At 32.0% G+C, this 72089-nt stretch overlaps 2 protein-coding genes and 1 long non-coding RNA gene across 6 annotated transcripts in view; 1 reads left to right on the forward strand and 2 right to left on the reverse strand.

The window, feature by feature from the left end:
* LOC109325792 lies at positions 32030–35787 on the forward strand. The gene is made up of 3 exons (XR_002105187.1): positions 32030–32080; positions 32587–32593; positions 35778–35787. It is a non-coding gene; the product is annotated as an uncharacterized LOC109325792 (long non-coding RNA).
* On the reverse strand, positions 34966–42347 carry LOC109325791 (delta-1-pyrroline-5-carboxylate synthase-like). Of its 2 annotated transcripts, none has more exons than XM_019558355.1 (20): positions 42145–42347; positions 41658–41729; positions 40739–40842; positions 40314–40419; positions 40020–40181; positions 39545–39822; positions 38709–38859; positions 38382–38546; positions 38188–38265; positions 37779–37868; positions 37521–37607; positions 37305–37391; positions 37136–37232; positions 36950–37053; positions 36782–36857; positions 36247–36397; positions 36085–36153; positions 35628–35694; positions 35471–35541; positions 34966–35335 (listed from the first exon to the last, which is right to left on the reverse strand). In XM_019558355.1, the coding sequence occupies exons 1-20, from the start codon at positions 42193–42195 to the stop codon at positions 35254–35256; spliced, it is 2148 nt and encodes a 715-aa protein (XP_019413900.1). In that variant the 5' UTR covers positions 42196–42347; the 3' UTR covers positions 34966–35253. The 2 variants fall into 2 exon arrangements, with proteins under 2 accessions (XP_019413900.1, XP_019413899.1); XM_019558354.1 differs by having other exon boundaries at positions 39545–39840.
* LOC109363462 (loricrin-like) overlaps positions 65502–72089 on the reverse strand; it is an 8513-nt gene continuing 1925 nt past the window's right edge. The window contains exon 2 of one of the 3 annotated variants that reach the window (XM_019609728.1): positions 65502–66067. In XM_019609728.1, coding sequence (XP_019465273.1) covers positions 65803–66067 — 265 coding nt within the window. In that variant the 3' untranslated portion in view covers positions 65502–65802. Of the gene's footprint in view, positions 66162–72089 lie in introns of all 3 variants that reach the window. The other 2 variants (XM_019609727.1, XM_019609726.1) reach the window with 2 other exon arrangements.

Below are 72089 nucleotides of genomic sequence, written 5' to 3' on the forward strand. Positions count from 1 at the left end.
CGGATGAACCTTCTTATCAAAACCTCTCACCACTCTACCTTGGTATAATTGACCATGACGAATGGCAACCAACCTTCTCTTCTTGCTTTGCTTCCATCAAGACTCTTAATAAGGGAATGTCTACTTCTATGGGTAAAATAACTTCCATCCCATACACCATTATTGTCTATCAGAATTTTATGGTGGCCCAAATATCCGTCTATTAGGGATATCTTATGACTCCTATCCACACCATCGACTAAAACATCAATGAGATTGATGAGATATTCATATTTCAGACTTGCTTTGTTCAAATATCTGTAGTCTACGCACATTCTTAGTTTCTCTCATTTCTTAGGTACTTACTAATAACACATATTAGCCACCCATTCTTAGTTTTCCTCCAATTGTTTTGTTACCTCATCTTTTACTCCTCGACCCTCTTCTCCATCACCAAACTCAATGAGATCATTATCAGGTACTGCAAAAGAATCAATTGATAAATATTTAAGTATCCTATAACTGGACAAAGTCTCTACAAAATTGTGATACATGTGTTGATTTGTGAAACGTCGGGGAAAGAAATGGGAAATGAAATATGAATGTCCGCAATGGTATGGAAGAAATGTAAATATATGAGAATGAAGATGATAAAAATACATGAATGAGGATGAAATATTAGATGGCCATGCAAATTCATTAAGATATTGTCTCAAGTAACATAAATATAAGTCCAAATAAAATTCAAAGCACATGAATTACAACATAATCAAATAATTACTTTAATACAACTACATCAATCACCGACTCAGACTACCAATTCTTTAAAAGTTCATTATCTTCATAAGGACGTATATTGTTGTTCATGAACATCTTGTCTTCCCTCAAGGTATTGATAGTGAGGTGGAAATAAGAATCAATTAAGTGTCTGTCATAACCCTTCTTCTCTCCCCCTCATCTATGTTGACACATAGATTCTCTCATTCTGTGAATTTGTTAGCCTTCATTGTTGTTCGAGCTCTGGTGTTGAATATATGAGTTTGATTAGCGTTGTTTTTCCTAGATCGCGCAATGATTCCAACTTTAAATTTGTAACTCCCAAGGAGTTTGATTTAAAAAAAATTATTCTGAATTATTGAAATATAATTTCCATGATCAAACGAAGAACTTTCCATATAACACGTAGACCATCACACAACCATTTTCTAGGGTTATACCCCTCTAGGTCATATAGTAGTTGACGACAATCATAGAGAGGGCACACATACTCTACAATATGATTGCATTTGTTATCTTAGGTATTCATGATCTTACAATATATAGAATGAAGCATCATTCGATAAAGGATCTAAGAAAAATGATAACATTAATCCTTACATACATTTATAGGTAATGGATGTATGATTTGATGAATGCACTTCACATAAGTGATATAATAAATGTTGTTGTTACATGAATGCCGTGCAAATTCTCTTTTTTTCTTTCTTTTCTCTTTTTTTTGGAACACGACATACATGAAATTGAATAAACGGTTGTATGTTAAAAAAATCATACATGGGTGCATGATATGCATGAATGCGAGTATGAAATGTATTTTTTTTGTTTTCTTTCCTTTTTTTGTGTGCAAACTACATGCACGTAGATGCTAGTATGAAATGATTTTTTTATTTTGTTTTTATTTTTTTGATATGATTATGACATGCATGTAGATGCTATTATGACATAATTTTTTCATGAATGCATGATATGCATGTGGACTCTTTTGTGAAATGATTTTTTTTGTATGGGATGCACATGACTAAATGCATGCTTGTTTGAAATGATTTTTTTACATGATATGTATTTAAATGCTATTATGATATGCTCTTTTTAGTGTATGACATATATGTATATGCTACTATGAAGTGATTTTTAGTGCATTATGCGTATGCTATTATGAAATGATTATTTTAAAGCCTTCCATCATGGCACAAGGATACCCAAGTGCAATGGTACCCTAATACCACTCATGCTCATGTGGTGGTTAGTCACTATGATTGCAGGATGGAAGTTTTCTCGACTTCATAACAAATATGAAACAAATAATAAAAAATGTATTCTCTCGTGTTCTATACAATGATATTTGATCTTATAAGGTTTGTTCATGTATAAAAGAACACACCTTATCAAAGAAAGATACATTCATGACTATATCTGTATTGCTTCAGAAGCTATTAATCTCCTGGATCACAAGACTTTTGGGGACAATATAGCCATTAAGCTAGACATCAAAAAATATTTTGACACAATGGATTGGAACTTCCTGCTTGATACTCTTAAAGCTTTTGAATTCAATGCTAAATTTATCAATTGGATTGGCACAATTCTGAAATCAGCTAAACTCTCAATAAATGTGAATGGTATCCATGTTGGTTTCTTCAATTTCTTAAGAGGGGTAAGGCAAGGGGGCCCCCTATCTCCCCTCATCTTTTGTCTAGCTAAAGATGTGCTTAGTAGAGGAATAACCAAGCTTGTCTCTGAGAATTTAATCAGCACTATCTCTGGCCCTAGGAATCTGATCACTCCTAGTCATGTTTTGTATGTTGATGACATTCTAATATTTTACAAAGGTATTAAAAGACAGTTGATTGCCCTCAATCATTTAATTTGGGATTATGCTGAAGCCTCAGGTCAACACATCAACCATAGAAAATGAAAGTTCTACACAACAACAACATCTAGGAAGATTGAAAGATTAACTTCCTAACTGGGCTTCAATGTTGGCTAGCTTCCTTTCTACTACTTAGGAGTCCTTTTATTCAAGGGTAAACCTAAAAGAATACATCTCCAGCCTATTGCTAACAGAATTATTAGCAAACTTGCCACTTGGAAAGGGCATTCTCTTTCAATTATGGGCAGGGTTGAGTTGGTTAAATATGTGATTCAAAGTAAGATGTTATACAACTTCCAAATATATGTGTGGCCTGCCAGTTTGCTCAAAAATCTGGACTTTTGTATCAGAAATTTTATCTGGTCTGGTGGCACAAATAAGAGGAAGTTGGTCACTGTGGCATAGTCTAAGTTATGCACTCCTTTCAGCATTGGTGGCTTGGGCATCAGATCAATTAAGAAACTGAATCAAGCTGCTCTCATAAAACTTGCTTGGGAGATGTGGAGTTCTGAGCAGGATTCGGCAGTTTTCTTCAGAAGTAGATTTGGCAAAATAATCTTTCCTACAAATAGATACTACAAATCTTCTATCTGGCCTAGAATTTGCACTAACTGGCTCACTGCTACTTCCAATTCTATTTGGAGTTTAGGCAATGGGCAAAGAATAAATTTATGGATTGATAATTGGCTAGGAACACTTTTGGTTGAATACCTATGCATTCCAACTGAGTTTCATTATAGCCTTATGGCTTATGTGACTGATTTCATCCAAGATGATAAGTGGTTTTTTCCTAAAATTTTGTTTGACAAGTTTCCTTTGCTTTATGAAAAAATCTCCAACCTTAGACCTTCTCAACAAGTTGACAAAGCTTGCTGGCAACACTCAGTTGATGGTATACTTTCATTAAAAGAGGCCTTCAACTTTGTAAACCCAACAACAAATAACCTCAACTGGTGCAAAAGTATTTGGTCTGCTTCAATTCCTCCTTCAAAATCCTTTCTAGCTTGGAGGTTAGCTCATGATAGGATGCCAACAGATGATAATCTTCAAATCAGAGGTTGCAATATGGTGTCAATTTGCAGTTTGTGCACAAAATCTTCAAAGATTTGTGATCATCTTTTTCTTCTTTGCCCTTTTGCTGATGGTCTGTGGAATTGACTTAGTTTGATTTTCTCCATTTCATTGGAAAAATCTTCAATCCTAAACATTCTAAAGGCGTGTAAAGGAAACTGGAGTCCTCAGGTTAAGGATCTCACAACCGCAAGCATAATTCACACTATCAACTGCATTTGGTTTTGCAGAAACTCTTGCAGATATGGAAACAAAAAAATCACAACCTGCCAAGCAATTAATAGAATTAAGATGGAAATGTCCCTTTCTGGAAAAACATCTAAATTCTCTGCCACCCCAAATCAGCAAGAATTATGCATCCTAAAAATCTCTGAATATAAAAATCAATTACAGCATCTCTCCTAGAATAGTTGAGGTGACATGGCATGCTCCTCAGATAGGGAAAGTGAAAATCAACTCAGATGGAGCGGCTCAAGGTTCTCCAGGGCATGCGGGTGGTGGTGCTATATTCAGAGATCACAATGGAGACTTCTTAGCTTGCTTTGCTACATACTTTGACATTCAGGACTCCATTTATGCTGAATTTAACACAACATTGTTGTCAATTGAGTTTGCTTATATGAAGGGCTGGAAATCGGTGTGGTTGGAATGTGACTCTGCTATTGTCATCCAGATTTTCAAAGGCAAGTACAGTGTTCCTTGGAAACTAAGAAACAAATGGTTTTACTGTCAAAGGCTTATGGAAACAATGAATTGCACTTACACTCATATATTCAGGGAAGGAAATACTTGTGCGGATAAACTTGCTAACTATGCAATTGCCACTAGAATTTTTTCCTCTTGGAATGTTTTGCCAAATTTTATTCTTAATGATTTTCATAGGAATCGGTTAGGTCTTCCTAATTATAGATTCCTATCAGTGTAAGCACTCTTCTATTTAGTCTTAATATAATGGTGAGGTACTCTGCCCCTTTTCTTAAAAAAAAAAATTGTGCCTATTTTTCAATTTGAGCTGCCTCTCCTCCTTTTTCAAAAACTATGGTTGCCTCTCTTTCTAATTAGGATAAGTGTGTGTTTCTAAAATAGTGTTTCTATAAGGGGTTTAGATTAAAGTTACACTCTTAACCTGATGGGCCAACCAAGCCTAGTTGTCACTCTTAAATTAATTTTTATTCATCATTTATTTACTCATTATTTTTATTGAAAAGATTTTCACCCGGTCAAAATTGGGTGTTTATAGATAACTATTACTATGCAATATTCAAGTTAGGGAGAAAGAATCAAAAGGATGTATGGTGGTAAAAATGAGGAAGAATCTATTCATTCCTTCTTCAACAAAAAAAAATAATCAAAACTCCTAAAAATAAGGAGAGCAAAAATGAACAAGGAATAAAAAATGGTGAAAAAGGAATGATACAGAAAGGTTGAAATATGTTTACTAAGTTCATGTATAGAGAGTAAAATAAATAAAAATCTAATATGTTTTCTTAACTTCTTATGAACTTTGATATATAAAAAATCATATTATTTGTAACTCAGCCTCATTACAACCTAAAGAAAGACCTTAGTGATTCATGCTAAGCATCTACCATTGATTTGATAGAAGACATGTACCAAATTTGATTCCATGCTAACTCAGTGCAATGATAAAGAGAGTCAATTTCCACTTGATGAGAGAAACACATTCCACCTAAATTGCATTGATTGTCATATTGGGTGAGCTCTACCTTTAATGATTGACTAACAATGGATTGCATATTGAGAACACTTCACTATTACACAATTTATTGATTGCGTAGATTAGTATTGAGTATCATACATTTCTTTAAATTGTTTACTCTTAAATTTTGTTTTATGAATGTTGGGTAATGAAAGTTGATATTCCTTGAAAAATGTTGAACACATTGGGAAGCTTACTATTCTAAAAAATTTCTGCAGGCACACTTGTTGAGATGATTAATTTGTCAAGAAATGAAGAATTAGTTTATTTAGTCATGAGTGAGGGTTCACTTACTTCAACTTACTCTTCATCATAGCCATCAATTTTAAGGATATTTAATGTATATAGATCTACTCACTAATTCAAATAATTGGATTTCCATAGAATTGATGGCTAGGATGAGGAGTAAGCTTAAAAAACTTACTCTTGGAGTAAGTGGATCCATCATCTTTAGTCATTTGATTTGTTTAGTCAATGAATTGATAAATATATAAGAACTGATGGTGGAGAAATCATAGGAATAATCATATATGAATGTCATTATTGGATACTAAAGGATAAATAGTGAAATCTAATATCAGGTTCTTCATCTCTCAACTTAATATTTTCAAATCGCTTACTTTTATATTGGTTTAATTTAAATATTTTCAATAAGTCTTTTTTATTTACTTTAATCCTTTCTGTAGACTTTATACTTCCATATCCTGCTAAATCAAAAAAAAATCAACCTACATTATTTTTTAATTTAAAGAATATTAAACATATATTTCTTTGCGATAACTAGTATCCCTAAAAATAACAATTTGCCTGTTAGCAGAAACACCATTTATAACTTATAACATATTGGAATATTCAATTCAAACTTACACAAATTTCTTATCACCTGAAAGGATCTCTAATTTCTCAAACACTAATTTATATTCATCCTTTAAAACATTTACCACATTTCTCGTACTTTTCATTCAAACCATTTCAATGTTAAATAGCCCTATCACCAACCACAATTATCATACTATAATAATCTGCTCATTACCCGATTCATTAGCAGTATTTCGAATTATAGAAATTTGGGTGATTTTGACACTTCAAGAATTTTCTTAGTATAGATAAATAACTAAAAAACAAGGAGCCGGGAAAAACCTTAGATTTATTTATAGATGAAAGATTGTAAGAATGTAAGATAAATCTTAACATTTTTTTTAAGAATTAAGATAATTCTTGAGAAAATTATGGTGAGAGTAAACTTCAAAGCCCATAGTGAACTTCTCTTAAAGAGGGATTGGTTGGTTTTAAATTAATTATAAAATGAAATATTAAATGTTATTTAAAAGTTGTTTTACAAAAATTATAAGAAGCACATGAGATACTACAGAATTTTCTTATATTTTTGTATTCAATATTGACCACTATCCATACAATATCTTTGCGTCTATTAAATACGAAAAGATGGTTTGAAGAAAAGGTGTGGGAAGGGTCATTATCTTACTTAGTTAATCAGAAATTATTATTTATTTACAAAACAACAAAAAGACAAACACTTTATTTAAAACAAAAAAATCTTAATACAAAGACAAACTTAGATGCAACTAGGACTTTATTGTAATTAAACTTCGCTATACATGCGCCTTTGATAATGTTGTTGATAGTAAACGTTACCAGCAAATTCCACGCCATGCACACATGCAACTAGACAAATAATTTTAACTCTATTCTCACATTCGAAGTATGAACAGATATTTAATATTCTTATATTCTCATCATGTCCTTGTCACACTATCTAATATAATCACAAAAGCTTTACAAGCCATTTGAGGATTACAAGATATCAAATTATGTGAATCTTAATCTCTATTTAATTAAATAGACTTCCTTATGGTGGAAATTAATTAGTCCATGGGAATTGTACTACAAAATATGTAAGATATATTAAGGGCAAAGTACAGAAAATCATCCACAAGTTCTTGCGAACCAATTGCTAATTAAGAAGTTAATAAAGTATGTAATATACATGTATGACTAGAGTTTATTCTTTGTATTAGATTGAGCAACTTTTATATTATATTAATAAAATATTCGTTTGTTAGAAGAAGAAAAAATACACCTATTAATGGTGAAAAGTGTAGAATTATAATTGGTGAAAAGGTAGTTCAAAAGAAATAAAAAAAATAACGCAAGTAATATGCTTTGTTTTTTCTTTCTTTTGTGGATTTAAAAAAACACTACATGCAAAAACAAGGTGAGAGTCATCTCTGATATCCAATACTTTGTGACACTCAATGTATCAAAATTTTATATTTGTAGGGTTGTTAGAAACAAGCGAACAATCAAATAGTAAAAGATTATAGAAAAAAGAGAATAATACATAAGATTTAGTAACGAGGTTCAATCAATTGTGTCTACATCTCTGGGAGCATTGAGAGGCTACCATTATGCGTAAGGATTTGTGTTGTTATTATTCTTCTCCTTGTTACATTAGGTTTTTATAACATAAATATATAGTCATCTACCCCAATCATTTTAGATCAGTCCAAACCCATAACTTGTATTGTTGTTGGCTAGATATAAGAGTCATTGCACAACAATCTCCACCTTGACAAATATCATCATTCTCCATCTTCCACCATTGGGTTGGAGGCGCTCCGAAGTCTAGTATTAGTGAATGTTCAGCAAGCTCATGCATTGTCTGAACTTGTCCACGGTAACCGGCTTGGTTAATACACCAGCTACATTTTCTGAAGTGTGAACCTTCTGCAATAGTATCTTCCCACAAACTACCAACTCCATGATCTTATGAAATATCACATCAATATGTTTGATCCTAGCATGATACACCTGGTTCTTTGCCAAGAAGATAGCACTCTGACTGTCACAATGTAGTGGAACTCCATCTTGCTCAATGTCTAACTCATTTACCAGCCCCATAAGCCACGGGGCTTCCTTAGAAGCTTCACCAGCTTCCATGTACTCTGTTTTAGTTGTGGACATAACAACAACAAAATAAAGTGATGATCTCCACATATTTGGTCCACTTGCAAGAGTGAAGACAAACATCATTGTGGACCTTCTATCATCCAAGTCTCCCGCATAGTCCGAATCAACATAACCAATAACTGAATGCTTACTCCGTTGGCTGCCAAACATGATACTGAGACCTATAGTCCCCTCTAAATATCTGAAAATTCATTTGACTGCTTCCCAATGTTGCTTCCCTAGTTTCGATATGTACTTGCATACTTGACTATCTGCTTGTGTCAAGTTCGATCTAGTACAAACCATAACATACATCAAGCAACCCACTGTACTGACATATGGAACCTTTGACATGTACTTCTTCTCTTCATTTGTCTTTAGACACTGATATAGGGAAAGCTTGAAGTGATTTTCCAATGGAGTGCTCACTACTTTAGCATTGCTCATATCAAATCTCTCTAAGATCTTTTCAACATAGCTCTGTTGAGATAGTCATAGTTTTCTAGGTTCTCTATCCCAGTGAATCTTCATCCCAAGAATCTTTCTAGAAGCCCCCAAATATTTCATGTCAAACTCCTTACCTAGCATGAATTTCATCTCATTGATATCACTCAAATGATTAGTAGCAATCAATATAACGTAGCAGAAAAATAAAAGAATCATCATCAAGACTTCTCACATAAACACAACAATCATACTCACGTCGTTTGTAATCAAGCTTCAACATATAAGTGTCAAACCACTTGTACCATTGTCTAGGAGACTACTTTAACCCATATAGAGACTTCTTCAACTTACAAACCAAGTGACTTTGTCCAATTGCACTAAACCCTTATATTTGTGTCATATAAATATTTTTCTCTAATTCACCATGGAGAAAGACAATCTTCACATTCATCTGTTCTACGTGCATATCTCGGATGGCAACCAAGGCAAGCACTACCCTGATAGAAATGTGTCTCACCACTGGGGAGAAAATCTCATTGTAGCCAATCCCCTTTTGTTGTGAATACCATTTTGCTACAAGACGAACCTTCCCATCAAGTTTATGCAAGTCATTGATCAATTGATTAAAATTGTTGAGATATTGTTGCAAATCAGCATTCTCCTGCATTTGCAGGCCATAGAGTCTATGTTTCAAATAAAGTTTATTTATTAGAGACTTGGACATGAACCGCTTCTCTAATGTCTCTCATACCTATGTTGGTGACGTCAAATCCATAATATGATACATCACCTCATTTGATAGACACAGTCATATGGTTCCTGCACCCTTCTCCTTCAACTCTTCCCAACCCAGTTGATCCATAACATCTATTTTATTCTCACACAGTACCTTTGATAGACCTTGTTGAGCCACAATCCAAAATTACAAGTTCCATCGAACTTCCCCACCTCGAATTTGGGACCCGAGTTAAGAGCCATCTGATGTCAATTGTTGGGAACAAGCGAATAATCAAATAGTAAAAGAGTATAGAGAAAAAAGAATAATAGAAGAGATTTGGTAACGAGGTTCGGCCAATTGTGCCTACGTCCTCGAGAGCGTTGGGAGACTACCACTATGTATTATTAGAGAAAAAAGATTTGTGTTTTCACTATTCTTCTCCTTGTTACATTAGGTTTTCATAAGATAAATATATAGTCATCTACCTCAATCCTTTTACATCAGCCCAAACTCATAACTTATATTGCTGTTATTTAAAGATATAAATTATTGCACGACATATCTAAACAAATAACAATTTATAATTTACTCATCAATCTCAAATGTTTGACAAATCTAATTTTCTCAAGACAAGGTGAAGCACTAGAGATCATATGTGAGTTTATTATGGCTAAGTGCATTATAAATAAAACACTTTGTATCCAAAATTCCTGGTTGAACGTCATGTTTTCTAACTCCATGATTACTACATTTCCTTGCTGATACTAATTTATCTAATTCTAGTTAACAAATCTAATTCCTTAGATTAAGTTAAAAACACATTATGTTTATGAAGCTTCATGGAATTTAAGCACAAAACACAAATTAAATTATTTGGTACTAGTTTAGTTTTTTTTTTGCTAAGCAAAAATGCATTAAAATTAGCATAAGGGGTGCTAACCTAATACAATCGAGGGATCAAAACTAGAATCCTATAAGAAGATAAAGAAATACAAGTTATTGGGTCATTACACACTTAGCAAAAACTAGATGAGTGAGAGCACTTTTTGACAAAAACCACGTCCAAGATCTAGCATGAGTAAAATCCATAATATGCACATAATTCACCGCATTCTCTATGAAAATCAACTCATTCCTCATAATCCAAATGGACCGCACAACAACAAACAACAACATCCTCCAATAGCTTGAACCTTTAGATTTGGTTCTAATGGTTTCATGCAAATTCAACAGATCAATTAAATTTGTTGTAATTATAGTAGACAGTTGAAGCCACGCATAAAAGTCTTTCCAAATAGAAGATGCAAATTCACAATAAAGAAATAGATGTTCAATATATTCCTTATGATTACAAAAAATGACATACTTGACATCTTCGACCCTATGAATAACTTGTCTTTCGAATAACTCAACCTTTGTTGGAAGTCTTTGTCTAATGAGTTTGCATATAAAACAAAAAAATTTGAAGGCATACAGTTAATCCAACATTCTTTTAGAACATTACCTAAAGACGAAAGACTTTGATCCACCTATATAAGGTAGGCGGACTTGACCACATAAATCCCTGATGAAACTAAGCTCCACCTCCACTTGTCGTCAATATCCATTTTGCAACCATGACGTTGGATAAGAGCATACAAATCCCCAATTAAATTTTCCTCTCTTTCCAACAAGTTTCTATGCTATTTAATCTCCCAAGACCAAACATCGTCGATCCAACTCTCTATAACGCAAGTAATATGCTTTGTTTTTTCTTTCTTTTGTGGATTTAAAAAAACACTACATGCAAAAACAAGGTGAGAGTCATCTCTCATATCCAATACTTTGTGACACTCAACATGTCAAAATTATATATTGGTACTGTTATTAGAAACAAGCAAACAATCAAATAGTAAAATATTATAGAAAAAAGAGAATAATACTTAAGATTTAGTAAGGATTTGAGAGGCTACCACTATGTATTATTAGAGAGTAAGGATTTGTGTTGTTACTATTCTTCTCCTTGTTACAATAGGTTTTCATAATATAAATATATAGTCATCTACCCCAACCATTTTAGATCAATCTAAACCCATAACTTGTATTGTTGTTGTCTAGAGATAGGAGTCATTGCACAACAATCTCCACCTTGGCAAATATCATCATTCTCCATTTTCCACCATTGGGTTGGGGGCACTCCGAAGTCTACCATTAGTGAATGTTCAGCAAGCTCATGCATTGCCTGAACTTGTCCACGGTAACCGACTTGGTTAATACACCAGCTATATTTTCTGAAGTGTGAACCTCACTTCTTGTCCCAAGCCAATCAGAATACTACTTTTACTTTTTTTTTAATTTTTGTTTTTATTCACGTGTCAACATGTGATTGACTTGGAATAATGAATGAGATACCATTGGGGACAGGTAATTCTCATCTATGTTTACCCACCCAAACATTAATCGAGAACAAAGTTTGGGTCCTATCCCCTATCTCCCTCCAAATGTTATCATCAAACCAACCCCATGTTTTCCATGGATAGATCCTATTTTACATAGGTCTTTCTATCATTCACTACGTGAATCCTATTTAGCCTTTTAAAGATGAGTTGAGATCATCTCTAATACTAGAGGGTTCAGTGCTGAAATACAAGACTCAAATTAGTTTCATCATTTTTAGTTTTGTTATTTAAAAATAATTTAAAATCTTTACTATTAAAGTTTTTTAAGATCATATGTCATAATCTTATCTGGTACTGAGAGGATCTAGTTTATTAAAGATATATGTAGCCATCTAAAGAATTTCAAACAAGTAAGTCCCTTAAATATAAAAATGATAACCAAGCTGAGTTTCACCTTGTCCTTAGTGAGGTGTTTACATGAAAATTTAAATTTTACATAAATTATTATTGAAGTGTGCAGATACCAACATGATCAAGAGTCAATAGATAATGTAAACATCAAAGACTAGGACAATTGAAACATTGGCTCATCCTATGTAAATTCTCTTATTATCACACAGTTTTAAAACTCAACCAATTAGGGTTTCACTTCTTCACAAGTCAAAACAAAGAAAACCATCTCAAAAATGACAAGTAGTGTTGCTAATACTTGTCAACTTTTAACATCTTGAACAATCATTTGTGACAAGAGATTAGGGTTTGAATTGTGGCCTTTTTTTTAAGTGAATCTCAAAAACGATCTGAGTGATTATTATGATATGTTTGAACTCAAACAAGTACCTCATCTAGATAGTCTTTTCTCTCATGTGAATCAAATAGATAGATGGACCACATGAATACAAATAAAGATATAAAGATTTATACTTCTTCACCACCAACGTGGAAGTTACTCATGGCTTAACTAATTATTTTCCAATCAGCCACTCCTAAATCGACAACTAAGTATTCTTGCCGACATGGATTTATACGATTCTTATGGGTGGTTGGTTATTATTTTTCTTGATAAATAAATTATATTAAAAGCAATACAAGGAGTGTTAACCCAATACAGTAGAGAGATCAAGATTTGATCTTTTTAGTTGATAAATTAATATACAATTTTGGATCATTGCACCAAGTTGGTACAATTGTGTCCATAATAAAGGATGGTTGGTTATGTTTCATTGTTTGGAATACAAGAAGCTTACTAAAGCTATTACAAAGGTTCTACACTACAAAATGTGATTATACAATAAGTTTTGAGAATAACTCAGCATCTTCTTCCTCTTGATATGAATATTTTAGAACTGAAAGAAGGATGGAAATGAAATTCCTTCTGTGAAACACATTGAATAGAGTTCTCAAGGTCTTTTAAATTTTAAATTTGTATACAGGTTTTGTCTGTCTTAGAGCAAAGAGTTATAAATTTCTTTATATAGGCTTCACTTCCTTATGTAATTGTTGCAAAAATTTGCTCTTTGATCTCACTTTCCTGTACTTTTTGTGAGAAAATGACTTGATCAAAACTATTGTCCTTGTCTATAACTCACTTTCCAATAACTTTTCCACATAATCACTCTACAAGGAGGAAGCTTGACTTGTGAATCTTGAATATGAAATTGACTATATGATAGAGCTTCTGCTTTCTTACCCCCTTTTTTTTTTAAGATTGATCTTTGAATTTCATCCTCATATGGTATTGGAGTCATAAGGTGATCTGATAGTTAAGGTGTAAAAGTTTAAGGAATGAAGTAAAAGAGATTGTGAGTTCGAGACTCACTCATAACAAATTTAAAAAATAAAATAAAAAAGGAATTATAAGTTGGTTCGATGTTAGGGGTTGAGTGAAAGAGATTACAGGTCCGAGTCTCGCCCCGGAACAAAATAGTAATCATTGATGATAAAAAAAAAAGTGAGAGAGATGATTGCTCATTGGTCAAGTTTGGTTGAGCTTGACAGAAAGTCTTCAAAGATTTCTGACTTATATGTATTTTCAGTCTTGTGACTTGCTTTCATCTTTCTAATGTAATTTTCATCATGTGTGTGTTCAACACTTGAGTTCTTGTGTATCTGCACATTAAAGTGGTTCATCAATAACATTAACACAATTTAATTACCTTTAATTAAAAGCTGAGTTGACTAAACATATCTCTGTTGGAGTATTCATGGTTGTGTCCACTCAACTGTATTGGAATGTATAATTTATTTATAAATCAAAATTATCATTCTAGTATTTTTTTGAAATTTTTGTATAATTAAACTACAAAGTAAAATAAGTGGTCAATTAAAAATCAGAAGTTATTATTACTTTATTATAAAATTAGAATGTAATAATAATCTTATGTGTCTTTAATCTTTATGTCCTATAATATGTTATTAATAGTAATTTTATATGTAAACTTATTACTAGTTGATTCAGGAATCATTTTTTATGACAGTTTCACCAGTTTACTTCAATTATCCAGTTTTACCACTTGAATAAACTTGAGTCTCTCAAGTACTTGACATGGAAGTATTACAACAACAAAAAATGTAATGTGTTATAACACTTTTATCATTTTATTTATTTACAATAAAATGACATTTTTATTCTTTAAAATAAAAATTCTTTCTCTTGATAGATTATCTCTCCTTAAACTTATATGTAGTTGGTTGTAACAAGAAGCAGCCACTGAGGTAGTAGTTATCACGATTAATAAAAGTATATTTGTTTTCTTTTCCACAAATTCCTTTTTAATAGTATATAATGTTACCTTCCTTTCAAACCATTTGACCATGACTGAGAATTTGGGTGCATGGCTCTATCAATTTGTATTTTAAAAAAGGCAAGAGCAAACATCAATGTTATAATAATTATAAGGTATATGGAATTATATTTAATGTGGAGGTATCTTAATCTGATTAAGAAAGGTAAATAAATTAAGAAATTTGTTCACTCTATAACTGACCAATTTCTAATGAACACTGCAATTGCATGAAAAATGATATTATTCTTTACTGCTCAAGGTAGCTTTTGGATGATTGTGTGCTATTTTAAAAAGAATGTAATATATATATATTATCAGTATAAATATTTATATATAACTATTAGTTTCACAATTTATTTTTATTACTTTTTTGACTAGTTAATGATGATTGCATATGAATATGTAACGGATTCTAACAACAAGGCAAAAGAAAAAAGGGCAAAAGAGGAAAACAATGAGGCACATGATGAGTTAGTTACAAGGTTGGGTAGAGGGCCCCGCAACAAATGGACAAGTACATGTCTCAAAGGGTATTTTGTGTGAGGTAGCTTTATAAATTAGCTAAGCATGAGACTATCGGGGAGTCAGGAATTGTATTGAGAACCTTCTCTCTCACTATGGTTCATTCTTCTGTCCTTCCATCATTCTCTATTTCCTTATTCTATCATCATTGTAATAATTTATGTAGTTATACTTTCAATACAGAATTTCCCTTCACTATCAACACTAATATTTCCTTATTGTTTCATTATTACTTGCTTAATTGATAAATATTACATTGGTGCTTTCATATCTTCATGGCAAAGAATACCCGCCTGAAGGAACTCACAACAGAGGTTGCTCGTCTCAAGGAGCTACCGACAGATCTCCGGAAACTTACAGATCTGATGGAGGCACGTGACAGAGAGTTAAAATCTTTCCTAGAGCACTTCACTATTGAAGAGGAAGATCAGAACAAATGATTTGAAACAATTGAATAACACCTCATATCCTTGCTTAGCAACACTTCTGGGACGCACGGAGGATTTTCACCGCAACCATTTCAGGTTCGCAATGTCAAACTTGATTTTCCGAGATTTGATGGGTCCGATGTGTTACAATGGATCTTTAAGGCGGAGCAATTTTTTAGTTACTATCATACACCGGATGAACAAAGATTGATTATTGTTGCTGTTCATCTTGATAAGGACGTTGTTCCTTGGTTTCAAACGCAATCACGTGCTAATGTCTTTCTTCCTTGGACTACCTTCCCAGAGCTCTGGAATTAGGATATGGCCCTTCCCCGTATGAATGTGCTCGATCAGAATTATTCAAATTGCGTCAGGACACTTCAGTCCAAGAGTATTATGTGAGGTTTACAGCTCTGGCCAATCGAGTTCAAGGGGTTACTATGGAAGCCTTGCTAGATTGCTTTGTGGGAAGCTTAAAAACTGACATTCGTCACGATGTTATTGCTCAAAATCTTGTTACCTTGCTGAGATGTGTGTCATTGGCTAAACTGTATGAGGAAAAGTACACTTATAAATCCAAGCCTTTTCAAACCTCCTTTAACCGCAACACAACTACAATGACCAACTCCATCCACAAAGGTTTCCACCAACCAATATCATTGTCGCTAAAATCCTCCAGCCTGCCACAATTACTCTCTACTCCCCCTCCCACTACTCCTATCAAGCGAATGACAGTTGCTGAAATGCAACTTAGACGCGAAAAGGGACTTTGTTTCACTTGTGATGCCAATTTTACCCCTGCTCATAAATGTCCTAACAAACAATACCTCTTACTCCATGTGGATGATGAGGACATGCTTCCTAACAGTGTCATTGAGAGTTTGGATGAGGCGCATCCCGAGTCACCAATACACCCTGAAACTCATTTATCTTTTAATGTGTTAAAAGGGTCTTTTGGTTTAGGCACCATGCGATTCACATGCTTGATCAATGGTCTGCAGGTACAGGTTTTGTTGGACAGCGAAAGTTCAGATAACTTTGTCCAACCTCGCATTGCACACTACTTAAAATTACCAATCGAGAGCATTCCTGAGTTCAAAGTTTTGGTGGGAAATGGCAATGCTCTTACGGTGGAAGGACTCATAAAAGCGTTGGAGGTTAAGATTCAAGGACATTCGATGATTTTACCAGCTTACTTGTTGCCAATGGCAGGGGCAGATGTAATACTAGGAGCATCATGGCTTTCTACTTTGGGTCCCCACATTTCAGATTATAGCAAACTCACTCTCAAATTCTTCCATGACAATCAATTCATCACATTACAAGGAGATCAACTCCAGTTGCCTCGTGTTGCACAGTGTCACCAGTTGCGGAGGTTGAAACACACTAATGTTATTGCTGAATTATACTCATTGTCCTGTACACATACCACTGATTCTTCTGCTCATGCATTAGAATTGACATCAGCTATTGCACCAAATATTGTCATTCTGTTACAGCAGTATCGTGAGGTGTTTTATGTTCTAGTGGGGTTACCACCTCCAAGAGCTCACAATCATTCAATTCCATTACTGCAAGGTTCCTTACCGGTCAAAGCTAGACCGTACAAATATCCACATAGTCAGAAGGAACATATTGAACAAATGGTGCATGACATGCTTCAGGAAGGTATCATTTCTCCTAGTACCAGTCCTTTTTCTTCCCATATTCTATTGGTAAAAAAGAATGATGGCACCTGGCGGTTTTGAACCGATTACAGGGCACTCAATGCTATCACAATCAAGGATAGTTTTCCTATATCGACTGTTGATTAATTGATAGATGAGTTGTATGGGGCTAGATTTTTCTGCAAGCTGGATTTGCGGTCCGGCTATCATCAAATTTTGATGAATGCATAGGACAGATACAAAACCGCTTTTAGAACTCATCAAGGTCATTATGAGTGGCTTGTGATGCCGTTTGGGCTCACTAATGCTCCAACCGCGTTTCAGAGTTTGATGAATGATGTATTCAAAGGGTTGTTGCGAAAATTCGTCTTGGTTTTCTTTGATGACATACTCGTGTATAGTCCCAATTGGAATTCTCATTTGCATCACCTCGAGTCTGTTTTACAGTTATTACAGGCACATCAACTCTTTGCTAAATTCACTAAATGTGCATTTGGGTTGACTAAAGTTAAATATCTTGGTCATACAGTTTCGGGTGAAGGTGTGGCTATGGATACAAATAAAGTCCAAGCCATCCTGGATTGGCCAATTCCACGCAATCTGAAACAATTACGAGGCTTTTTGGGACTTACAGTCTATTATAGGAGATTCATCAAAGGTTATGCTTCCACCGCTTCGGTTCTGACCAATCTCCTTAAAAAAGATAATTTTAAGTGGGACAACACTGCTACGGTTGCTTTTGAAGCTTTGAAACAGGCTGTGACGCAAGCACATGTGTTGGCCTTACCCAATTTCTCAAAACCCTTCATTTTTGACACGGATACTTCAAGGACTAGTATTGGTGCAGTCCTAAATCAAGAGGGCCATCCCATTGCCTTCTTTTATAAGAAACTGTCCGCCCGGATGTAGAAACAGACGGCGTATTCCAAGGAATCATTTGGCATCATAGAAGCTATATCCAAGTTTCAACATTATTTACTGGGCCATAAGTTCATCATTCGGACAGATCACAAGAGCCTTAAAACACTCACGGAACAGGCTCTGCAAACGCCGGAGCAACAATCTTGGTTGCCTAAACTCCTAGACTATGATTTCACTATTGAATATAAACCAGGTAAGGAAAATATTCATGCAGATTCACTATCCCAGTCATTTTTTATGGCTTAGTCGTCTGTTCAGATCCACTTTCTAGAGACACTACGCCAAACCCAAGTTGTGGATCTTATTCTAGCTGTTATTATTTCAGATTTGTCTCAGAAATTGCCGGCTAATTCCCATTACTCAGTCCACAACAACATACTCTTATGGAAGGGTTGCCTTGTTGTCCCTACAAATCATGAACTCATTCAAACAATATTGCACGAGTTTCACTGTTCCACTATAGGTGGCCATGCGGGTTATGCAAGAACTTTGGCCAGAATTGCCTCTCAATTCTTCTGGCCCAGAATGCAGCAATACATCAGAGCATTTGTTCAACAATGTTTGGTCTGCCAGCAAGCCAAGACAGCTAATGTCCTTCCATCTGGTCTTCTACAGTTGCTGCCCATTCCGAATCAGACCTGGGAGGATTTGGCAATGGATTTTATTACTGAGTTACCTCCATCTCATGGCTACACAGTGATTTATGTCGTGGTGGATAGATTGTCTAAATATGCTCACTTTGTAATACTCAAAAGTGACTACAACAACAATCATGTAGCAGAATCCTTCGTCAACATGGTGGTTAAGCTGCACGGTATTCCTAAAACCATAGTGTCGGATAGGGATAAGGTATTCACTAGTCAGTTTTGGCGACATCTTATGAAGTTGAGTGGTACCACTTTGAATATGTCAACATCTTACCACCCACAAACGGATGGCCAGTCTGAAGTACTGAACAAATGCCTTGAAATGTACCTTCAGTGTTTCACTTTTGATAGTCCAAAAAATTGGGTCAAGTTGTTACCATGGGCGGAATATTGGAATAACATTGCATACCATAATATCATTAGCATGTCACCATTTAAAGTTGTCTATGGCAGAGACCCACCAAAATTGGTGAAGTATACCCCTGCTAATGATGATCCAGTCTCTGTCCGTGACCAACTGCTACTGCGAGACCACATTTTGGCTCAGCTTAGGATCCATTTGCAGCGAGCACAACAAATTCAGAAACGAAATGTTGATTTGAAGCGAACAGATGTGCAATTTCATATTGGTGACAAGGTTCTAGTGAAGCTTCAACCGTATCGACAACACTCACTTGCCATGCGGAAGAATCAAAAACTCAGCCTGCGTTACTTTGGCCCTTTCCCAATCGTACAGAAAATTGGGAACGTGGCTTACAAGTTAGACTTACCAGATAATGCTCGAATTCATCCTATCTTTCATGTTTCACAACTGAAGTAGTGCCATGGTGCCCACGACCAACCATACAATCCATTACCAATGACTTCTACTGATTCTAGACCAGTACTACAACCAGTTGCGGTATTGCAAACAAGAACTGTTCTTCGCGAACAGCAGCAGGTCCAACAACTTCTCATCTTATGGGAGGGATTAGATCATTCTCATGCTACATGGGAGGATCATGCAATTCTCCAGGCCGCCTTTCCAGGTTTCAACCTTGAGGACAAGGTTAATTTTAATGGAGGGGGTATTGCAACTGATTCTAACAACAAGGCAAAAGAAAAAAGGGCAAAAGAGGAAAACAATGAAGCACATGATGAGTTAGTTACAAGGTTGGGTAGAGGGGTCCACAACAAATGGGCAAGCACACGTCTCAAAGGGTATTGGGTGTGAGGTAGCTTTATAAATTAGCTAAGCATGAGACTATTGGGGAGTCAGGAAGTGTATTGAGAACCTTCTCTCTCATTGTGGTTCATTCTTCTGTCCTTTCTTCCATCATTCTCTATTTTCTTATTCCATCATCATTGTAATAATTTCTGCAGTTATACTTTCAATACAGAATTTCCCTTCACTATCAATACTAATATTTCCTTACAGTTTCATTACCACTTGCTTAATTGATAAATATTATGGAATAGTAATATAATAATAGTATACAAAGCTCATACTGCCAATACATATTATTATTTTTTCTCATTTCAAAATCTTTTATCGATACAACTTGTAATTCGAGCATTAGAAAATTGAATGGAAAACAGAAGGGGAAAATAAGTTTGATCAAACACTTACTTTTTTCCTATGAAACATTGGATTTGGAGTTCAATCTCAAAAGGAAGATGAATGAAAAGTTAATAGCTGAATTTATCATAATGTTGAATTCATTTTATATAATCTCTCTGTTCCATAGACAATATGATTTATTTATTCTTGGAGACACTTTCTGAGAATTCTACTCAAGAATTGTCAAACAAGGCAATTGGACATTGTACCTTCTCCTTACACGAATCCAATTAGTGATGATGGCCCAAAATTTCATCTTCAGTAGTCTTCACTGGGTAGAACCGTAGAACCTAAAATGTGTGTCTACCTCTTTCTTAATACTTATATCATCTAGGATCAATATTGTTCAACTCTTTCTTGGTAAGATAAAAAAATCAAATATTTTCTTTACCAATCACAAATAGTAGCATATAGAGTGATACACTGTTTGAATAGAAGATCTTCACCTAAAAGTTAATAGGTCAGATTTTTTGTTTCATCATTTTGTAAACGAAATATTGAATTATTGAATTCATTATTATCACAATGTTGAGGCCTTTAAGAATTATTCACATTTTTTTCTCTCTGATTATCTGAAAACATTTTGTTTGCCTTAATCATGAAAATTAGACCTCATCCATTGCATGCTGCCGACAAAACTTAATGTAAATGCCCATTGTCGGTACAAGAGTTTTGATCCGAATCTCAATTCTCACCTCATATTGAAGATTGGAGATTGAAGATTTTTAAAAGATCTGCTAGATCTTGTTGGAAAAATAAAATTCCTCTACCAAAGTTCAAATTATTAAGTGGTGACAATTGAATAATTTTGTATTGTCTAATACATCTCCACCTACAATAGTTCATTATATATACCTTCTTTTATTTTATTTGAAGAATGAAGATCTCAATAATCAACCTTCCAAACACCAACCTTTGAAACACTTTGTCATAGAGTTCATGTTAAAATTTCATTTCAAAATCAATTAGCAATAAATGTGTATTTAAAGTAATTTGATTTAGAGACAATGATATAGATAATGTTGAATTTACTTTCTAATATTTGCTTCACAAATATTTGCTGTACCAAACTATAACTAATGATGGGAGGAAAGTTACACTTATTATTAATAATAAATTACTACCTTATTATTAATAAAAGGTATTTTTGCATTCAGAAAACTTCAAAAGCATGAGCTATACATAATTCTAATCATGGTTTTTTATTTCATGAGAAATTAAAATTGTTTTCTATCAAAGAGAAAATAATTATACTCTAAGAATATTTAAAAGTGTTCAATAATTACAATATTATAGTATGTATACTTTTTAAATATTGTAGTTTTGAGAGTTTTCACTACCTTATCACGATCTTAACTATAAATATGCACCATGTATGCATATAATATGTAACTTCTATGAGACAAGTTTTCTTCTAAGCTGCACAAGATACAATAAAAGGCATAAAACATCCATTGTGTGATAACCTCTGGAACCTATGCATGTTAAACACAATATATCTTAAAACTTTGCATTAATCAAACTTATGATTATAGTTAATCAAATTTTGTATGTTTCTCTACCTCAAGGATGAAATGGGCCCATGCAATCTATATCACTTGTTCTCTTAACTTTTTTTCTTTTATATTGTTGGGCATGACATTGCTTTTGTCATCTGAATTTTTCACAATAGAAATGCTTTCTTCAGAATTAATGTTAGGCTGAATGGAACAAGTAGTGGCATGGTTATAGGAGACCTAACACCTTTGGATATACTTAAAGTATCATTAGAGAGTATTTTAAATTACAGTTTGGTCGTGATTGTGGTAATGATTATGATTATTGTGATTGTGGTCATTGCGGCAATGCGATATGAATTATTTTATGATTAAAAAATATTTTTTAATTCAATGCGGGCTGATGCGGTTGCGATGCAGCCGCATCATTATAATTTGAAATAACACTACAATTGCAGCGTGATACGGTTACTACGATCATTGTAACTGCAATATTGCGGTCACATTAGATGATGCGGTCCACAATTTAAATCACTAACAACAACATCCAAAAGATATTCCTGATCAACTTTGGAAAAATCAAAGCCATCAATATGATTATTTTCTTTATTGGATACCAATGTTGAGCACCTTCACCTTTCAGTATACTATTTGTAATAGGAGATGATTCATCTAAGCTTATCCATAATAGTGTCTGATAGGGCTGAGAGTGACCAATCTTGAATATTTCTACCCGAGTGAAAAGGTTCAGTATTTGCATGTAGATAATGAACCAAATAGAATTTCTCCTTGATATTGTTAATAAATTTCAGGTCTTCAACAACCTGAAATATTTTGAGGGAAAAAGATAGCACCATGTAAGCTGGGAAAGGATAAAGCAAAGATTTACTATAGAAACGCATGCTTTCATAACCAACACAACTAGCATATGAACATGACAACAAATTTTTGCACCAAAACTAATAGTTGTGTGTAAAAAAAAAATACACAGACACTGGAACTAGATATGAACAGGATGATACTGGGTAAGAAATGAACCAAATGAAGGTAATATTTAGCGTGGGGGTACGGATGGGGATTTGCTGTCCCCAAACTTGTCCCAAAACCTGCTCCTAACCAACCACAGTGAAGCAAAAATTGATTAAGTCATGAATATTTAATTTTTTAAATTATATGGCATAATATGATTGGTTTGGGACAGACTTTGAGACATGTTTTGGGACAGAAAATCTTTGTCTATGGTACCTATTAGAGTGATGGGGATCCCTAGTCTCCAACGGTGTCTCATTCCACGTTTCGAGCCAATCATATATTGACACATGGATAAAATTTTAAAAACAAAAAGTAATAAAAATGAACATTCTGATTGGCATAGGATATTGAGTGAGACACCATCTCTATCTCTATCTCTATCTCTATCTCTATCTCTATTAGAGATACACTAACTCCAAGTCAGCCAATTCAATATTTTCATCTTTCTCCTATTGTTAGATAGACCTATCCAAAAAAAGAAACCGAAAAGTTGTTTTTTTAGACAACAATGCCTAAGCACTAAATAGATTTATTAATAGGAAGATAATAGAAATGAAAGAGTATACATTACATGTATTTGAATCTATAGTTAGGGAGACCTAACCAATTTCTGGAATAATCATAACTTATGAAGTTAAGATTAGAATCCCACCAAGTGAAGCACTTGGAGGAGGTTCCAAATTTAGCTACTGTGTCGGCACAAGCATTGCCTTCCCTATAGATGTGTGAAATTTTGAAGCTCATTGACATCAATTTCTTACATAGAAACCATCTAGCATCCAAATTCCCCGGCACCACAACTTTACCATAAAAAATGTCCACCACTAAGGATGAATCACACTCCAACCATAACACATGCCAACCTTTCCTATAAGCTAAGTCCACAACCAACATGGCCGAGCTTAACTCAGCAAAAAGAGAATCCTTAATCCCATAATAAGCAACAAAGCAAGCAATAAAATCCCCCGAAGCATTTCTGAGAATTCCACCACCCCCTGTATGGCCAGGAGAGCCAAAGGCTGCCCCATCAGTATTCACTTTCATCCAACCCAACCTTGGAGCTTGCTAGATGACCTCCACCATTCTAGGACTTCTTCTGTGATTGATCTGAATATCAAGACTTCTGAGAATTCTGAAGTCCATGATGGAAGAATTGGACCAAGATGAATATAGCTTACTAGATAAGGCAATGTCCAATCTGAGATTGGTGATGACCCTGTTAGCAGTTACTTTGCTGTCCTCAAATCTCATTTTGTTTCTAGTGTTCCAAATTTGGCTGATTGCTAGGATGATGCATGATAGAAGAGTGTCTTTGACTTGAGGACTCCAACCAAGATTACAATTGCCAAGAAGAGCTTGCAAGGATGAAGTATGAAGGTTGCAATAGAACATGTTACCTATCCAATTCCAAACATGAATAGCCAACTTGCAGGAAAGGAAGATGTGGTTGGAGGATTCCAAATTACAATTACAAATAATGCACATGGAGACTATTTGACAGTCACGCTTATTAAGATTTTCATTAGTAGGCACTTTGTTATGCAACCATCTCCAAGTGATGAATGTTTTAGAAGGAGGGATGGCCCTTGACCATATACTCTTAAACCAATTCTGTTGAGGAGTAGTAGGAGTGCAATGTAAGTAAGCTTGTTTGAAGGAAAGGATATCATCCCTAGAGTTTTGCCAAATGACTCTGTCATTGTTGGTTGTAATTGTCGTTTGAGTAATTTGGTTATAAACTTGAGGGAATGAGGACATAATGCTACTTGGAATGATCCATTTATTACCCTGAATGAAGTCCACCACCTTAGCATTTAGTGATGAATGTCAGGACTCAGGGATGTTTAGAATGTCAACCAAAGGATTCCCTAACCAATTATCTTTTCAGAAATTAGTGCTCTTGCCATCACCAAGCAGGCATAGGGAATTGTTCTGAACTATTGACCAATCTTGCTTAATTCCATGCCAAATAGAGGACTTGAATTATCTAGGTGTAGGTTTAAAGTTTGAACCAAATCTGTCTCTATAAAAGGAGGCCCAATATTGTTGGGAAGATAACATCAATCAGGTTAACTTTAGCAATCTAGCTTTGTTCATCATTTTAATAGATCTCAGCCCTAGACCTACCTCCTTTGTTGAGGTGCAGATGTTTATCTACTTAATTGTGCAAATTTTCCTGACCTCAGTGACTCCAGCCCAGATAAAATTTCTAATCTTCCTGTCTAAGTCCTTGATCAATTGAATTGGTCGGGCATAGAAATGAAAGTTGTATGACAACATACTATGAACCACTGATCTTACCAGCTCCACTCTGCCCATGATAGATAGACAAGCTCCCTTCCAATTTGACAACTTCTGAGCAATTTTATTAGCAATAGGTTGAAGATGCAGCTTCTTGGGCTTGCCTTTGAACATAGGAGTTCCTAAGTACATGCAAGGTAGAGGACCAAGTGAGTAGCCTAACAAAGATGTTAGCAGAGAAATTTTCCTAGGAGGAGAATTCATAGTGTAAAACTTGCTCTTTGAAGCATTGATTATTTGGCCAGAATTTTGAGCATAATCAATTATTAGCTGGTTTAAGTACAGGATTTCCCTTTTGATGCCCTTGCAAAAGATTAGAATGTCATCAGCATACAACACATGGCTTGGAGTTCTCATATTAGCAGGACCAGAAATTATGTTGATTCTCCCTTCATTAACCAATTTAGATATCCCCTGCTAAAGACATCTTCAGCAAGACAAAACAACAGAGGAGAAAGAGGGTCTCCTTATTTAACTCCTCTCTTGCAACTGAAATAGTCCACATTTTGCCCATTGATGCTGACAGAGAGCTTAGCAGAAAGAAGGATTACCCTGACCCAACTGATGAATTGATGATTGAAACCAAAAGCCTAAAGAAGAGTTTCAAGAAGAAAATCCCAATCCATTGTGTCAAAAGCTTTTCTAATATCCAGCTTTAAAATCATATTGCCTCCAAAAGTTTTGTGGTCCAAAAGATTGGTTGCTTCAGAAGCAAGGCAAATGCAATAAAAAATATGCCTACCTTTCAAGAAACCTATTTGTTGAGGAGACACTATTTTGGCTGCAATTGTGGCCAACCTATCAGCAAGCACCTTTGTTATTATCTTGAATTGAAAGTTTGCCAATGGAATAGGCCTGAAATCCTCAACTTTATTAGCACCAGAAAATTTAGGTATGAGATCTATGTTGTTTGCATTCATGTTTGGTAAGATCCAACCCTGAGAGAAGAATTGCAAGACAGAATTACAAACATCCTACTCAACAATGTCCCAATAGATCTGATAGAAACAGCCTCCAAAGCCATCAGGGCCAGGGGGCCTTCACCTTTTATAGCAAACACTGCACTCTTAATTTCCTCCCTAGAAGGTTTTTTTGGTAAGCATGTCATTGTCAGCATCTTCAACCAAAGAGGGAATAACAGACTGAATTAAAGATGAAGTGGTTGTTACATTTTCAGTTGCAAATAAATCCTGATAGTAACTCAACACATGATTGCCAATTTCATCAGCATCAGTAAGAATTTTGTCTCCATCATTCAACAAGAACATAGACTTTGTATTTTGCCTTATCTTAGTTACTTTATGAAAAAAAAATCGTATTTCTATCGCTATTGGCATGCCACTCACATCTAGCCTTTTCTTTCCAAAAAAAACTCTTCCATATTTAGAGCTTTCAAAAGATTCCTTTGAGCTTCATCTTCCTGATCCCTAAGATCCTGATCATCATTAAGCATTTCATTTTGGATTGAATCCACAACCAACATAGCATTTTTAACATTAAGTTGAATGTTTTCAAAGACATCAACATTCCAACTTTTAAGTTCCTTTTTGAGAATTTTAAGCTTATGGGAGAGAATGAACATTGGACATCCAAAAACTGTTGTACCCCAAACCTGATTAATTACCCTTTTACAATTCGAGTGCAAAGTCCAATAATATAGCACATCAATATAGGATGATGATCAGAAGAGACCCTAGGCAAGGTGTAACAAGAAGTCTGAGACCATGAATTAATGCAGTAATCATTACAGAGACTCATATCTAACTTCTTTTTGGTGAGAGCCAAGCCTTTTCTTCTATTAGACCAAGTGAAAGGATACCCTCTAGATGTCAAGTGAATGAGGTTGGCACAATCTGTAAAAGCCTTGAATTCCTCAAATGGAAGCCTTGCAAGAAGTCTAGATCCTTTGCATTCATGAGCTCCTAGAACAACATTGAAATCACCAATGCAACACCAAGGACCAGAGGTTGAATGCATTATAAATTGGAGCTCAAGCCAAAGATTTCTTCTAAGAATGTAGCTAGCATGAGCATAAATTGCACTGACATTGATGTCATTTTCCTTATGTTGATAGCAATAGAGATTTGTTTGGCCGAATTAGAGATAATTATAGGATCTAAACTAATTTTGCATAACCCCCATAAGTTTGGCAAAATATTGTCCCTCTCATTAGTAACAAAGAGAGTAAGGTTTAAATCATTCCAGAAACTATTATTTATTGCAGCTGAGAAAATTAAAGGCTCAGCAAGAAACACCAAATCGGGCTTATAAACAAGACACAAATTTTTAAAAACCAACCTTGTGTTAAGATTTCCTAATCCTCTACAATTCCAGAAGAGAATTTTAATTGAGTACTCTGGATATGACCACCCCTACAGGTAAAGTGAACTCTATCTTGGCTTCCCATTTTCCTCATTTTTTGTTGTTGATATTTACTTAAAATTGTTGTGAAATTATTTTCCTCCTCTTGAGCCTCTTCATCTTCTGCCCAAAGCCTACCAACAATCCTTATGTCATTAGTTTCTACAGGGTTTGAAATGTCATCAGTTTCTTGGACTAAGAACTCCCCTCCCAAATCCTACTGAAAAGGTATGTCATTCTCAGGCAAAGAGCATTCAACCAGATTTTCATTTAGAACTTCCATACTATGTTCTCTTCTCAAGGGAATTTTAGGTGTGAGATCAACCCTTTCCATCTGGTTAATGTTTATATCTTCCCTGTTTTCGATCTCCAACTCTATGGTTAGATCATTGACCTTAGTTATCTCTGGGATAGGGATTTTCTCTTGTACCTTCTTCTTATGTTTTGGACCCTCCTCTGTTGTATTTTTCTTGGCTTTACGGCAGTTAGAAAGCAAATGTCCAATGACATTGCATCCAATGCACATTTCAGGTAGATTTTCATATTCAATACCTACAAAGAAAGCAAATCCTTCCCTTTCAACTAGGATTTGTTCAGACAAATCTGCCTTGAGATTTATTTCTACCAACACTCTTGCAAAATGACCAAAGGATCGATTGCTTGTTGCTCCATCCAACGAGATTGGTGTTCCAATACCACCAGCTATGGAGAAAAGTATTTTAGGACTCCAATATTCCTGGGGCAAACTGAGAATCCTCACCCAACTTTCTGAATGAGTCTGTCTTTGAATGCTAGGATTAAAATCTGGGGTCTAGAGAAACAATCTAAGCACACCTGGCTTAAGATTCTAGGACCCGATAGAACATATCAATCTCATATCTTCCAGAGATGAAAAATATAACTCATAGAATCCTTTGCCTAGAGATAACATGCTCAATTTTCCTACCATATTCCACATATTTGTTAGCTTAGCTTTTAGATCCGTAAACTTCATGGGTGTATCCCCCTTAGTTAAGATAATCATGCCATTAAGATGTGACTTGCATCTTTGTAAACCAGCTTGGTACTTAGATTCCGGAATTTTTGTAGCCACTGCATCACCCTTTATACAGGGTTGAGGTAGTTGAGAGAAGGCAATATCACAAGTATGCCCAAGAGCTTGTGCAAAAAAAAAATTCGAGTGGAGGAGTTTCAGCCGTCTTTCCATCATGAGCTTGGTTTGTTCCTTCAAGGAAGCTCCAAGGAATAAACATAGTTGTCATTTGTAACGAAGATCCAAAAAGCTTAGAATGGATCTCCAAGAAAGTTGGATGTTGGAACCCTAGCAGAGCATGAACTCACTCATTATCAAAAATTCTTGTAAAAAGATCGAAAAGTTGTTCAAAAAAAATGAAACTACAAAAAACTGAAATTATTTGATTGTGTTGGACTAGTTTTTAGAAAATCGATTAATCTAGTTCGATTTTGGTTCTAAATTTATAAACTAGACAGAACTAATACTAATTTTATATATAAAAAATAAAGATTTTTTTTTCATTTATGAATCTAATTAACTTTGAACTCATGTAAAATATATGTTTTTTGTATTTTTTTTCCCTAATTTTTGAAATGTCCTTGCTTATTAGTTTAACATTTTCTTATTATTAAAATTATGTTGGTAAATTAGTGATTTTACTTTCCTGTTGTTTTATTTTTGTTGTATTCTTACTTATTAGTTTGACATTTTTCCTATTATTAATGTTCAATTAAATGTTTGCATGTATCATACTTGATATTAGGAGTCTTGGAGTATACTTATTGATATTTTATGTTAATTTTACACTTTGAAACATACTAAAATAGTATTTTTAATGTAATTGCTTTATATGTGAACTTGAAACTTGAAAGTGTGTCAAACTTGTTATTCAAAAAATTAACCAAAACTGATTGAAATTGCATATAAATTTCAGATTGGATTGAATCGAATTTCTTAATGTAAATCAATCAAAGATGGAATGTCTCTTTGCCTAAAATTAATTCAAACTGACCGAAAACATTCTAAATTATACATAGTTCTCGTTTTGGACATCTCATCCATTGCACTCATGATTTCGGGCCCTTCACTTTTACTATTAATGTCCAAAATAATCGAAGTTAACATGAGAAATGGGTTGAATTGTGTTTACCAATATTTTATAACTTTTGAAAAGGTTTTAGCCAACACAAGCAATAAACATACAATTAAATAAATTAGACGATTGACTCATATACTTTTAGAAAAATACAAATGAGATTAAAACAAGTATTAATATTCACAATAAAACTCCCTAAATTAATAAAACAAACAAGATAAAATGGAAGAAATATCACTTACATGATTTTTATTGGTTCAACCAACCCATAGGCTATCTCGAGTTTTTTGGCATCACTAAGGTTAACTATAAATATTTTTTACATACCTATTTTCTTCAAGTTCACACTCAAACACGTATTACTTGCACACCCTCTCTAGACTACACTAAACATAAAAGATGTATAGTTTTGTATAATATAGTTTTACAAGTCTTTCATGTTACACTCCAAAAGTGAAATAAAGTAAAGTAACCACAAATTATTAAAAATGAGTGAATAAACAATTAAATACTATACTATGAATAAATGACAGTGGAAACAACGCGTCATACAAAAATGAGCATTTTTACCACTTAAGAAAATAACATTGACATGCATTCAATAAAGAAGCTTCTAACTTTTGAGCTTGTAAATTAATTTTTAATTTATATACTTATCTCATAGAAAAGAATGATAAGTTAAAATATGCGAATATAGGCTTCACAATCCTTTCTCGCATTTTTTATTATAAAAACCTTGAACCACCCCCTTAAGAAAATAATAAAACCTACACGTTACCTGTTTCATACTCTACTCGTTAGTGATAGAGCCATACAATTAAAGACAACTAAGCTTAATAAAATCTTTGAAAGAAAAAGAAAAATAAACAACGAAAGAATTTAAAACATATAAAAACATTTGATTTTTAGTATTAGTTAGAAGATGAACATGTCAAAGTCATGGAAGAAAAATAAATTTTATAAAGAGGATGATATCATGATACCACCAAATATGTTCTTGAATCTTGATACAAAATGATGGTATTAGTTAGGTGTGGCAATATGCAAAACATGATTAATAATATAAGATCTTATGTCAAACATCATAGACATGTACTAGTGGCCGCCAATGAATATTGAATAATTCAAGAACCTTACATTAAAACAACATCTAAACAAACATAATATATTAAATAATAAGCTAATCAAAAGCATGAAGAAATGAATGGACAAACACTTATTCTTTGAATGGAATTAAGAAGAATATTAAAAAAACAAAGTCTACCAAACCCAACCATCCAATCTTGCTAAGAAAGTTCAAAACCCATCTAACAAAACCAGCGAAGTAATAGTAAAAACATGAGATAAACACAACCATTGTGCTATCAAAAATAGTTGTTGGTTTTCACATAGCTTTCAAGGTCATTCCGTGCAATAGAGATCACATACTCCCAACAATATTTTATTTTTGTCTCGGGTTAATAACATATTGTAATATAAATAAAAGAAATTTTTTAAAAATAAAATATAATAAAAAGTAAAATTTTGATTAGTTTGTGACAATAAATGAAACACCGTCGGAAACAGATGATTTTTGTCTCATTGTCTGAACTTGCTTTGGAAATTTCCTGCCTTAGCTTTAACAGCTGGACTCTCATCCAAACTATTAATCATGTGTCATTATCTCTTCAAACCCCTTTTTATACCAAAGAAATTGTTCATTCTCATCTCACACTCAATCCAATTCATAAACACCAAACAACAAAAACTTTTCCCTTTCTCTCTTTCCTTTGTTCTTATTCAACCTAATACATTAAAATGGAGGGTCTTATTCCTTTGGTTTACAAGACTATAATGCAATACAAGAATGGAAAAGAAGGACCTATAGGGTCATGGATTTGTGACTCACCTTCATACTCATACATGAGACTTCCTAGTGACTCACGACACTATGCTTCATTCTCTTCCTCTTCACCATCTTTCAACCATGATTCATCTTCAACCCAAGTCATTGTTTCTTCTAGTGTTCAGTCTCCACATCATTGCTTAACACATCGTCAAGTTGCCGCATGAACATGAAAATCTACTATGTGGAACCAACTCATTGGTATTTGCATGAAGAAATCTTAAGGTTCATACCAACATGTTTTGGTAACTTAAGGGTTCAAATTTGTGGTTTCTAGTCTTAGGAATGTTGGATTCTTGGTTTGAACGTTGAAATTGTTAGTGTGTGGAAACCAAAGGGGTCCCTACACTTGCTTAATGGTATTATGTAAATTGTAAATGTTTGTTTATTGTGTTAAAAGGCCAAATTAAAGGGTCTATGTAACTATAAGTTTTAAGGAAAAACAATAATCAAAGTCTATGTGTTTGTTGACCTAATTAAGGGATGGGTATGTATAATACAACAATTAATCTACAATTTCTATTTCGTATTTTTATTTCGTCTAAAAAGATCAATTTATGATCTTTTTCTTGTATTGAATTAGCACCCCTTATGTTTCTTTAATACATTCTCGCTTATCAAAAAAAATTAATCTACAATTTGTTAGTGTTAGTTTATGTTGTCATTTCAATTCTTTTTCTTCTAACGTATTTTTGACATTCACAGAGAAGTTAAGAAAATTTAGGGTTTTTAGTCTTTAGACAAAATTGGAAGGACTTAATCCAAAACAATCACACCCCATTTAGCTGCAAAATTATTTGTGGAATTCTGTAATAATGTACTTTTATTATTTCAATATTTCACATTATCAACATCATAATTAATATTATTATTAAGATATATAACCCATTTGAGAGTTCTTCTGTAAGAGATTGTTTTAACAATTATCATCCAACAAGATGTTCATTAGAATTGTTTTAACAATTATTATGATTAGGTTTGGTGGAGGGGACTGCAAAATGAAATATATTTCTTTATGTCGGACAAGGATCTGCTGTCTCAAAGTATATCCTAAAGTCTGTCACGAACCAATAATATTATATTATGTCAGTTAAAAAACTAAATATTTATGACTTTGTCAATTTTTATTTCATTGTGATTGATTAGGGACAGATTTCGGGACAGGAGTCAGGAGATCCCCATCCCTTTACACCCAATGTAGAAGAAACTTGGTTTTGGGAGCCTAATCCAAATTGAATTTTTCAGTATGGAAATTTGTTTTATATAAATAAACAATTGTTCATTTTTTGTCTCTGACCAAGTTAACTAATCATCCAGCAACAATAGAAGTTAATTAGTTAGGTAAACTCTTTCCAAAGTGATATTTGTAAGATTTAGACATATAATAATCTCATAGGTGAAATTGTTTGGTGCACAGTCCACTTCTATTTCAAATAATCACTTTTGAATAAAACTTTGTTATTTCAAGTTGTTTGGTGAAATATGAAGAGTCAGCTGAATAGTATAATAAACATATAAATTAAATAAATTGTATAATATTTATGTACTATTAGTATAAATATTTATACACAGTTAAACACGAATAGTGGATGATACAGTGACAGTATATAAAATTTATACTCTATCGGTATATTCATTTTTTTTCTTAAATAAAATGAAGGGTGGTTGTAGTTCTAGATTTATTTCTAGGAAAGTGAGAATTTGTTAATTCTTTGTTCTCAAATAATTTAATGTTAGAGGCTTGATTTGGAACGTTCTCAGCATGCATGTTCTTTTACCTTGTCTATAATTTTTCTCTTATCTTCTAATCCTCATATTTTTATGATGTGTTCCTCAAATGTGTGACTATTTATGTGGGAATTTTTAAATGAGAATAAAATGTATCCCGTAAAAAATAATTTATCTCCTTAAATTCACTTATTGTTTGACTTATGTCTTATTTTATGGGTATGTTATACCAAAAAATTGTCCATAAATCAAATACATTTGACTAAGGTTAATTTAAAGAGCAAATTTTGTGGAGCAATATATATAATCCCCATATATGTTATGTAAATTATATCTTTTTGTTAGGCATCATCACTTAATTAGTAAAATTGTTTTTCTCCTTGTCTTCTATATATTAATTTTATAAAGTTTTTTATTATAAGGGTAGGAATGCATTAAAGTTTTGCTGTTCCCTTTTTATGAGGGTATTATATAGCAATAGTTGAGTGAGACTAACCTTGCTTAGGAGCACATCTGTTGTCTCATAATGAGTGTCACATTATGTGTCATGATCTTGTGATGAATTGAAAAATATATATTTAAATTAAAATTTAATTTTTAAGTATTTTTCTGATCAATCACAAGATCATGACACATGGAATAACACTCGGTATGAGACAGCATATATGTATGCTTGGTTAGGGTCATGGAAGGCTGTAGTCCATTGAGAATTTGAGATGGCCACTTAAGACCTTGTCAATTAATGGGGGTCACAAATTTTTACACCTTTACTAATATTAAATTATTTAATGATAAATATTATTGTGGGAACTATTTAGTAATATTATGTAATTTATCTCATAATTTTCTATTTATTTATTTTTATTATTATTCTAATTGCTAATCCTAATAATGTTATATCTCTATGTTGTGTCTCACCTTTAATATTTTATTTTTCTCCTTTGCTCATTTTTCGGAGTTGTAAGAAACAACAACCCGTTTGAATATATCTAATAAGCTGTCAATTTATAAATTCAATATGATTATGTAATAATTTTTAAAACATGTATTTATATAACTACACACGACAAATAAATGAGAGGATTATAATTTTATAATGTATAGATTTTGATTTTGATTTTAATTAGATGTAATTGAAATATGAACATATTGCTATTGTTCACCTCTCGTTTTTATCACTTTCATATTTTATTAGGCTCATTTGATTGAGAGTAATAAAGACAAGATATGATACTCTCATGTTAAACTAGTATGATAAGATACGATTATCCGATTGATCTATACACATCCGACCATCACATCAATGTCATCATTGCCTGAAAGATGAATATGACAAGAGTTTACCTTACTCATATCGTATCGGATTTTATGCTCTCATATATTTATCATACCCTAGTAAACAAACAAGTCCTTGAAGAATTGGAAAATGATTCCAAAGTCTGGTGACAAAGTCTAATAACATTTAGAAAATGCATAGTAAAATAAAGTGAAAAGATGAGTGTTGTTTTCAAGACTTAGATAGTAAAAAACTGAAAGAATTACATATTTAGAATTTATACTAAGCAATACTTTATAGAAGTGCACCAAGGTACATAATATTATCATTCATATCATAATCATAGGATTATTTTCTTCCCCCTGATTATACTCAAGGTAAGAAGAAAAAACACTAGAGAGGAGTATAAATAATAATTAAGATTATACAGTACTAGCATCACAGCACTTTCTGTGTATTAAAATAGAACAGAAAAAAGCTGCTTTGATTAATAAGGTGCACAACAATAATCCATAGACCAATGTAGCTTATAGTATTAATCTCTATATAGCTTTTAAGCTTATACTTTTAGTGCCAATTCTTTGTGAGTATAAGTCACCCCTTTATCACCATCAACTACTTGCCCATTCCCTCTCAGTATCCTGCATAATATTTTAAGATCTTAGTCTACATTAATTTAACTATAGGTTAAAAAATAAATCATGAATGAAGACAAAAGTTATGAAACAATTGAGAATTTGATGGAAAAAAACAAGAGATGTTGCAGGATTTTATACCATCTATTTGTTAACAATCCCTCAACTCCTACTGGACCTCGGGCATGAATTCGGCTTGTGCTTATTCCGACCTGATCAACAATTGAAATAACCAATAGTTAAGAAGATTAAAATAGTCATGCTGCTATTACAATATAGTTTCCGGAAGATATGCTACCTCTGCGCCTAGCCCGAAGCGTGCTCCGTCACAAAACCTTGTGCTTGCATTGTGGAATACAGCAGCACTGTTTGTGCATCAAGCAAAAATGAATATTTCAGTCAGCAAAATGAGATCAGGGAAAATACTTATTCATATAGTTATGAGTAGAAAAATATTGAAGCACAAGCTAACTTGATGGGATAACTAAATGTATATCGCATGATACAGATGGAAAATACGAAAAACCTCGGAAGAGTTCGATGTTTACATGAATGTTGTAACTATAAGTCTATAACCAATCTTAACAATAATGTACCAAAATTTTGAAAGTGAAGAGGCTAGTGGTTTGGACAAATTGCAGTATAGACAATTGAAGTAAACAATCATATCATCATGCCACAATAGTATTTGTTGCACATGGAAACAAAGGACCAAAAAAAAAACAATATTGCTACGAAGAAAAGTCTAGACTTACCTATCAACTTGGCGTAAGAAAGCTTCAGCGACTTCAGAGTCTTCCGTAACAATGCATTCGGTATGAGAACTGCAGAACGAGAAAGAATGTCACGGACTTAGCGTAATAATGTTAATGATATAGATAACGAAAATGATGTTTATGCAAAGGAACCAAACAAACCTTCCATGTTGATGTATGTGGTCAATAGCAGCAAATACATCATCTACAATCTCAATTGTGCAAGCCAGTGAACTATGCTCATGATGGAAGGAGCATGTTTCCGCGATATTTAATAAGGCACTTGCTCTTGGTCCACCATATAGTTCAACACCTGCCAATATATTATTAATTTTCAGCACCCAATGTTATCCATATTTATACATGTTTTCCAGTTTAACAGCATGGTTTTCACCATTGATACCGAAGCCATCATTAAGCAAAGAAAATTACCGATTTCAACATACGGTGCCAAAATAAACATAAAACAACATTTTCAGCTTCATCAACTCTGAAACTGATACCCTCAGAAGAAAATGATCACCTTAACTTACTTATGATGATAGCTCACCTTTTTTTCTTCACTATATTACTAACCGAAACCGAGGTTCCATTAAAGCATATAAAAATAAGTAGAATGGATTTTAAAAGAAAATAAGAACTACGATTTGAGTGCATATTTTGCTGATTATATATTCATTTGCAACTGTTGTCAAACCTTCATTTTTGAGTTCAACAACAAGTTGATCAAGTCCACCATTAGTTGACAAATCCTTGTGTATAAGAAGGGTTTCCTAAGAAAATCAGCGCACAATATTTAAGTGAGCATAGTGTATACATTCAATTTAAGTCACGAACGATAATCGAGGATGTAAACCGTAATTACCATTGCATTGCAGGCTGCGGGATAATCAGTCTTTGCATCCTTAATAATCTGCTTTGCCATATCGATATTAGCTTCTTTGTCAATATATACATGACAAATCCCATCTGCATGACAAAAAATAACAATTTCATGGAATTGTAGTTTGTAATTGGAAGCAAAAAATCGGTAAACCTTTGTATATGTTACCAGAATGACCAAGAACCGGAATCTTGGTTGTGTCTTTGATTTGAGAAACAAGCTTATTGCTGCCTCTGGGGACCACAAGATCTATCACATCATCAAGCTGTGACAAAGTACAATTAGTTGAAAATCATCTTTGCCGAATAATTGTTAAGAGTTTTACTTGTATATCCACCTTGAGCAGATCTGGAATTGCCTCTCTAGAAGTCACGAGCCCAATAAGTTTGTCACCAACTGTATCGGGAATGGCCGAGGTAATGACCTACAACAATAAAGATGTGAAGAAAAAAGATGATAATATGTTTACCACAAAAACTGTGACTAGGAAACACCAAACAATTTGGATTGAGATCAATTCAATTAAAGGAAAACCTTAAATAAATAGACAAACCTTGTGTAAGACTTCGTTTGATCGTTTGGCTTCCTTTCCTCCTTTAAGAAGTAAACCATTGCCACTCCGAATTGCCAATGCAGCTATCTATAAATCGATTCCCGAAAATATCATAAATATCAAATACTAAATACAACTATACAAAACCTCACAACTTCATTAGTAAAAGTTGACAAAGAATATATTAGATCTATAATTTTCAGTCATGCTTATTGAAGGAGTAGCATTACGGAGAAAGAATAGATATCTAATCATAACCTGGACAAGGGCATCAGGCCGAGACTCGAATATAATCAGGATGACGCCCAAAGGACATGATATTTGCTCCAGTGTGAGATTATCGGCTAGCTGCAAACAGAGCAGTGATCAAAAGTGTCAAAATTGGTGTTAAACAGTAGGATGCAAATTTTAGTTGTATTTTCCATTCCTTTGTCTAAACTCTAAAGCATTAAGAATATAGTTTTCAGGAACAAGATCATTGAGAAAATATTATAAAAGTCATTCAAGAACTTGCTATTGAATTGTTGAAAAAGTCAAATATTAGAAACATATTACATACTTTAAACTAGTAAAAAGTGAAAACTCCTGAATATTACAATATCACATAACCAATTTCACAAGTTACTTATCAACAGGTTAATGATATAACTGTATAAGGGATTTTGACCTCGGTTCTCTTTAAAATCTGACCGATTGGTTCTTCCATGTCTGCCAGCATGCGAACCGACTTAGCAAGACTAGAGATCTGAAAATACAAAAATTAAGGTTGGACAAAGATGGTCACACTTGGTGTTATTTAGCAAATATCTAGGAAAGTTACATCAGTATTTCACTTCTGTAAGTAATCAGTTAAGTTCTTGCCTTCTCCGGCTTCAGGGCTAAACGCGATATGAGTGATTTCTCATATCCAGCCCCCTCTGCAGCAGCAATATCAGCCTCATTTTCAGATCTTATCGTACTTTCATTATTCTCTAATGCATCAGCAACTGCCAGCAATATTTTGCTCCTTTCTTCAGAACTTAGTACCTGAAACCAAAGACTTCAATATACTACAAACGAGACTATCTAATTAAATACATTGTGTTTGCAATAATAAAGAAGAAGTTATTAAAAGGTATATCGCCACTTAGAGAAATTGATTAAATGAAACCATGCTTTTCGATCTAATAAACATTTAAGTGTACTTACCTGAAGTCGTCTAGAACTATCACGTGCTGCAACTGCCATTTCACGCGCACTCACTTCCTTTGTGTTGATCCACAAATGTGCATCTTTATGAAAGACAGTACCAATTCTTTCTCCTTGCAGCACACGCATGATGTTGTTGGTCACATAGCCACTTGAAAGGAGGATAATATACAATTCGAAGTCAGTAATAAGAATGCAAAAATCCATACACATGCTGCACATTTGTGCTTCTGTGATACATGCATGTTTTTATTTTTCTAAAGTTCAAAGTGAATGTAAGTAAAGATGATAACAGAATGAGTATTTCTCACAACATACAACAGATGTTGGAATCGGTTTTCATCGCTTGAACTATGTTAGACATAATTGAAACTTATAACTTAATGCTTCTTTCTTTGTGTTTTTTATTGTTGCGAACAAACATGGGATATGAGCATGGGATAGGAAACATTTTCCTGCATAACAAACACGATATTGGTGGAACATCTATATGGCATTGAATGTAAAATAATGAGACACCCCTTGAGTCAGTTTCACACAACCAAAGGGCGGCTCAGTGCGCGAGACTCCCACTTAACGGGTCTGGAAGGGTAGATGTACATAGTCTTACCCTCACAAGCAAAAAGGTTGTTTCAAGGTAGTTTCACGCGACCAGGAAAAATAATAATCCTCTACAGGCTAGTTCATTAGAAAATCTCATTCACTCCATTCTATTTCTGGTGCACAGTTTTATGATAGAGATTGATTCCTTCAACAGTCAAAACAATTTCACTCAATGTGTGATGATCTAAAAGTGAATCAAAAAGTAAAAACACGGTAACAAAAAATGAAGGTACCTAGTAATAATGACAGGGGTGCCAGCATAAGCAGCACAAACAGCAGCATTAACTTTAGCAGTCATACCCCCTCTGCCCAATCTCGACTTGTCTCCGAAAGTAATTTCTGATTGATGTTTCTCTTTTATATAAGTATGGATTAGCTTTGACTTTGGGTCAGATGGAGGACCACTATAAAGGCCTTCAACATCACTCAATAAAACAAGGAGGTCGGCCTTAAGTTCTAGGGCCAATAGACCAGCCAAACTGTCATTGTCCCAAAAGATACCGGAAGAATCCTGAAGACAGTAATCAAACTAATAAAAAGTTTGATTCATTCAAACAAAAGAGTGTAAGGAAAGTCAAAATAACTTTTTCTTGTGGAAACAAAAAGTTAAGTTTTCATAGAGACAAATCAGGAACAGATAGCATAGCAATCACAAGGCATATAAATAAGGTTAATTCAAATGAAATGGTGTAAGGAAAATAAGCACACCTCATATGGTGCCTTCCTAGTACTAACAGCATCATTTTCATTGAAAATTGGGATTACTCTTAAATCTAGTAACGAGTTCACGGTGTCTGATAGCTGTTTTCTGAAAGCAGAATCCCGAAAAAAACCATCATTCACAAGAAGTTGGGATGAAGTGACATCAAGCTGCACCAGGAAAATGACATAGCAAAATCATTAGGCTTAAACAACGAGATCAGTAAAACGCCTCGCATTGTATTAAGGCAAATGCATATATGTTTGATTCGGGACATATTGGAAATGTAATTTAGTGTGCACCTGACTAAACATGGTATCATAGAGAGCCATGAGACTACTCTGCCCAACAGCTGCACATGCTTTTCCATCATGGTCATCACCTTGTGGCCTTTGAAGATCGGAAAAGCTGCAAAACAAGTAGTACTTATCCTTAATGCTCATTGTTTTCTTCGTCTATTTTTCAAAATTCTACATCATTGTTAGAAACATGAAAAAGTTTGCCTGAACTACTTCAACAAAATGCTGGTCTAATCTTAATTAAACAATCGAAAAGAACAAAACAACATAAGGGAAGCATGCTTGTGATATGAAAAACTTCAATAAACTTCATATCACTTTTTACGAATTGATGTTATTATGAAAGTATGAACAAGTCATTACTTGAAAGTTTGATGCATGTCGATAAAATGTATGGTTAATACAGCCAAGGAGAAAATCACGGAAACCTGCTATTAGCCAATCTGCGATATCTTAGTCTTTGCCGGCCAAGACCGACTGCGCCTGAAGTCACCAATATAACCTCATATCCCTTTGTATTTAGTTCTTTCAGCTGCAGGAAAGAAAGCTTTCAGTCACAACAGAAAGATAAACTCTGCTTTCACTTCCCAATCTGCGATAGTAGATGTAAGGTGATATATGTCTAAGTAAACGAAAAACGAGATGCCTAGTATACGAGACTCCACCTAGTACAATCTGCAATAGTAGATGTATACATCCTTACCCTTGGAAGTGCAGAGATTGTTTTCAGGGTTGAACCCATGACCTCCAAGTAATAAGACAACCAATCTTACTTCACACCGATGTTTACTCTTTTATATGTCTAAGTAGATGTACTCCAACAAAAATTACAAGACCAGTGAAGAATATCAAACAAATGTGAAGTTGTAACCATTCGATAGAACAAGAGCAAAGCCGGAGAAGGATCTAGATCTGCCTCCCCCACTATTCGCCATCTTCCTTAATTTACGAAGTTCTTTATGTTTAGATAAAAACATCTGTAAAACATTTATTTTTATTCACATCATGCCTCATGGTGTTGTTCCCATATGTTTTTCATACACAAGTTTGGGCAATGGATGTTATTAAAAAAAGGTTGTCCGGTTCACGAGGCTCCCAGCTAGTGGAGTGTGAGGATGATAGATGTACACAACCTTACCTCGTAAGCAGATAGACTTTTTCGAAGATTTAAAAACAACTTTGTTATTACGCCAACCCACACCCTCATTATCTTCCATTTAGGAGTATAAAACAAGAACAACACATCCCAACTCACATATTCTCTAACTTTATTTCACCAATCAATAAAAAGAGTAAAGATAATGATGTGTGAATAAAAAAGTTGATTTTGGTTTGGTAATGCAATACCTGTTCACAGAGAGCTCCAAGTCTTCCCAATGCTAATCTTCCATCACTTCTAGTAACCACAGCAGTTCCAACCTTGAAGCATGACAAAATAAATAAATGGATTATTTGCAGAACAAAGAGAAAATCAATGCATTTCAATATGAAAACTTTTTTTATCTCAAATGAACATGCTAATGCTTCATTGATTCAATAAAGTGACAATTTTTTTGACATAGATCTCATTATTTTTCTAGTTCATTGTTCATTATGTTAGAAATATATTTAAAGAAAATACATTTAATCTATTACAAAATCAAACTCATAAAACATACAATACATTAAGCTTAAATAAGATCTCTGTTGAAATCATGCAATGAAAAAAGAAACCCATCATAGAACTTTATCTCATGACTCATTAATCATTAATATATCATATAGAACAACATTGTTGTTTCTGAAAAAACCAAGAAAAAGAAAATGATAGTGATAATAAAATAGAGAGATATACCTTAACTACAACACGCTTAACACTCTTGACAAATTCTCTAGTAGGATCCATGATGCTGATGCAAATGAAGATAAAGAAGTGAGTGAATGTGTTATGGAGAATGTAGAAATGTGAAGTGGGAAACAAAGAACATATGAAGCTGTTGCATATATCACATCAACATAAGCTTTTCATTGGTGTATGGAACAGTTCCAACCAAAGCTACCATTATATGCGGCAAACCTGACACGTATATTTTCACTTTATTTTTTATATTCAACCTAACATCTATATAAAATCGGCATAAAAATTTATACACATTTATTTGTATTACGATCAAATATGAATGAAGAATAATATAATATATCAATAATAATAAGCTAGCTTTTATCATATTAGCTTAGACAGTTTAAAAATGTAGTATATATTGATACATATATTTTTTCTCATTTCTTTTTATGGTAGTAACATATCCCTTATCCTATGCTAATAACTTTTAGGATGTGTGATTATCTCTCTCAATCAGTGTTGTCACCAAGAATTCGACTCTTAACTTTTTTTTTTTGTCATTATGAGGAGTTAGAACTATTTTTTTTCTCCTTTATTTAAAGTTTAAAATGAATATTTTTTATGCAATAAATATATCTCTATTTTTTTGTTTTTCTCCTATATTTTTTTGTTTTATGTATATGTTTGATTATTCGTGATTATTTATTTGTTGGTTCAACGAAAGATAAAGTCGATCACGGATTCTCTTTGAAATATGCGTGATGCTCGCTCACTTATTACCTGACATTTAGCTATGTGACAAGTTTCAGGTGCAGGTTCCACTTTAACCTGCATTTTTTTATATAATTCTATTATTTTACTTTTCTTATCGTTTAGTGCAACATTTTTCTTTAATTATAGTTAAAAAAATATTATCTCGTTTATATCACATATCTATCTATATATATATATATATATTATTTCATATATCATATGTATATAAAAATAAGTAATATTTAAAATATTTTATTTAAAAAAAGTATGCATTATATTTAATTGGATCTAGGTTTGAGTTCAAAAGTTGGTTCGATTAACATTTGGGTTTGGTCACCCTTTATATCTAGGATCAGATTCGAAGTAAAAATAATTCAACCAATAATAAACCTTCCCAGGTCCAACTTTGTTTTTTCTATATACATTTATTAATCTAAAGTTTCACATATTAATTTAATGATTGAATTTCTGAATTCCTTGAGTGACTCAAGTTCCAAGAACCTTTTATTTGGACTATCATTGGTGAATCTGTTGCTCCTATTTAATTCTTAGTGATATTTTATGTTATGATATTCATCTATTTTCAAATTGTGGTTGAGACTTGTAGTTTTTAATGATAAAAGGTTAGAAATAAAAATAGTAATTTAAGGATTTTTATGATGATTTATGATAAGGAGATAAAATAAGATAAATTATGATACCAATCTAATACATGCATGGTATGTCAATTAGATAAGTCTATGACATTATGTATAATTTTATTGTAAATATTTATCCATACTCAATATATCAATCATTATTTATTTGTATTATTTTTTAAAGATACAACAATAATAAAATACAAACAATGAATGATATAGTAACAATGTATAAAATCGATAGACTATCTATATAAACATTTTCTTCGTAAGGCATAGTGTATGTTTTATCATGTGAGAAGTGAGTTAGTTAGGATAATATATTTTTTATCTTCTAACTCTCAACTAAATACGGCACTGTTTATTATCACTATCATGAGATGCTACTATCCTAAACAATTTTGTAACATAAAATTATTTTATAACACCATTTTTTTGGTGTGTCAATGGTCAATCCCAAACGTAACTGTAATTGAGAGTGAAAATTTTAGCATAAAAACAAAAGGGTGTTAATTAATGACAAAATAGGCCATTCTTCTTCGTGCTACCAGAGAGAGGAAATTTTGGTCTAGGCTCAATTATGTAGCATGGGTTATTGGGTGCACATTTGTTATCACATAATTAGTATCACTCTATTTATCATGATTTTGTGATTGATTAAAAAAATTATATTTAAGTTAAAATTAGTTTTTAAATATTTTTCTGACTAATCATAACTTATGTCACATGGAATGACACTCATTATAGGTAGAGATGACAAAATGAGTCGCCCGATAGTTTTATCTGTGCCCGCAAATGCCCGCAAAAACTTAAGCGGATGTGGGCATGCCCGCATTGGCTTAACAAACAAAATGGCATGTTCTACCTTTCAAACAGGCTAACGGGCATGAGGGCGGCCCGCGGGTATTGATGAATAATTTAAAAATAAAAAATTAATATAATAAAATAAAAAGAAAATTTTAAGAAAACTTTGATATTCTATATAAAGTACAACACATTTTTTGAGATATTAAACCATATTACATAATAATTTATTGAATTTTTCTTCTTCTTTTCCTTAAATTATGTCCGCGAACCGCTCACATTGCCCTTTACAAATGCGTGCAGATAAACAGGTCGGGCAAACGGGTCGAGTGAATGGGCAAACAGACACATTTTACATGTCTTGCTCGCAAAAAGTTGCAGGCTACTCGAGCAGGCCCGCAGACAAGCTTATTTTGCCATATATAATTATAGGACAAAAGATGTGGGCTCATGTTATCAATGGCCTTTTCATTTAGTTACAACATCATATAATCACACATTCAATAACTTTACATAAGAATGAGGCATGGTTTCAACTAAAATGACCCTCCATTACATAAGTATTTATAAAGATGTTGACATCTAGATCAATTCAAAAAATAATCTGTAAACTAGTCTAAAAAACTGAAACCATGAACAACTGGAATTATTTGGATTGTATTAGAATGTTTTTTTTAAAACCATTTGATTTGATTTATCATTTTAGTTTTAGAAACAAGATCGAACCAATACTAATTGTATATATATAAAAGATAAAGAATATTTTAGTTTTGAATCTAACTAATTTTGCAATTACTAATATAAATTTTATATTTTCATATTTTTTTACTTGTTAAAAGTGTTATTACTTATTAGTTAATATTTTTTATCATTTAAATTATATTGATGTTTTACTAATATTGTTTTCTTGGTATTTTATTTTTGTTATTGTTTTTATTTTTAGTTCAAATGAGTATTATTAATTTTCAATTAAATATTTACATGTATCAGACTTGATACTAGAAGTCTTGGAGTAGACTTATTTCTATGTAAATTTGATGCCTTGAAAATGTACTAAACTTATTATTTTGAAATAGACATATTTTTATGTGAACTTTGACACTCTGAAAGCATATTAGCCTATTAGGCATGTTATTTTCATTAAAGAAATCGAACTAAATCTGATCAAAACCTATATAATTTAGGAGTAGATTTATTGTTAATGTAAATGAACTAAATCAATCAAACTTCATGTTATTTGTATTTTTAGATTGGATGTCTTTTTTGCCTAAAAATTGATCCAAACTAAATGTGAAAAAAACATACTCCTTGATAACTTAAAATCTTAAATAACTCAAAAAAGTTTCATCTTTGACTCAATCAAACTAAATCGAACTCCCAACATTGGAAATTCAACGTGGCCTTACACCACTAGATCAACGCCTTGTTGGTAATCATTCATTACTTTGACTCTCTAGAAGAATTAAGAGGTATGGTTTTAAATGTAAATACTTTTATTTTTTATATTTTGTTATTACAATGCAGTAATATCTTATTTTTAAAATATCAAATGTGGACTTAAGATTACATGATTAAGGTTCAGGGTATTAGACCAATGAGTCATTAGTTAAACTAGTGGGTCAATGGTTGAATCGGTTAATTCGGTCTACATTAAAAGTTCTAGAAGAATTAAGAGGTATGCTTTTAAATGAAAATATTTTTATTTTTTATATGTTGTTTTTACAATGCACTAATATATTATTTTTAAAATATCAAATGTAGTCTTAAGGTTACATGATCATGGTAAAGTTATTGGGTCAATAAGTCATTGATCTAACTAGTGAGTCAATGGTTGAACCGGTTAACTCGAACTACATTAAAAATTCTAAAAAATTCATAATACTACATAACAATATTTAATAACTCTATACTCCAAATTTAAAAAGATTACCATACCTAATTAAACAACCAACAAATAAGATTTTATTATTATAAAATGATATAAATAAGTTGAAAATATCAAACAAGATACGAACAATACTTTAACTACAACAAAAGCGTATCATATGTTTAAAATTTAATTATGAAACAAATATTTTGTTATAACATAAGCTAACAAATGTCTAACATAACTACAAATAAGTTAAAAGTACTTCATTTTTTTCATCTAAAAATGACATCAATATGTTTGTTTTTATCAAAAACTTTTGATTGACTCAATTAGTCCAATCGGCCCGACCTCTGATTCATGATATTTAGGCTTACACTAATCGATTCAACTCAATTTTGATGCAAAACCGAATAAACGAGAGGCTCAAACCAGTTAGATATCCGATTCATGTTTGAACTGGTTGGACCGGCCGATTCGAGTCAAGTTGTATAACATTGTGTTAATTGTATGAGTAGATTTATTAAATTTCTTTTTAAAATACAATAACATTCAATTTTTGATCTTATATATATTAAATGGAAAAAAATATGATAAATTGTGGAAATGGTCATTATTTTTATTACAATGTTAAAAGAATTCAAAAGAACTGTAAACCTTTGTTATTAGTTAATTGACTAAATATTTGCTATGTTAAAATCTATGTTGTTGCTAAGAGTCGCCTGAGATTATTTAAACTGGCTCTTAGAAGAAAAACAATAATAAATATGCTGACCACATTGAATATATATTTATTTATTATGTAATTATATAATGATATATTTGGTGTGCCATATCTATTTATTATCAAACTTCTAATATTAGCACCAACAGACGTTGATTCAAGTGGTACATGCTTGATTCCTCTTAAGCAAGAACCCGAGTTCGAGTCTTGTGATAGAAAAAATACCCATTGGGAGAGTTAGTCCCACTAACATGCAGATGTTCCCGGCTTGAACATGATTGCCTCCAATACGAGGATACCTGTGAGAAACCAAAAAGCGAGATGATAGTTGATAATGCCCCACATTCATGTGTTCCTGCTATATATATATATATATATATATATATAATGTATATTGCAAAATATAAAGGGAAAAACTTACTTTCATATATAAATATAGCAAATTCTCGTAAGACTTATTAAAATTGAAGGAAGTATTCTTGAGTGTACTCAAATGTGAAGTAGTCTTACATTGCACAGTGAAAGAATTTATAAGTTGAAATATCTTATGAAATAATTCTCTTATAATTTTGGTTCAAGATGTAATGTCTCATTTATGACCTTCACTCTTATCATGCTCTAATAATAATAGAACTTCTTTTATAAGATTTTCTGATTGGATGAGGACACTAAGTGGGACAAGTGATCTTCATTCCTATATGTGAGTGAGAGTTGGATGGATGAGGATCATTTGTCCCACTTAGTGTCCTCAAGTCAATCAAAGTGCTCCATTTAATTACTATTTTGCTTTTAAAATTTTTATTTTATCCACGTGCTAATATATGATTGGTTTAAGAGATGAAATGAGACACGATAAGGGACAAGTGATCCCCATATCCAAAACTCTTAAACATTATTATCACATTATATGATAAGATTATAAAATGTATTTAAACTAAGAAGCATTGAGTGATTAAGTAGATCTTTACAAGTGTCCTATACATCGAACGTTTGGTCTTTAAAAAGATTAGGTTTCTAATAAGTGCCACGTCTAAGTAAAACAACAATAAATCATTAATTACGAGTATTCTATCCACTAATCTGGAATAAAATATCTTGTTGTCGATAATGACATGTATATTCATCCAACATGAATATGACAACTTCCTCAACATTTCTATATTCACACCACGTCGGCACATGTTATCTGGGACCACTTAAAAAAAGACAGAAAATAGTGTTCATTATTTGATCATCAATACATTCCAATCATGATGTATGGTACTACAATTTTTTTAAATGATGCAAATAATTTTTATTAAATACCTGAAAATTGTTGGGTGCAGGTGACAAAATATGGAAATTTAAAATAACATATTTTAAAATTGTTGGGTGCTATACTAAATCATATTCTAAATTATGTTTATGATAAGATATGATTTGAGATAAAATTTAAAACAACAAATAGATCTATCAACTTAGAAATGTAAAGATAATTAAAGTTGGCACACCCTCTCCTTATAAATCATTTTTTGATACATGATATGAAAATTAAATCATTAACAACATATATGATTAAGAATTTGATTTATCAGTCAATTATATATAGTTTTTAATTTGACAGGTAAATATTAGTATTTATAGTGGATGAACTCGAACATTCAACCTTCTTATAATTTCATTTCTTAAAACGATTCACCCTACCGTGTTGACCACTTTATAATTCCATAAATAATTTTGTTTCGTAAATATGGAGTATTGAGTTAAGTGTATGAAATTTTATAAATACACATATTAAAAAATAAATTTATAAATATATGAATATTCACATGATGAATATCATAAAACTCCCTTTCACCCATAAGTTATTATTGCGGGTATCTATTGCAAGTATTTTTATGGGTATCTATGAGTCGGGTTTTTTTCTATCCCTAGATAACATGTATATATACCAAAAGGAATTAGTATTGCACAACCTTTATAAACATTAAAATCTGCATTAATAATATGTCAAAACTAAAATTAAAAAATACCCAAAAAATAATGAAATAATTGCTAGCCACCAAAAGTGACGTGACACTCATCAATTAGTTTTAGCATAAGAATTTGCTTAGCCATTTATGGCATATGAATCGTAACACGTATTTAAGCAAATAATGGTTATAGTTGTGGCCATCATGGCATGTGTAAAACAATATTATAAAGTTGAAAATCTAAACCACAAAAAGGAAAAGAACAAACTAAGATCTATAATCTATATGCTCCTTTTGGCATCTTGAGTTCGATGGCATCCTAGAAGCCACATGGTAGATGGTGTCTTTTTTCCATATTCAAAGGATCTTGTGGAACAAAATCTTGTCTTTGATATGAGATTGTGTTAATCATAATAAGATATTAGTGTTTGATTCAAATTTGATCACTTGAGAAATCTAAGAACTTTACAACTCTTGTTTATGTAAGAAGATTGTTGCACGATAAGTTAAAAAGATATAGAAAAGTAAACCATTATTGTCCTTATACAATAATGTTTATGTAATCTCATGTTTTGATTCTTTAATAAATTTAATATTATAAATTAGTAATAATTTCATAGATATGAAGACTAAAAGAAATTTAAAAATAAAGATTGAAATTTATTATGAATATTATTGCTAAATTTAATTACATATGAAGTTAAAAATACCATGGAAATAAATAGTTTTTGATTAGTCATATAATTTTTAAAAGTGAGTCATATAATGAAAAACTAACCACACTCACACATCTTAAGTTTTAATGAAATTACACAAATCATCCTTATCTTTTATCTTACAGAAATCACATTAATTTTTATGCACACATTATATTAACTACTCCACATGAGCAATAAGTATGATATTTAAAACAAAAAATGTGATACATGTAATTAAGTTAAACAAACTCTAATATATTGTGGAGACTAATATTGAATAGTATAAGAATCAATGTTCTTTATTATTTTTGGTTTGCTACAAAATAGTATACAAGTGATTGAACATTCCTTAGAATTATTGATATATTGAATAAAAAATAATGAAGAAACAATGATTCTTCTACTATTTTGATTTATCTCCACATTATATCATATTTTGTTTAACTTAATTATATTCATCACATATTTTTTTATAAAAAAATTACATTTATATTTCTTATAGGGATAATCATAAATCAGTGTAATTCATATATATAACTTAAGGATGATTTGTATAGGTATAAAAAATGATTGATTTATATAATTTCAGTAAAATTTAGTAGAGTGATTGTAATTGTAGGGAATCCTTCCTAATTGATATGGAAACAAGACTAATGAATCTTGGTAGATGAACCATTGAGTACATCCAATGATGGTTATTCCAATGTGTTCGAATTGTTCCTTGACTTTTAGAACTTTGAAGTCTAAATTAAAAAGTTAGAGTAACACTTTTCAAGGTGTCTTGAAAAGTATGACAACAATTAATCATTCACTATGTGCTTACGATGAAGCCTTCCTCCCCTTTACTATATAAAGAAACTTGTGAGAAAAAGATACAATAAACAAGTGAGAAAGAACAATATAGAGAGAAAGTGAGAGAGTTTATATCCACTTAGTGTGAGATTTGCATTCCTAGTGAGATACTAGAGAAAGTTTGTATTTCCATCCTTTTTGGGTGAGATTGAGTGTTATCATCTTAGTAAGAGAGTCAAATATTATAATCATACTTTCAACAGTAGAGATATTTTCTGGACTAGGTCTCGTGGTTGTTTCTTTCTCACATTGAGGAGGTTTTTTCATGTTAAATTTTTTGATGTTATTCTTCTACTCTTTTTCATTTTCTTTATCGGCTTGTTACTTTCATATGTGCCTATTTTGTATCACATAAAAAATGGAAATTGGTTTTGAATTTCTCAATGATAATCAAGTGTAATGAATGATGATGAATTTTGGTTTCATTAATTTCTAAGATTTTTATCTAAGGTGATGCCGACAAAGTTTAACGAATTTAATTTAATATTAGAATACATAATAACTATGCAATAAAGTAACTCGGACTCTGCAATTGTCAAACGAATCTTTGTAAAGCTCATGCATTTATATCCTCGTGAGTTTTTCAGATTCATGATTGATAAGACTAACATACAAAGAAAAATACTAACAAAAAAACAAGACAGTATAAACTCTATGTGATGCGAATATTCAATATTCATTGCACATTTGCACTCAATTATAGTATCCAATATGTTACGTGACAATTTGGTCTTTGTACTCATTTTTTAAATACTTTGTTGGGGATTATTTCATATATAATTTAATAGTCTTTTGAAAGGATTTGTGCATTAATTTTAAGCTTGTCTACTTACATTTTTTTTGTTGCTTTCTTTTCTTTTGTATGCATGTCTATTGTAATTTGTACCTCATGATGATGAAAATATTTTCTACTTTTTGGTTCATTGTAGTTCCCCAAATAACTATTTATATAAGATCCATTTGCGATTTAAATTTTGAAGGAGTAATAAGAGAAATGAATAATTTCAGAGTCATGTAACAAGTATATTTTATAGTTGTAAAATATTTTATTTCTCTTTTATATCCTCCAAAATTCAAATCGAAAACGAATCTCTTTTATCTTGATTAAGTGAATGACATTAGTAAAAAGTGGCCTAATTTGGTAGTCCACAAATAATATCATTAAGATGGGAGATCCTTGGAGTAGTTTGCCATAAACTGGAGTATATATCTTATCTCGTTTTTTATACTATCTCATGTATCATTAATTTTGATTAGTCAAAAAGAATTATTTCAATTAAAATTATAATTATTAAATATTTTTTTAACCAATAATATAAAATAGTGGGAAATCAGATATGTTCCTTCGTAAACTATACACTAGCTAACTTTATTGACCATATAGCATAAATGATTCTTGGACATGTTCAAATAAAGTGACCTATTATTTAGCCTTCTACACTAAGAATTATTTGGACCTATCAGTAGAAGACTACTTTAGGTTGGTATAAATAATCCATAGGTAATAATGTAGCATATATATAATTCAAGAAACTGGCGAATTCTAAAAAGGACAATGGGTAATTCCTTTGTGACAAATATATTCCATTTTGAGATTGAGCAATCTCTCTGGACCAAGAATATTCTATTTAAAAATTTATTGCAGTTACTAATAAACAATCATTTCAGTTACTGATAAATCAATTCAAACAATTAATTCAAGTATCCAACTATCTCATGGCTCTTGAATTAAAGCTTTGTTTCAATATGTGCAATGACGGTTTCTGAATTTTTAACGACCATAACTCTACAAACGAATTGAATAATATAACTATAACAAGCTCAATCTAATAGGTAAGCTATAAATATTATTGTGAATTTGGGCAAAGTTCATGGAGAGCAATGCCCACATTTATTGGGTGGGAATGATATGATAAATGTGATTATTCGTCCTAAAATGTCCATCCAACATATTATATTCGTCCACACGTATTTCGAACATGAAAAATGGGTGGTCACATGAATTATGGGATAAATTATTGAACATCAAATATAAAAAAAATATATGTATTTTATCAAATGTGAGAAAATGTGTTGCATTTGTTATATGAATTTTTATATCAAATGTTAGAAAACAAATTTCTTATTATATATACATTTTTATTTTGCATATTATATATATCTATATGTATTATTTCTTTTGTATTTTGTATGCAAATTATGTATTGTATATACATTTTTATTTTGTGTGTATTGTTTCATTTATATGACTATTAGGATTAATATGTTTGTATATTTATATACAAATTATGTATTTTTTTGTATCACTAATGCATATACATTTTATATATTTATACATATATTTTTTAAGCTTATTTAGGGCGGCCCGCAAGCCCACTCTGCCCATGTTTAGAGCGGGTATAATATGATATTTCATGTCCTATTTAAAAACGGGCATGCCCATGCCCACCCTAATTTAGGCGAGCATTACATGGGCATGAGCATGTGTTGTGAATCCTTCCTAATTGATGATGAAACAAAACCAATGAATCTTGGTAGATGAGCCATTGAGTACATCAATAATGGTTATTCCAAGGTCTTGGAATTATTCCTTGGCTCTTGATAACTTTGAGGTGTAACTTAGAAAGTTGGAGTAATACTTTTCAAGGTGTCTTGAAAGTATGACACCAATGTAATTCTCTGTTATGTCTTTATGATGAAGTCTTCCTCCCGTTCACTATATAAAGGAGACTAGTGAGGAAGAGTAGAACAAACAAGTGAGAAAGAACAACATAGAGAAAAACTGAGAGAGTTTATATCCACTTAGTATGAGATTTGTATTCCTAATAAGATAAACATTATATCATATTTTGTTTAACTTAATTATATTCATCACATATTTTTTTATAAAAAAATTACATTTATATTTCTTATAGGGATAATCATAAATCAGTGTAATTCATATATATAACTTAAGGATGATTTGTATAGGTATAAAAAATGATTGATTTATATAATTTCAGTAAAATTTAGTAGAGTGATTGTAATTGTAGGGAATCCTTCCTAATTGATATGGAAACAAGACTAATGAATCTTGGTAGATGAACCATTGAGTACATCCAATGATGGTTATTCCAATGTGTTCGAATTGTTCCTTGACTTTTAGAACTTTGAAGTCTAAATTAAAAAGTTAGAGTAACACTTTTCAAGGTGTCTTGAAAAGTATGACAACAATTAATCATTCACTATGTGCTTACGATGAAGCCTTCCTCCCCTTTACTATATAAAGAAACTTGTGAGAAAAAGATACAATAAACAAGTGAGAAAGAACAATATAGAGAGAAAGTGAGAGAGTTTATATCCACTTAGTGTGAGATTTGCATTCCTAGTGAGATACTAGAGAAAGTTTGTATTTCCATCCTTTTTGGGTGAGATTGAGTGTTATCATCTTAGTAAGAGAGTCAAATATTATAATCATACTTTCAACAGTAGAGATATTTTCTGGACTAGGTCTCGTGGTTGTTTCTTTCTCACATTGAGGAGGTTTTTTCATGTTAAATTTTTTGATGTTATTCTTCTACTCTTTTTCATTTTCTTTATCGGCTTGTTACTTTCATATGTGCCTATTTTGTATCACATAAAAAATGGAAATTGGTTTTGAATTTCTCAATGATAATCAAGTGTAATGAATGATGATGAATTTTGGTTTCATTAATTTCTAAGATTTTTATCTAAGGTGATGCCGACAAAGTTTAACGAATTTAATTTAATATTAGAATACATAATAACTATGCAATAAAGTAACTCGGACTCTGCAATTGTCAAACGAATCTTTGTAAAGCTCATGCATTTATATCCTCGTGAGTTTTTCAGATTCATGATTGATAAGACTAACATACAAAGAAAAATACTAACAAAAAAACAAGACAGTATAAACTCTATGTGATGCGAATATTCAATATTCATTGCACATTTGCACTCAATTATAGTATCCAATATGTTACGTGACAATTTGGTCTTTGTACTCATTTTTTAAATACTTTGTTGGGGATTATTTCATATATAATTTAATAGTCTTTTGAAAGGATTTGTGCATTAATTTTAAGCTTGTCTACTTACATTTTTTTTGTTGCTTTCTTTTCTTTTGTATGCATGTCTATTGTAATTTGTACCTCATGATGATGAAAATATTTTCTACTTTTTGGTTCATTGTAGTTCCCCAAATAACTATTTATATAAGATCCATTTGCGATTTAAATTTTGAAGGAGTAATAAGAGAAATGAATAATTTCAGAGTCATGTAACAAGTATATTTTATAGTTGTAAAATATTTTATTTCTCTTTTATATCCTCCAAAATTCAAATCGAAAACGAATCTCTTTTATCTTGATTAAGTGAATGACATTAGTAAAAAGTGGCCTAATTTGGTAGTCCACAAATAATATCATTAAGATGGGAGATCCTTGGAGTAGTTTGCCATAAACTGGAGTATATATCTTATCTCGTTTTTTATACTATCTCATGTATCATTAATTTTGATTAGTCAAAAAGAATTATTTCAATTAAAATTATAATTATTAAATATTTTTTTAACCAATAATATAAAATAGTGGGAAATCAGATATGTTCCTTCGTAAACTATACACTAGCTAACTTTATTGACCATATAGCATAAATGATTCTTGGACATGTTCAAATAAAGTGACCTATTATTTAGCCTTCTACACTAAGAATTATTTGGACCTATCAGTAGAAGACTACTTTAGGTTGGTATAAATAATCCATAGGTAATAATGTAGCATATATATAATTCAAGAAACTGGCGAATTCTAAAAAGGACAATGGGTAATTCCTTTGTGACAAATATATTCCATTTTGAGATTGAGCAATCTCTCTGGACCAAGAATATTCTATTTAAAAATTTATTGCAGTTACTAATAAACAATCATTTCAGTTACTGATAAATCAATTCAAACAATTAATTCAAGTATCCAACTATCTCATGGCTCTTGAATTAAAGCTTTGTTTCAATATGTGCAATGACGGTTTCTGAATTTTTAACGACCATAACTCTACAAACGAATTGAATAATATAACTATAACAAGCTCAATCTAATAGGTAAGCTATAAATATTATTGTGAATTTGGGCAAAGTTCATGGAGAGCAATGCCCACATTTATTGGGTGGGAATGATATGATAAATGTGATTATTCGTCCTAAAATGTCCATCCAACATATTATATTCGTCCACACGTATTTCGAACATGAAAAATGGGTGGTCACATGAATTATGGGATAAATTATTGAACATCAAATATAAAAAAAATATATGTATTTTATCAAATGTGAGAAAATGTGTTGCATTTGTTATATGAATTTTTATATCAAATGTTAGAAAACAAATTTCTTATTATATATACATTTTTATTTTGCATATTATATATATCTATATGTATTATTTCTTTTGTATTTTGTATGCAAATTATGTATTGTATATACATTTTTATTTTGTGTGTATTGTTTCATTTATATGACTATTAGGATTAATATGTTTGTATATTTATATACAAATTATGTATTTTTTTGTATCACTAATGCATATACATTTTATATATTTATACATATATTTTTTAAGCTTATTTAGGGCGGCCCGCAAGCCCACTCTGCCCATGTTTAGAGCGGGTATAATATGATATTTCATGTCCTATTTAAAAACGGGCATGCCCATGCCCACCCTAATTTAGGCGAGCATTACATGGGCATGAGCATGTGTTGTGAATCCTTCCTAATTGATGATGAAACAAAACCAATGAATCTTGGTAGATGAGCCATTGAGTACATCAATAATGGTTATTCCAAGGTCTTGGAATTATTCCTTGGCTCTTGATAACTTTGAGGTGTAACTTAGAAAGTTGGAGTAATACTTTTCAAGGTGTCTTGAAAGTATGACACCAATGTAATTCTCTGTTATGTCTTTATGATGAAGTCTTCCTCCCGTTCACTATATAAAGGAGACTAGTGAGGAAGAGTAGAACAAACAAGTGAGAAAGAACAACATAGAGAAAAACTGAGAGAGTTTATATCCACTTAGTATGAGATTTGTATTCCTAATAAGATAATAGAGAGAGTTTGTATTTCCATCCTTTTGGGTGAGATTGAGTGTTATCATCTTTATAAGAGAGAGTCAAATATTGTAATTCTACTTTCTATAGTAGAGATATTTTCTGGGCTAGGTCATGTGATTATTTTCTTCTCACATTGAGGAGGTTTTTCTACGTTAAAATTCTTGGTGTTATTCTTCTATTCTTCTCCATTTTCTTTATCCACTTGTTGCTTCCGCAAGTGCCCATTTTGAAACACACAGAGGAGGGAAATTGGTTTTGAATTCCCCAACAGTGGTATCAGAGCTCCCAAGTTCATTCGGGGAGCTTAACTTGTGTAGTCCAAGATGGAAGGATCCACTAATATCTCATTTGATGGAGACATGTTTAAGTTGACAACTGACAACTATTCCTATTGGAATCCCATAATGGAGGATCATTTATATTGCAGTAATATGCATCAGCCTATTTCTTGCAAAGACAAGCCAGAAGATAAGAGTGATAGAGAATGAGAGCTTCCGAATCTAAAAGTTGTTGCAATGATTCAAAAGCATATTGATAGAAGTTTATTGGAGCATGTGTCCACATACACAAATGCTTATGAGTTATGGTCGAAACTTGAATCTATGATTCAAAAGAAAAATCCTAAAAATAAAGCATATCTTGTCATAAGGCTGGTGAAACTCGAGTACAGATATGGTCAAAGCATGATAGAGCACTTGAATTCATTCAAGGGTCTTGTCAATCAATTGACAAAGATAGATTATGAGCTGCAAGCACTTCTGCTACTAAGTTTGTTTCCTAAAAGCTAGGATACATTGGTGGTCACGCTCAGCAACTCAGTCCCTGATGGGAAGGTCTCAATGGACATTGTTTCAGACAGTCTATTGAATAAAGAATCCAGAAGGAAAGAAAGGGGTACATCCTTCCATTCTGAAGCAAATGTTGTGGAGAGACGTGGAAGAAGTGAAAATCATGGGAGGAATGATTCTCGTGGAAGAAGCAAAATCAAATTTAGAGGTCATTCTCAATCTCGCACGAGGTCAATAACATGCTATTATTGTATTAAAGAAAGGCATAAGAGATCTGATTGTAGGTTCCTGAAGAGAGACCAGAAAGATGGAAATGGTCATGAAGATTTAGTTGATCCAAGGAAAAATGGTAATAAGTCTACCATAGTCGTTACCACAAATGATGATGTTCTCCTCATTGGAGAAGACAATTACCTAATCGTTGCATATGGTGATTGTGCTTGGATCGTTGATTCTGGTGCTTCTTTCTATGTAAGTCCACATGAAGGTTTCTTATCAAACTACAAGAAAGGTGATTATGGTACTGCGAAAGTAAGAAACCATGTTACTAGCAAGATTGTGGAAATTGGTGATATTATGCTGCTAACAGATACTGGAGGAAAGCTTGTACTGAAGGTGGTGAGGCATGTCTCAGTTATGCGTCTCAACCTTATCTCAATAGGTAAGTTGGATGATGTTGGTTTTGTAAGCCACTTTGGTGCTAAAAAGTTGAAACTAGCAAAAGGCAACCTAGTTATTGCTAGAGGCTCAAAGGAAGGATCTTTGTACATTATGCAAGGAGTAATTTGTTCTGGAGAATCAAATGTTGCTACCGACTCCAAAGATCTTTGGCATAGGTGATTAGGACACATGAGTAAGACGTCACTTCAGATGTTCGTCAAAAACCACATTCCAGGTATAAAAGGTCAAAATTTAGATTTTTGTACTGATTGTCTTCATGGTAAATAACATAGAGTAAATTTTCAGAGAACAGACAATCCCTCATGGAGAGATGAAGTACTCGAATTAGTTCATTCAGATGTTTGTACGCCATCTGAAAGATCTCTTGGAGGAGCCTACCACTCTTTCACGTTCATAGATGATCACTCGAGAAGAGTATGAGTGTACTTGTTGGAAAACAAAGATCAAGTATTATCATCATTCAAAGAGTTCCATGCACTAGTAGAGCGTGAACTGGGAAGAAGTTGAAGTGTCTGAAAGCAGACAATGGTGGAGAATATCATGGTCCATTTGAAGCCTATTGCAAGGCTTATGGTATCAGACTAGAGAAGACACCACCAAAGACTCCTCGGTTGAATGGAGTAGTTGAGAGGATGAACCACACAATTGAAGAGAAGATCAAATGCATGTTGCAAGATGCCAATCTCCCAAAGTCTTTCTAGGATGAAGCGACGAAGATTGTAGTGGATCTAATAAATTGGACACCTTCAAGACCCCTGAACGGAGAAATTCCAGAGGAAGTACGGTACAAGAAGAAGGCATCCTTCCACCACTTGAGAGTATTTGATACAAAGCCTTCGTTCCAATTCCAAAAGACAAGAGAAAGAAGCTGAATGCTAAGACCAAGGAGTGCATTTACCTTGGGTCCACAAAGGATGAATTTAGGTATAGACTATAGGATCTGATAAACAAGAAATTTGTGAGAAGCAAATATGTTGTATTCTTTGAGGATTAGACGATGAAAGATGCTCAGAAGAAAAACCAGTGCAAGTCCTAAGTTCGCATTGACTCAGGGGTAAAGATTCATCAACAGACAGATCCTAATTATTTGATAGATCCATAACAGATAGACCAATAGGCAGATCCTGCTCACACAGAACTTGACCAGATTAATGAAGAATCAGATCATGATGAAGTGGTGCTAGAGACACAAAGGCATCAAGAACTTGAGCCAGTAGAACATGAGATGCAAGTTGAATTGAGGCGCTCCAGAAGAGACAGAATACATTCTTCAAAGTATCTTGAAGAAGATTATATCATACTTGAAGATAATTGTGAACCTCAAGACTTCTCAGAAGCTATGTAGACAATTGATAAAGAAGAGTGGATTAAAGCCATGGAAGGTGAGATGAACTCGCTGCATGAGAACCACACTTATGATCTGGTGTAGTTTCCCAAAGGAAGAAAAGCCTTGAAAAACAAATGGGTTTATGGGTTTAAAGCCTCGAGACCAAGGTACAAAGCTCGAATTTTTGTGAAATGATGCAATTAGAAGAAATGAGTTGATTTTGATGAGATATTCTCACCAGTGGTGAAGTATTCCTCCATAAGAGTAGTATTAGGTCTAGTACATAGCCTAGACTTAGAAGTTGAACAACTTGATGTCAAAACAATTTTCTTACATGGAGACATCAAAGCATAAATCTTTATGGAGCAACCAGAAAGTTTGTAGAACCATGCAAGGAAGACTTAGTGTGTCGTTTGAATAAGAGTATATATGGTCTGAAGCAAGCCCTTAAACAATGATACAAGAAGTTTGAATCTTTCATGACCAAATACAGTTTTAAGAAGACAACTTGTGATCATTGCGTATTCATTAAAATGTATGAAGATGTGAACTTTATTATCCTATTCTTATATGTTGATGATATGTTAATCATTGGACGTGACAAGACCATGATTGTTAGTTTGAAGAATGCTTTAAACAAGTCTTTTGCTATGAAAGACTTGGGCCATGCAAAGCAGATCCTTGGAATAAGGATAATCATAGATCATTCTAAGAAGTTGTTATGCCTATCACAAGAGAAGTACATTGAGAAAGTTCTCAAGAGATTTAACATGGATAAGGCAAAGCCTGTTAGTGTTCCACTTGCAGGACATTTCAAGTTAACAACAATGCAATGTCCAACTAGTGATGAAGAAATGAAAGAAAGGAGCAGAATGCCTTATTCCTTTGTGGTAGGAAGCCTAATGTATGCCATGATTTGTACAAGACCATATATTGCCCATGCAGTTGGAGTTGAGAGTCGGTTCTAGTCCAATCCCGACAAAGAGCATTGGAATGCAGTAAAGTGGATATTGAGATATATGAGGGAAGTACTAAAAGATGTTTATGTTTTGGTAATGAAGATCCTATGTTAGTAGGATAAATAAATGTTGACATGGCTGGAGATGGAGATTCTAGAAAATCCGCACCAGCATATTTAACTACCTTTGCAAGGGGGCTGTATCTTGCAATCCAAGTTACAAAGATGTGTTGCATTATCAACAATTGAAGTAGAATATATTGCAGCATATGAAGCTGGCAAGGAGATAAAATATATGAAAAACATCTTGCATGAGTTGGATCATATTCAAGATAGATATGTTTTGCATTGTGACAACTAAAATGCTATCCATCTAGCTAAGAATCCTACGTTTCATTCTCGGACAAAGCATATTAATTATCGTTATTATTGGATACAAAATACTTTAGAGGATGGTGAGTTGCAACTAGAGAAAATTCACACAGAGGACAACTGGTTCAACATGATGACCAAAACAGTTTCACTTAAGAAGTTAACAAACTGTTATAGAGGTGCAGGACTAGCGATACCCATCAATTAATTCAGGAAGAGGGAGATTTGTTAGGAATCCTTCCTAATTGATGAGGAAGCAAAACCAATGAATCTTGGTAGATGAACCATTGAGTATATCAATGATTGTTATTCCAAGGTATTGGAATTATTCCTTGACTCTTGAGAACTTTGAGGTCTAACTTAGAATGTTAGAGTAACACTTTGAAGGTATCTTGAAAGTATGACAACAATTTAATTCTCCACTATGTCTTTATGATGAAGCCTTCCTCCCCTTCACTATATAAAGGAGCCTTGTGAGGAAGAGTAAAACCAGCAAGTGAGAAAGAACAACACAAATAGAAAGTTGGGAGAGTTTATATCCACTTAGTGTGAGATTTGTATTCCTAGTGAGATACTAGAGAGAGTTTGTATTTACATCATTTTGAGTGAGATTGAGTGTTATCCTCTTTGTAAGAAAGAGTCAAATATTATAATCCTACGTTCTATAGTGAAGATATTTTATAGACTAGGTCTTGTGGTTGTTTCTTTCTCACATTGAGGAGGGTTTTTCCAAGTTAAAATTATTGGTGTTATTCTTCTACTCTTCTCTATTTACTTTATACACTTGCTGCTTCCGTAAGTGCCCATTTTACATAACACAGAGGAGGGAAATTGATTCTGAATTTCCCAACAACAGAGCAGACAGGACAACCCTAATTGTTAATACTAGGTATGAGTCTCTCTCACCTAATAGACTAATCTTTTAAGTTGCACTCTTCTCATATGTTTAAGTTTTAACAAATGAACTATATGATTATCACAAAATGCAACAATGGAGATGCCAATAGAGCTTTGATTTTATATGTGAAGTTGGACTATATAGTTGAAGATGATTTCTTTTCATTTATATTTGATAGATGATATATTAACGGTAAGGTTGTTTATTTTATGATGTCGACTTTATAAGTTCAAGTATTGTAAACAACAATTTCGTTTGGGATGGTAAGGCTATTGTTTTGAGAATTTAAACCTATAATTAATATGGATAGAGAACGAATGTTCTTGTTTGACAAAAAAAAAAGAATGGGTCATAGAATTTAGTTGCAAGATGAGATTCTGAGTTAATAGTTGATTATGGATTGGACGTGGCCCAGGAGCGAGGCCCCTAAATCTCTCAAAATTATTGCTAATTACTAATATTCTTTCCTCTCAAATTAAGATCCTGTTTTATTACTTAATGGCCTCGAAGCCTCTTAATATTTTCTCTAACGCCCAAAAATAATGAATAATATTAATATCATTAAATTATTGCTAATCTGCCCATTTTGCTAGTGCTCTTAGAATTTAAGTGAGCTTGAGTATATCTGCATTGCCATAACAAATAAAATTGTATATTTAAATTATTTTAAAACGAACTAAACGGGTACTACACAGACATTAATAATTAAAAGGAAATTTATACAATAAAATAAAATAAATATAATAGTTGTAGAGAAATTTAAAAAAAAAACATTGACATAAAATATGAACAAATGACATAATATAACAATCTATACTTTGGAGTTTGGTATGATTTTGATACATCGTAAGAAGGAATGACACCAATCTAACTATAAAATATAAAATGGACAATTATAAAATAATATTTTGAGTGTAATATTTATGATTATTACTCTGTTGGTGTAAAAATTTATATAATCATTATATTATTTTCATTCATTTATATTACCTTTTAAGAGTAAATGTTGATTAAATAGAAATGATAAAAAATATTATTATAAGACATAAAATTCATACATTATTAGTGCATATTTTTTTTTAATATCTTTTGAAGGGTAATACGAAATAAGAATGTGTAGTTCTTAAGTTGATAAATATATAAGACAAAATAAGATGCAAGTTAATCAAGATAATGTTCAGGTGTCTCCTATATACGACAATTATGCTAATGTTTGATAACATTGTCTTTGTAATTTTTAAACTTAGTCGATAAACTAGTTGAAATGTTTGGTAAATAAAAAGTGGTGGTGGATTATTACTTTTGAAAACTAGCTATCAAAAAGCAATTTCAAGTAGTTTTTGATAAAACATGTTTTCAATAATTTATATCTCAACTTTAACCTTTAATTTTTTTATTAAATTGCATCAATCACCATAATCTCAAATAAATTTAAAATTTGATAGTATTTTTATAATAAATATATAAATATTTGTTCACCAATAGTTTAAAAGTGACAGTAATAAATAATTATCTTTTAAAACTAAATAATTATAAATTAATTAGTTCTCATAATTTATTAATCAATAAAAAATAATTTTACTTATCCTTTTTAGTTATTTAATAAATTATAGTTACTTTTATTGAACAACTCTAATTCAATAAGTTTTTAACTATTTGCAGATGTTACAAATTCATAATCACACTCTACAAGTTCACAAGTACAATATAGTCGAAGATGTCAATCTTTTTAATTAATTGATTGAAATATAATTTATAATTAAGAAATTGATTTTTTTAACGACAACTATTAATACTTTTCCCAATATACTTGTTGTGTTAATGTCGTTAACTATTGATTAGAAAACACATTTTAGAATCTCTTGATACAAAGATCACATATCTCTATTCTTATTCTAATTTCTTTTCTTGTATAAGTTTAATAAAAATGATACTTAATTAAAAAATATTCTATACTATGTTAATAAGGTATCAACAAAATACTTACTGTGCTAAATTATTCATTCGAAAATGTGTTTTGGAAGATACAAAATTTTCGTCCAAAAACGCGTTTAATTTCGGACTTAAAATTTCACATTAATTTTTTTTATTAATAACTTTCAGTTCATTTGAAAACGTGTTTATAGATACTATTTTTTCGTCAAAAATATGTTTCTTACATATACTCCTTTATTGACAATTTTTGTCGATCGAAAAATGATTCTTTGTATTTTTTCATTCAAAAGCATGACTTCGACAAATATATTAATTCTTGACATATTATTAGATAAGACATTATATGTTGAAATATTATTAGATAAGACATTATCTATTGTTTGATTTTATCTAATGTAGATTTGGTCCTACTATATCCATAAAGTTTCTCTCTCATTCCTCCACAAATTAGCTATCCCAAAATTCTTGGTTCATTCTGTTTTGTCCATTCATTTAGGATATGCTATGATTTCTTTTTCTCAACCAATTTATCTATGTTTCCTTGGCGTTTCTTCTTTCAGTCTCTTAGACATTTTCTTTCTCATTATCTTTGATAGAAAATTCAGTACCAATTTCCTTCAAATTGAAAACTAAATAATCACGACACCTAGTACAAAAATGTCTTGTAGAATTACAATACAATATATGACTATGACAATCTCATTTATAAGGATAATATTCAATCTCATTTGTGAAGTTTCCGATACAAACTTTTTTCTAATCACTACTAGGTATACTAGTCCTACACTATGGTAGATATTAGGTACACATCTGTTGTCACACACTTAGTGACACTCATGTGTCATGATCTTGTGATTGGTTGAAAAAGATATATTTAAGTATTTTTATGACCATTCATAACTTATGTCACATAGAGTGACACTGATTACAAGACAGCATATGTGCTCCTATAGACATCAACTTTCTCATTTTTTTATAAGCAAAGAAAATGGATTAAAAGCATAAGAGGTGCTCACCCTATCAAAGAAGCAAAACAAAACCAAAGACGCAGCCCCTACAAACAACCATCTAAGCAAGCCCAATAGTCTATGCATCAATTGGCAAAAGATAAAAAATTACCGTCCAAAGAAGATGAAAACTATAACCAAGAACGAATCTTAATAGAATTTAGAATATTTAGAACACTAAAATATTTTCTGTCGAAAATCACCTCATTACGCAACAGCCATAAAGACCACACTCCATAACATCCTCCAAGGATGAGCATCCTTCACTTTTCGGCATAAATCTAGATGACAGGAAAAAGCATCCAAACAAGAGGACAGAACACAATTAAAAGATATACCTGCTCTATATTACTTTTCTTACCTGCTTGTTGATCTCTTTGTCACTAATTCCCTTCATATAGCCTTTATATAATTTAAGGAAAAATGAAGAGTTCATCATAAAAAATTGGAAGAATTGTTGAGATAAGTTTATTTGCAACTCTATAAAGTTCTTAACATTTCCTGACTTTGCCTACTATTTAGCAAGCGAAGGGAAAAAATGTCTTATGAGTATTCTTTGGCACTTTGATTCATCTATGTTTTCACTCATTTCAGCATTATATTCATTCACTTTTTCCTTGTGAAGGGAATTTAGAATCTCGATGGTTATTTGTTTCTCACCTCTTGAAAAAACAGAAAGAAAAACATTTGGAAATTATATGCCCTAACAATTAGATAAAACCTTAGATCTTATAACCAATGATTTAAACTACCCTTCATAGACACAATTATGACTGCTATTATTAGGGTTTTTGGAGTTTCCATTATGGCATCACTATTGCGTGAGTACAAAACATATTTTCCCGCAATTGTAATAGACAAAACTAATCATGATCAAGTTCGGTCAGTAATCAAACCGGTTAGACTGTCTAGTACGATCTGATATTCTCACAACACTAATTTATCCTTATCTATTTAATCAGTATTCTTGTTAAGAAGACTTAAAATTTAAAGAATGAATAATGATACAGGAAGATAAATTGGAAAATTGATATCCTTATTTTCCTTATTTATAATAGATTACAAGTATGAATGTACATGAAAATAAACATAGTGGTATTAGCAAGAAATCTTGTTTCCCTCTAATGCAAGGTAATAAGCATTAGCACTAGCAAGAAATCTTAACCACCTAATAGAAAATAATCATTCTCTTTCTCTTATTGAAAACTATCAAATAATACTCACAAATATTATATAAACATGCAATAATGTATTACATAAACTATGGTATTTGGTGCATCACCACTAGCCAGTCGATAGTTTCACAATGTATTAGCACCCTCCACCACCACCACCACCACCGCCACCTCCACCTCCACCACCGCCACAGCCTCCTCCACCACCACCACCGCCACCTCCACCTCCACCACCGCCACAGCCTCCTCCACCACCACCGCCGCCACAGCCTCCTCCAACATAACCTCCTTCGGCATGAGCTCCTCCCCCACCGCCACCATCTGATGAGAAAACATGCAGAAAAGTACTATTATGTTTCTTTGGCTTATGTTGGTGAGCTTTATGTCCTCCATCACCGTAAGTAACAACAGTGTTCCCATGTCTATTATGTTTCTTGTTTCGTCCAAAGCAAAAACACCCCATTTCTATTATTAATGTCTTCTCACTTCTATAACCTGTTTCTGAATTCTCTATTATATTGTATGTAGTATATAAATGACACTTCCTTAAATACATGAATGACATAGAGGGACTCTTATATAAGAACAATTCTATGTTTATGTAAGGAACGTTGCATGAAATTGCACTTCTTGTACCAATACTAGTCATACACGAAAGATTGAAGTTTAATACAAGACTTTGTCATTGGAGCTCATTTATACTAAAATGTTAGTATATTAATATTTGTTGTCCGTGAAACTCGAACCTTTAACTTTTTTTACTATATTTTAAACTATTCACCGTAACCCTAACATTGTCTTATGAGCTTAGATGTGTCTTTCAATGATTAAAATTTGTCTATATAACTAAGAAGAAGAAAATGAAATCACTGATAGTGTATATATGAGTTTTATAGAATGTCACTGCATCATCCACTAATTATGTTTTATCATCATCAACTTTCAAAAAATACAAATTAATGATAGTATTAACTATGTATAAATATTTATATTAATAGTACATAGATATTACTCTCTATAATTAATGTGGTTTCATTATAATTATTGGTGAACTAAAATATTGTAAAAGAAATTATTCTATATGCTACATGACTAATAAAGTCGGTCAAATCTTCATGATTAATGATACATTAATTAAGTTTGCTTGTTTCAAATAATTAATGAAAATATGAATGAAATCATTAATCGTGAATTCCTTAATAATTTTCATATGGTTAATTAAGATTAAGATAAGAGGACGTGCCAAGTAGTTTTAAAATTCCATGACATGGAGAAATGAAGAATATGACTATTGACTTTGTAAAAATAGACAATCCATTTTTCTAAGATGGACTCATCATTGATAAGCCATTCCCAAATGCCGATTGTTTAAGAGGGGTGCTATTTTATTATTTAATTATCAAATTTTTTTATTCCAAAGGTGAAGGAGAAGTTGCATAATATAGTAATCAATTGAGTGCTCGTCATTTATGTCTCAAAATATAGTAATCAATTGAGATTCTTATCATTTTGTTTTTTGCATGTTTTCTCTTCTTTATGGGGTAATTGTTTGGTAACCATCATAACTTTCATATATCTATTTTGTTGCTTATAAATGGTTAGGAACCTGATTATGTCCCACTTATATTGAATATCAACTAATGATAAAATGAGAAAATTCTCACCACATTTATTTGTTCACAAAATAAAATGGATCTTACATATTTAGTTAGATCTAAATAATAAATTCAGATATTGGTGAAGAATTGTACAAATTGATATTTTTTATATTACTAAACAAGGGAGGGACACTAGTTCGGACTTGGAAGAAATAATCATATATCTCGAAATGATTAATTACTTACCTAAAAGGGTGAGAATATATCCTTAGTTATACCAGAAAAAACTATATAAAAATTTATGGTACGTTTCCCAATTGCAAAGCCATGTTGTGATTGCCTTAAAAAATATCCATTTTATTTTAATAGATTTTGAAACAAAGAAAAGATAAAAATAATATTTAAGCTTTTCAAATACTTTCTTGGAATAACAAAAAAAACAGAAAATTATTTGAATGAAATTTCTGAAAAGATGTTGATAAAAACAGAAACATTGATTTGTTGAACTAATCTATGAAATGAATGTTCTAGATAAATTATATTTTTTGCTATAACATTGGTCGTAGTTATGAATATTGATTCGGTCATGATTAAAAAGATTAAAAAATGATATCTATAATAATGATTGTCTTTGAATCTTTTCATCCATTATTTTTCATAAGAGGTGAATGTTAGCGCTTATAATCGACTTTCTGATATGTGGTGAAATTATTACTCATTCATACATCATATTTTTTACTTATCTTATATTTGATGAATACCATATGTTATATCTCATCCTTATTCATTTGTAATATTTAAATAAAATATGTATGATTTGAATTGTTGAGTTGTACTGGTTTTGAACATATAGAAGACAATGTGAATTCTTATTTGCTCATTAGATGACGCTAATGCTTGAAGTCATTTATATTATAATGCAATAATAATATCTTTATTATTTGACTTTTTAAGGGATTTTTTTATGCATTTCCTAAAAAAATATCAAAATTTTCATTTGCTTCATGAAGAAGCTTAAACATTTCTAATTTTTATTTGGTCATTCAAAGATGGACGGTGAAATTATATGTTTGATAGATATTGACTAGACATTTCTCATTAAATTGTTAAGATTAAGATATGAAGACGTGCCAATTAGAAATTAGAATAGGTATAAAATCCTAATAATGTAGAAATTAAGAACATGTCTATTGACTTTTTCTTAAGATGGACTATTGACTTGTTAAGCCATGAGAAATATCAGAGTAGTTTTGAAGGTAATTAAAAACTTATATTTGTGTATGCAGATTATTAAATTATAGTTGTTTAGTAAAACTACTTTTATAACTAGCTGAAATTTGAAAATGATTAAAAATAATATTTATTAGTTAATTATTAATTGGTGTAATTACATAGATAGGTAATTTACAATTAAAATTGGCAATAATTTATTTTAATATTTTATTTTTAATTAGATATATAATATTTTATTTATTTATAGGGTATAGTGAGAGATAAGGTGATGCAAAAAATATTTTTTAGTTAGGGTAATTAATGTAATTTTTTAAAATTTTAAAGGTATTGATATGCAAATCATCGAAAGTTATTTTATGTTTCTAAACGTTACTTTGAATGGCTTTCTAAAAACTAACATTTTAACTATATAAGATTTTTTTTAAAAGTTATAAGTTCCTTTAAATTTTTGTTTGCATCAAATGATTCTAATTCTAGTATCTTATTCACTTTGTCTTAAAGCTACAAGGTACACGAGAACTTATTAGCTTGTGTTGTGGAAAAATGTCATTATTCATTAAATTATCTTAAGTTTTTTTTTCCAAATGTGGAGGGATGTTGTATAATTAATGATGTTGAAGAGAAGGGATTACTTACTCCAAGATTAAGTTTAAAATAAAAAATTTATTCACATCTTAATCATCAATTTTAGGAAAATCTAATGGTTTAAATGTATTTACTAATTCAAACCATTGAATTTCTTTAGAATTGACGGTTAAGATATGGAGTAAATTTTTTAAATTTACGAGTAAGTGGATCCCCTCCTAATACTAAAATTAGTAGTACTCATGAGTTATGGTTCCTTGCTCTATTAATTAAACTGTCTCTTTTTTTTATGGGCAAAAGTTAATTTTATTATATTTCACAAAAAAATTCAAAAGTACATGATGTACTAATTAAACGAACTCTTCCAACCTATACACGGTTAAACATCATCATAAACGTAACCATTGATATTTTAAACACAGGTTATTTGCACATATAAAAATGCACTAGAGCAAAAATCTGTATTTATCATTATAAAAAAGCTCAATTGTTGTGTTAATATATAGTTGATAGAAAGAACTTTTTTTCATTCCTATTCGGGTTGGAGATGATTATTGTGTCGTGGATGACAATTGTGGTTTGGGCAAAATATAAGCTCTATTGTCCAAGTCTAATAATAAGTAGAAGACCATTGTATGCCCTTGTGATCCTAATCAATAACAATTTAACATATAATTAAGATAAGAAAATGATATATCCTCAAATTAAATCCTTCTACAAATCCTTCTATTGATAACACATCCTTAATTTTTTTTGACACCACGTGTTATAATCTGGGCCTAATATTGGACTCTTGAATATTTGAGAGGATCTCAACCCTTATTCATGAAATGAACTTTTCTCTAGTATTAGACTATTATCCAGTACTGAAATGTGACGGGTAGATATTTCTTTAAGTTTTTAACTTATTCAAGAAAAAAAATATGGTCTCTTAATTTTTTGATACCACACTAGAATACATGACATCACCGGGCAAAGACAATAACCGAGCAAGTCAAGCATAGTCTAGACATCCTCACGGCTCAGTCGGGCAACACAATGTAAGACTGAGATTGCAACTAAGAGGGAGGAGGTGAATTAGTTGACTTAAAATAATGACCACTTTTTCTGCAAAATCGAGAGTTAAAGTGCAGCGGAAAATATATGCAGAAAATTAATAAGTAAAACCAAAGAGATAAGGGAGAAGAGAGTACACAAGGATTTTTATACTGGTTCACCTTCTTGTCTACCGAAGGCTATGTCCAGTACTCTTGTAGCACAAGAGATTTTTCCACTAAAGATTATGAGTTGCAATTACAATATTTCACCCCGAGATTTATATGTACCTTACACACTCCTTAATCCTTATTCACTTTTGGAAAACACCTTTCCAAGTGATTCTAATCTCATTTCTTCTTACACCCCGTGAAAGAAAGTATTATGCAATAATAATGAAGAATGTACAACAATGGTGGAATTGTCTTTACAAGTATCAAAGTGATGTAACTTGCAATCCAAACAACTCTTTAGTATACTTAGTAATAATGCTCTTTATAAGTTTGTAATCTTGAAACACTTTCACTTTAAGCAACTTCAGAAAAATCAACTTTGAAAGTTTAAGAACTTGTTGCAAAAAGTGCAGAAAATTATTTCAGAATATGTGTAAGAGCTTTTGAAATTTGTATAAGAGTTGTGTATATGTTGTGTGTGGTGATTGTGAGTTTCAATGCCTTCATATAGGCTTTCCAATCAGCCAAAATGTCTATTTGAAAGTGTAGGAATTGATTGAAATCAAAACATGTCTTTTGGATTAAAACTCATTCACTTTGAATTTGAAAATCTGATACAACAACTCTCAGTAATCGATTACAGCATTGAGTAATCGATTACTCAAGTGTTCTGTCCACTAATCATTTATTTTCGAATTAGATAATCGATTACAACAAGTTGAGTAATCGGTTACTCAACTTTAATAACACTAGTAATCTGTTACTCAAATACAGTAATGGATTACTCTGATCAGTTTTAAGTTGGATAACTCTTTTCTCACACTTGTAACATGTTACTTAGATGAAGTAACATGTTACACACTATTTTTAAAAATTATTTTAAATATTTTAAAGTGTTTCAGTTTGGAAAATTTACACATGTGGTGCACCTTGACCGAAAAATTACGGTTTTGGTGCAACTTTTAAAAAAATTACCAAACTAGTATAACTTTTTAGAAATCGGCAATGGGATTGCCGATTTCTGTAATTTTTTTCTCTCTCCTCCCCCAAAATCGGCACTGGGGAGGGAGTTTTATTACAATATAATTTTTTTTTAAACTCCCCCCTAAATCGTCAATGGGGGAGGAGTTTTATACTTTTATTTTTTTTTTATTTTTTTTCTATCCCTTGAATCGGCAACCGGAGAGTTTTTGATTTTTTTTTAACTTGCAGGAGTTATATTATTAGTTGTAGGGTTTAATTTTTCAAACACAGATCCTAACAACACATAACATAATAAATTTTGTCAACCCTAACCCTAATAACAGAACACAATAATGAAAAACACACATAATATTCACATAATATTTTATAAAATATTATGTGTGTTTTTCATTATTGTGTTCTGTTATTAGGGTTAGGGTTGACAAAATTTATTATGTTATGTGTTGTTAGGATCTGTGTTTGAAAAATTAAACCCTACAACTAATAATATAACTCCTGCAAGTTAAAAAAAAAAAAAACTCTCCGGTTGCCGATTCAGGGGATAGAAAAAAATAAAAGTATAAAACTCCTCCCCCATTGACGATTTAGGGGGGAGTTTAAAAAAAAATTATATTGTAATAAAACTCCCTCCCCAGTGCCGATTTTGGGGGAGGAGAGAGAAAAAAATTACAGAAATCGGCAATCCCATTGCCGATTTCTAAAAAGTTATACTAGTTTGGTAATTTTTTTAAAAGGTGCACCAAAACCGTAATTTTTCGGTCAAGGTGCACCACATGTGTAAATTTTCCGTTTCAGTTTTCTTAAAAAATAGTTTG

Source organism: Lupinus angustifolius, chromosome LG13 (assembly GCF_001865875.1).
Source record: "Lupinus angustifolius cultivar Tanjil chromosome LG13, LupAngTanjil_v1.0, whole genome shotgun sequence".
In the NCBI taxonomy this organism is placed as follows: Eukaryota; Viridiplantae; Streptophyta; class Magnoliopsida; order Fabales; family Fabaceae; genus Lupinus; species Lupinus angustifolius.

Coding starts and splice junctions, on each gene's coding strand:
- LOC109325791 (XM_019558354.1), bottom strand. CDS start 42,195: ATGGATCCTACTAGAGAATTTGTCAAGAGTGTTAAGCGTGTTGTAGTT. Junction 40,182..40,313: donor ATGATACCATGTTTAGTCAG/GTGCACACTAAA, acceptor TTCCTGGTGCAG/CTTGATGTCACTTCATCCCA. Junction 39,841..40,019: donor CTAGGAAGGCACCATATGAG/GTGTGCTTATTT, acceptor ACTTTTTATTAG/TTTGATTACTGTCTTCAGGA.